Source organism: Saccopteryx leptura, chromosome 4, assembly GCF_036850995.1.
Source record: "Saccopteryx leptura isolate mSacLep1 chromosome 4, mSacLep1_pri_phased_curated, whole genome shotgun sequence".
Classification (NCBI taxonomy): domain Eukaryota; kingdom Metazoa; phylum Chordata; class Mammalia; order Chiroptera; family Emballonuridae; genus Saccopteryx; species Saccopteryx leptura.
In genome coordinates, this window is record NC_089506.1 from 71,159,704 (window position 1) to 71,231,792 (window position 72,089).

Sequence of the window (72,089 nt, forward strand, 5' to 3'; positions counted from 1 at the left end):
TTAAAAAATTTAAATACGTTTATGTCACACAATGTGACATAATATATATATCTTATCTATCTATCTATCTATCTATCTATCTATCTATCTATCTATCTATTTATTTATTTATCGTATTTTTTCCAAAGCCAGAAACGGGGAGGCAGTCAGACAGACTCCCGCATTCGCCCGACCAGGATCCACCCGGCACACGCACCAGGGGGTGATGCTCTGCCCATCCGGGGCGTCGCTCTGCTGCAACCAGAGCCAATCTAGTACCTGAGGCAGAGGCCACAGAGCCATCCCCAGCACCCGGGCCAACTTTGCTCCAATGGAGCTCTGGCTGTTGGAGGGGAAGAGAGGGACAGAGAGGAAGGAGAGGGGGAGGGGTGGAGAAGCAGATGGGTGTTTCTCCTGTGTGCCCTGGCTGGGAATCGGACCCGGGACTCCCGCATGCCAGGCCGACACTCTACCACTGAGCCAACCGGCCAGGGCCATAGTATATTTTAAGTTCACTGTTTAGGCAATAACCTTTTCTTGAAGTAATGATATCTTTTTTCATATATTTCAAGACAGTACCAGGAGATAGAGAATATTACCAACTGCTTCAGCTTGCTTCAGCAAAGCAAGGGTAGACTTTATTCCTGGAGGTGTTCTGAGATACCCTATAGCCTCTTTTAGGGGCATAACAAACACTCTGAACATTGTAAACCTACAGGTGGACTGCATCTTACCTCAGAAATACAATCATCCCTTCCTCTGTGCCACCACAGCATTTTCAGCTCTCTGTTACCAACAAAGAAAATGCTCTACAGTTATGTGATTTCACACTGAGTGCCTCCGCTAAACTGTAAATTCCTTAAGGAAAACCAGCCACATTTGTTTTGTTTTTACCTGGTCATCACCACTTAAAATAGTGACTGACCTTTCATGGGCCCTCAAAAGAATCCTGAACAAGTGAATGAATGAATGAATGAATGAATGAATGAATCAAGAGCACCAACTCTATCATTTATTGTACCAGTTGCAACTCTGGGTAGGGCAGCTTACTGATCCAAGCCACCATTTACTTCTCCCTAAAAATGCAGGTTTATAGAACCTATTAGAAAGGCCTCATACAAAAGAAGCAAAATCACATGAGTGGAGGCTCTTTGTAAACTGTGAATTTCTACAGCGATGCCAGTGTATTTATTGATTAAGTTGTTCTCCTGAGTGCACCTTAATGTTTCCAGAAGAGATATATAGCTCAAATTATTGACCATTTAGCAATGAGAAGTTTTAGGTGAGAATACATTAAATGTGAAAACAGTCTTCTGCTTATATTTATAATAGTAATAGCAATAACAACAATAATAGTTAATATTAGCAGTAGCATGATCCATCTGATAAAATAATCTTCCAATTTCAGAAGTAATACAAGGCATAGTTGAGTCCTCAGAGAGTATTATAACCTTATTTAAGAGAGAAAAATATCTCTCAAAAACACTGAAAAACACTTTATTTATTAGTTTCTGTAGCATTAATCAGAACCTAGAGTCCTTAATATTTTTGTATCCCAAGTACCCAGCTCACTACTAGAAGACTTCTTTTTCTTTCTCTTTCTTCTCTACTATTTCTTACTCTCCAATTGTCATGGAAATATGTCAGAAAAAAATTAAATTGAATGGACATATTAGGCAAACATGGCAATGCGCCTAAAGTTAAATGTCTTTCAGGGAACCTAATAATAATGCATTTGACTAAGATAAGGCTGCCTTTTAGCTGGAATGAGGAAGCACCGGGAAGGCCTGGCACTTCATTGTCAACTATCAGACACGGGTGTATGCAACCTATCATTTTCTTGTAATAAAGATGTATACAGCCTGACCTGTGGTGGCGCAGTGGATAAAGTGTTGACCTGGAAATGCTGAGGTCTCCGGTTCAAAACCCTGGGCTTGCCTGGTCAAGGCACATATGGGAGTTGATGCTTCCAGCTCCTCCCCCCTTCTCTCTCTGTCTTTCCTCTCTCTCTCTCTGTCTCTCCCTCTCCTCTCTAAAAAAAAAAAGAATAAATAAAAAAAAATAAAGATGTATACTGCCGTTGTGTAAGAATTTAACAATTGTATAACCTGTATAACCTTTTTATGCCACTTTATGGTTAAATTTTATTATCCTTCAAGTTCCAATAACAAAATTTGAATTAAGTTTTATTTGGCAATACCTTGGAATAAGAAGAAAAGTTTTGCTAAGCAAAATCATAATTCAAATAAAACATCCAAGCACAGTTTTAGCCACTTTCAAAGCAAAAAAAAAAATATAAAAGTAAGAGTATGAACCTTTTATTCTTTAATATAGTCTGTAAAGAGCTCCACTTGCAACACATCTGTAGTATTCAAGTCAATTTTTGTTAAAGACCAAGAGTAATATTACTTCATTTCTTTTAAAATATTTTATAATCCTAGTTTATTCAGTAACCTGATGTGTTCAGCAAAAATAAACAGTATTAATCATACAAAATACTGAGCACTCTACCAGAAAAATGGGCAACAAACACACATAAAACAGGTAACTCTCAAAAGAAGAAATACAGAGACCAGTGAACATGATTAGGTAAGTGTACAATCCCATTATAACTCAAGAAATGTGAGTAGAAATGAAACAACTTTATGCTTTTTACATTTGCAAAATTATGGTAGAAATAATAACTTCAATAAGTTGATAAAGTTACACATACAAGATTAAATATATAATTAAAAAACCTGAAGAATAAATGCTCATTGATAACAGATTAGTAAAGTAATTGTAGTATGTAGTATATAATGGGACATTTTATGGCCATTAAAAATTATGAGCTTGATTACTTTTTGTTTTGGGAGTTCTCAGGACTGCCCTTAGGTTTAATGACTTACTAAGATTCATTGAACTCAGAAAAGCTCTTCTGGCCCTGGCCGGTTGGCTCAGCGGTAGAGCGTCGGCCTAGCGTGCGGAGGACCCGGGTTCGATTCCCAGCCAGGGCACACAGGAGAAGTGCCCATTTGCTTCTCCACCCCTCCGCCGCGCCTTCCTCTCTGTCTCTCTCTTCCCCTCCCGCAGCCAAGGCTCCATTGGAGCAAAGATGGCCCGGGCGCTGGGGTTGGCTCTGTGGCCTCTGCCTCAGGTGCTAGAGTGGCTCTGGTTGCAACATGGCGACACCCAGGATGGGCAGAGCATCGCCCCCCTGGTGGGCAGAGCGTCACCCCTGGTGGGCGTGCCGGGTGGATCCCGGTCGGGCGCATGCGGGAGTCTGTCTGACTGTCTCTCCCTGTTTCCAGCTTCAGAAAAATGCAAAAAATAAAAAAAAAAAAAAAAAAAAAAAAAAAAGAAAAGCTCTTCTGCTCACACTTACTGTTTATTACAACAAAAGGATAAAAATTAAAATCGGCAAAGGTGGGTCGTGGCTGGTGGCTCAGTAGATAGAGTGGCAGCTCTGGCATATAGAGTGGTGGCTTCAGTGTATGGATGACTGGGTTTGATTCCCTGTCAGGGAATGCTTCGCTCCCCCTATCTCACCCCCTTCTGTTCCCCTTTATCTCCCACAGCCAGTAGCTTGATTGGTTCAAGCATGGCCCTGGGCACTGAGGATAGCTCCATTGGAGCACATCAGCCTCAGGCACTAAAAATAGCTCAGCACTGAGCATTGGCCCAGGGTAGGGTTGCCAGGTGGATCCTGATCCAAGAGCATGCAGAAGTCTGCCTCACTATCTCCCCTCGTTTCACTACCCCCCACCCCCCAAATCAGCAAAGGTGTACAGAGTGCAGCCCAGGAGAAAGCTGGCACAGTTTCCTGCTGTCCTCTCCCAATAGAGTCACATGGACAATGTTTAATTTCCCCACAATCATATGTGACAACACATGCGGTGTTACCAACTCAGGGAAGCTCATCCAGTGTTTTTATTGCAGTGTCAGACACATGGAACACCCAAATGGCTCATTTTAGCTACTTAGTCTCTAGTTCTCCAGAGGTCAAATTGATTCAGCATGGCCAAAAGTTTCAGGCATAACAAAAATAGGCATTCATCATAAACCACTATAAAAGTGACAGTTGTTAGCATAAACTATCTGGCATGGCCCAATGTATCAGGTATACAAGAACACTCTTATCAGGCAGGAAATATCATGGGCTCAGAGGTTATATGCTAAGAGCCAATCAAAGGCCTGTCCTAATGCCTAATGGACTTTAGAATGGGGCAACCCCTACATCTGCTGAGTTAACCCTTTGTTGCACAGTATTTCTTTTTTGTTCTGCCAAAATACACAACAGGAATACAACATACTCTCATCAATAACAGTGATTGAATATGGCAGAAATTGGCAACAGTTTTTATGAAAGGAGCTGTGTATGTGGTTGGAAGAGAGAGAAGATGAAATGAGATGAGTCCTTGCTCCTGCAAAAATAATCTCTGCACCATGAATGTGTAGGTATTTAGTTTGCAAAAATTTCCTGGACCACACTCCTTTTTGGATGTGGCCTCCAAATTTTATTTTTACTGAAATCCATAGTATAAAGTAAATTTTACCTTGTGATCTCATGCACAATTGAAGCAAATTTTACAGAAAAACTATTACCTTTGTATACACAATGAGCGCAGTCTGATATTTCCCATCCCATTCTGGTCCAATTCTGTCCTATACCATTTGTAAAATGCTAGATTAATTTCACCAAATTGATATCATGTTTCACTAATAGATAATAGCTTTCAGTTTAAGAAAATTGCCTACCTACTTCTAAATTGTAGACATTAAGTTTTTTTAAAAAAATTTTTTATTTTTTATTTATTCATTTTAGAGAGGAGAGAGAGAGGGAGAGAGAGAGAGACAAAGAGAGAGAAAGACAGAGGGGAGGAGCTGGAAGCATCAACTCCCTTATGTGCCTTGACCAGGCAAGCCCAGGGTTTCGAACCGGCGACCTCAGCATTTCCAGGTCGACACTTTATCCACTGCGCCACCACAGGTCAGGCTGACATTAATTTTTGACATAGATTTCATGAAATGTTATGGATAAAATGTCAATTTAGAGAGTAATGTATACACCCTATTACGATTCACTCTGTAAAATATTATAAATACATATTTATATATGTATATATAGTTAAAAAGAGAGAGAAAAGTGCCTTGTAGGTAGTTCATCATAATGTTAATCAATGACATGAAATTACCTTTAAATATTTTTTTTAGAGAGAGAGAGAGAGGAAGTGAAGAGAAATGAGAAACATCAACTTGTAGTTGAATCACTTTAGTTGTTCATCAAGCCAGCAATCTTGGGCTTCAAACCAGCAACTTTTGGGCTCAAGCCAGCAACCATGGGATAGTGTTGATAATAATCCCAACCTCAAGCCAACAACCCTGCATTCAAGCCTGCAACCTCGGGTTTCAAACCTGGGTCCTCAGCGTCCCAGGTTGATGCTTTATCCACTGCACTGCCACCTGGTCAGACACCTTTAGTTACTTTAGAAGAAACTCAAGGAAGTGGGATTTTAAGTACTAGACTTATTTAACTTTTCTGTTTTTTAAATTTATTTTTAAGCATGATGATTTTTGCTTGTTTTATAAAAACTAGAAAGCTAAGTGTAAAAATAAAATAAAGTCTCAAGATCTCAAAAACAAAAAAGATAACTAATAATCCTCATGTATGCCAAACTGTATTTACTAGACTGGTCAGACAGGATTACCAAGACCTATAATCAGTGCCATTTTCGAATATCTTACATTATTACTTTACAGCATTTATTGAGAATAAGTGAGAATCAAATTGTCCCTTTTTTTGTTATTTTTTAACCTTTAAAAAAAATCTGCTTTCTTCAATACTAATAAGTTATTATTTTCACCATAGTGTTAACTATTATTAAAACCTAAATAAAATGATTTGGAATATGATTAAATAAATATATCAAAAAACCACTAATCTTAAAATAAATATATAACTAAAATAACCTTATCTGTTACCTGACAAAGAAAACTTATTAGTCAGTTACAATAAACTTTGGCAGTGACAGTTTATTGCTGTTAGGATAACTCCAAAACACTGCAAGTTTTCTTATTCCATTCATGTGTCAGGCATTGATGTTAAAGAAGAATGCAGTCCACCCTTGTGGAACTCAAAGAATAAAATTTCAAATTATATTATCATATGTAGGATAATTTAGTATTGAGTACTTTATAGTCTTTGTAAAAAATCAGAACTCACACATGTTTTAAATTGCAATTCTCTATTAGTTTACCTGAAACAAGTGATTTTTCACCCAGAACAGAGCATGTGCATGAGCAAAGAGGCTCATTTATTCTCAAGGCAAACTTGTTTCTCGGCAACTTCTATTCCCTTCCCCATCTCATCAAATCAGACACCCGCCTAAGTGACACATAAAGAAATTGAGTGATTAAAGAATTACCAAGCCTCTCTTAAGAAGTAATGCCCAATCCTTTTATAACCAAATTCACATTGCCAAAAATTTATTTACCACTTCCTTTTGTTCCCAGTGTGAAAGATGTCTGAGTTGGTAACAACACAGCAATAATACGTTCGTTTTTATGTGCATAGCTACTTTCCACCAAGACGACGTCCCTCTGTGAGCACAGTGCAATGGAAGGAAAACGGTAAGTCTGTAGAAAAGCACCCCCTTTCTTCATTTCCCCATTTATCAACCTTTTATAGCTGAAAATATGTCCCTCGTTCTTAGTATCCAGGTCGACCCTCATTTATGTGGCTTCAAAGGCCAATATTCACTCAGAAAATATTTGAGTTTCTCTTCATCTGATGAAGAGCTTTTGTTGTGTAATTAAGATGGCCTATAACCAAACAAACAGCTAACTGAGTCTCGTGGGAATTAATAAGCATGCTTTTCCAATGATTTGGGATTAGTGGTAGTTTTTGAAGAATTGGTCTTAAGCTTAATAATGAAAATTTTGGAGTGTAACTGGATTATAATATTAAATGACCCAAGAGAATAAAGAAAGACCACATAACCCTAAGCTATATGCCACTTACCGAGGTTATGATAGCTTCAGTTTAAAATATAAAAATTGCATTGTAACTATTACGATAAAATGTGTTCTTGTAAATTGATAACAATGTAAAATTTCTTATTTAATCTTTGCATTTTAGATAATATGGCACAACCTAGTGGAATAAATCCCACAGGCTTGTCCAATTATAATGCAATCATTCCAAATAATACTGTTTTGAAGACATTTGTACACTTTTACCTCAAGCTCACTTTCCAGCATCACTCCTCTGTTGTTTTTTTAGATATAGCATGTATAAAAATATAACAAATCTACCACTATATATGTCTATAATTAATTCTGAATATTGAATGATCTACTCACAAATCTTCTCAGTTTGTGATGGAAAATTTAATAAGCACATTTTAGAACAAATAAATTAGCCCTGCCAAAGAATGTCTTTTAAAGTTAATAATAATCAAAGTTCTAAAAATTATAATAAAATTATGAGCCATATGCCTGAAACAAATGGATTTTTTTTTCACCTTTCACTCAAGACAAGAAAAAAAAGGAGAGAGAGAGAGAGAGAGAGAGAGAGAGAGGAGGTTTCAGTCACACCAAATTTAATCCAATTTGCTTTGGGTTTAATCTCCAAAACAAGGCTGGTCGGCTAATTCCCAATTATAATGGCACATGTAATCAGAGTCCTCATTAACAAAGACTGACTATATTGTCTATTAGGAATGAAAATTTGAAATGCAAATTCAGCAAATCAAAACATTAAATGAGCTTCTACCCAAGATGGTTAGAGCTCCTGCCAGGGCAGACCACGCTGGCCGGCACCTGCCCTGGATTTTCCCTCCAGCTGAATGTTTCCTTCGGTTCCAGTCTTTGCTTCCTAATTGACCTGCTTATGATCTCTGCTACAATTAACATATGCTTATTAGTAATGGCTGGTTAAAGATTTCAACTGCCGCAGTTTACAAAGTCTAATAGAGATGGCACTCCACAGGAAATACGAAGCCACTCTTTCCCTCATCAGCAGTGTCACAAAGTGCCTGTGGTAGAAATTACATGATTTTTTATTGTCTGATGTATGGAAATTGTTACTAATTGATATTGGAAATCAACTCATACATGATTCCAAGCTTCATATACACTGAAAAAGCTATAAGAACTTGGTAATTTCTTTGAGCAAGTAATTTCTAATTTAGTTTTAGGAATAAGAGAAAGCGAAAGAACTCTAACTGGGTGAATGGCTAATAACCTTGGGTTTATTTTGGTTTTGAAATCATGTTTTCCTTCAGAATAATTTCATACAACAAAATGGGAAATTTTTCACTTGACAAAAATCTTCCTTAAATCTTGGTAGGGTGATGATGTTTTCAGATTGTAATTCAGAAGTTTATATCCCTAGTTTCTAGCTAGTACCGGCAGAGCTGAGAGTCCTGGTAAGTTGGGGTAGCTTCCCTTTTGCTTCCAGTCATGCAATTTGATAGATGAGATATTCCATCCCCTCAGAAATAGTTTTCTTTTATTCAGAATTAATGCTTCACCCATTGTAAATCTTAATTTTCACATCCTCTTATTGAGATAACTAATTTGGATATTTTTAACCTAAAGGGAAGCTCTACCTTGATTATATACCTCCGGCTGGTTGATTGAATTCATTATGAAATCATTGTCTCTGTGATCATCTCTGTCTCTAGTAGGAGATAAAAAACTTTGTCCTGAGTCTCAGGAGGTCTTGGATTGTCATGTATTGACAATAGGATCTTAAATTAATGCATTAGTTTTCTGTCACTGGATAACACAATAATATAAATTTGGCACTTTAAAACAACACCCATTTGTTAGCTCACAGCATTGGAGGTCAGAATTCTAGGCACAGTACAACTGAATTCTCTGCTCAGATTGTCGCTGGGTTGACATCAAGGTGTCATTCACAGTGATAGTTGTCCTCTGGGGCTTTCAAGCTCATTGGTTATAGGCAGTACAGCCTTTTAGCTGTTTCCTGGCTGATTGTCAGTCAGCGGCTGCTCCTAGCTCCTAGAGGTTGCCCACCTCCTTTGCCATGTGGATCTCTCCCTTTTCAAGTCAGAAATAGTGCACTGAATCCATATATTTTTTTTGTGTGTGTGTTTTTCCGAAGCTGGAAACGGGGAGAGACAGTCAGACAGACTCCCGCATGCGCCCACCAGGGGAGACGCTCTGCCCACCAGGGGGCGATGCTCTGCCCCTCCGGGGGCGTCGCTCTGTCGCGACCAGAGCCACTCCAGCACCTGGTGCAGAGGCCAAGGAGCCATCCCCAGCGCCCGGGCCATCCTTGCTCCAATGGAGCCCCGGCTGTGGGAGGGGAAGAGAGAGACAGAGAGGAAGGAGGGGGTGGGGGTGGAGAAGCAAATGGGCGCTTCCCCTATGTGCCCTGGCCGGGAATCGAACCCGGGTCCCCCGCACGCCAGGCCGACGCTCTACCGCTGAGCCAACCGGCCAGGGCCGCACTGAATCCATCTTGTCTTTCAAATCTCTCTCTTTCTCTCTCTCTCTTTCTTTTATTTACAACTAGTGGAAGAAAACTACTTTAACAGGGCTTATGTGATTAGGTAACAGACACCCAAATAATCTCTATTTTAAGGCCAACTAGGCCACATAACATCAGCTAATCATAAAAGTAAAATCCATCATATTCACAGTCATGGGGATTATGCAGGGTGTGTACACCAGGAAGGAGAGAAATCTTGCAATTCTGCCTACCACAGCAAGTCATTTGGCTTCTTTTGGCCTCACTTTCCTGATGCGAAGTTGTCAGGACAAGAGTCTCTAGGTCTGGGCCATTCTTACTTACTAAATGTTATTCTTGCTAAGTGTGAAAATGTAGCAAAGTATTTTGCAGACCACATGTAAAAGGGATGAGTTTGACTGGAACTGAGCCAGATAAATGTAGCCAACTGCAAAGAGAAATCAATGTGTAATTGATCAAATCATGTATATAAGCAAGGACTAAGCCTCCTCCCTACCAGAGACAGGATTTCGGATGTGAATCCCTGGCTCCTTTACTTGCTGCAAGTAAATAAAACTACCTTGCAACTCTATGTCTGGTTCTTGAATGGAGCACCCCAAGCCACCAATGCCTTGAGTTCAGTTACAAAGTGAGGAGGTTGGACGAGATGATTTCTGCCTCCTTTTATCCACATCTCCAAGTCTCCAAGGCCAAATCTTACAAACACATGACTCACAGACACAAACCACCTGTCATCACTCACCTGGGCTGTTTTATTGAGTTGGTCAATTAGTTTTAAAAAATTTAAATGATAACGGAACAACTCCTATTATTATTATTTCAAGATAAAATGAAAAAAAAATGAAAATGGGTGTCTAATGTTAATAAAGAACAAAATGTCCTTAAAGAGAAAGTAAAAATATCTGTAGTACCCAAAGGACAATTATGAGATGAATCATTTGCTTGTTCAGAGATAAAAGTTCGATACTGGCTAGTGGTAAAAAAATGTTGCTTGAACATTTTATTTTTTTACCTCATTCGGTCAGTAGCATGGAGTTCTAATAAGGCAATGCCCATGGATTTTTGATGAGGTACTTTTCTCAGAGTTTTTCTGATATATTTCTTTTTTTTTTTAATTTAATTTATTTATTTTTAATGGGGTGACATCAGTAAATCAAGATACATATATTCAAAGATAACAAGTCCAGGTTATCTTGTCGTTCAGTTATGTTGCATACCCATCACCCAAAGTCAGATTGTCCTCTGTCACCTTCTATCTAGTTCTCTTTGTGCCCCTCCCCCTCCCCCTTCCCTCTCCTTCTCCCCCCTCGCCCTGTAACCACCACACTCTTATCAATGTCTCTTGGTCTCACTTTTATGTACCATCTACGTATGGAATAATGCAGTTCCTGTTTTTTTTTGATTTACTTATTTCACTTCGTATAATGTTATCAAGATCGCACCATTTTGCTATTAATGATCCGATGTCATCATTTCTTATGGCTGAGTAGTATTCCATAGTGTATATGTGCCACATCTTCTTTATCCAGTCATCTATTGATGGGCTTTTTGGTTGTTTCCATGTCCTGGCCACTGTGAACAATGCTGCAATGAACATGGGGCTGCATATGTCTTTACGAATCAATGTTTCTGAGTTTTGGGGGTATATACCCAGTAGAGGGATTGCTGGGTCATAAGGTAGTTCTATTTTCAGTTTTTTGAGGAACCACCATACTTTCTTCCATAATGGTTTTACTACTTTACATTCCCACCAACAGTGGATGAGGGTTCCTTTTTCTCTACAACCTCTCCAACATTGCTATTACCTATCTTGTTAATAATAGCTAATCTAACAGGTGTGAGGTGGTATCTCATTGCAGTTTTGATTTGCATTTCTCTAATAACTAACGAAGATGAGCATCTTTTCATATATCTGTTGGCCATTTATATTTCTTCCTGTGAGAAGTGTCTGTTCATATCCTCTTCCCATTTTTTTATTGGATTGTTTGTTTGTTTGTTGTTGAGTTTTAGGAGTTCTTTGTATATTTTGGATATTAGGCCCTTATCTGAGCAGGTGTTTAAAAATATCATTTCCCAATTAGTTGGCTGTCTGTTTATCTTGTTATCAGTTTCTCTTGCTGAGCAAAAAGTTCTTAGTCTGATGTAGTCCCATTCATTAATTTTTGCTTTCACTTCTCTTGCCTTTGGAGTCAAATTCATAAAATGCTCTTTAAAGCCCAGGTCCATGAGTTTAGTACCTATGTCTTCTTCTATGTACTTTATTGTTTCAGGTCTTATGTTTAGATCTTTGATCTATTTTGAGTTAATTTAAGTACAGGGGGACAAACTGTAGTCCAGTTTCATTCTTTTGCATGTGGCTTTCCAGTTTTCCCAGCACCATTTGTTGAAGAGGCTTTCTTTTCTCCATTGTGTGTTGTTGGCCCCTTTATCAAAAATTATTTGACTATATATATGTGGTTTTATTTCTGGGCTTTCTATTCTGTTCCATTGGTCTGAGTGTCTATTTTTCTGCCAATACCATGCTGTTTTGATTGTCGTGGCCCTATAATATAGTTTGAAGTCAAGTATTGTAAAAGCTCCAAGAAGAACACAATAAAACCAACTTTAAACTGTGACAACAAAAAGAAAGGGGGGGAGAGGATGGAGATTAACAGTAGCAAAGGGCGATGGAGTGCAAAAGTACTCACAAAATAGTGCACTACAATGAACAGGGTAGGAACCCTTTTCATTACTTAATGGTAACCACCATTGAAAAAACCACCACAGAAGCACATAATTTAAAAAAGATAGCAACAGAGGAAAGATGTATGGAACACAACCAAATAAAAACAAAAGATAGAAAAACGAAAGAGAAGGATCAAACAAGACACAAAACTAACAGAAAGCAATCTATAAAATGGCAATAGGGAACTCATAAGTGTCAATAATTACACTAAATGTAAATGGATTAAACTCACCAATAAAAAGGCACAGAGTAGCAGAATGGATCAAAAAAGAAAATCCAACTGTATGCTGCCTACAAGAAACTCATTTAAGTAACAAGGATAAAAACAAATTCAAAGTGAAAGGCTGGAAAACAATACTCCAAGCAAATAACATCCAAAAAAAAAGCAGGTGTAGCAATACTCATATCTAATAATGCTGACTACAAGACAGGAAAAGTACTCAGAGACAAAAATGGCCATTTCATAATGGCTAAGGGGACACTGAATCAAGAAGACATAACAATTCTTAATATATATGCACCAAACCAAGGAGCACCAAAATATATAAGACAGCTACTTATTGACCTTAACACAAAAACTGACAAAAATACAGTCATACTTGGAGACCTCAATACACCGCTGACGGCTCTAGATCGGTCATCCAAACAGAGAATCAACAAAGATATAGTGGCCTTAAACAAAACACTAGAGTACCTGGATATGATAGACATCTACAGGACATTTTATCCCAAAGTGACTGAGTATACATTTTTCTCCAATGTACATGGATCATTCTCAAGAATAGACCATATGTTGGGCCACAAAAACAACATCAGCAAATTCAGAAAAATCGAAGTTGTTCCAAGCATATTTTCTGATCATAAAGCCTTGAAACTAGAATTCAACTGCAAAAAAGAGGAAAAAACCCCCACAAAAATGTGGAAACTAAACAACATACTTTTAAAGAATGAATGGGTCAAGGAAGAAATAAGTGCAGAGATCAAAAGATATATACAGACAAATGAAAATGACAATACAACATATCAGAATCTATGGGATATATTTCAAAATTTATTAAATTTCCCAATAGTTCATTTTTTAAAAAATTCTGTTAAGAACACTTTTCTACATTTGTTTGACTCTAAGTAAAGCAGTCACATTTTAATATATCTGGTTTTCTAAAGTACAAGCCTGATTTCCAAATACCCTATAATCTAACTTAAAATCTTGAGACACAGGCATTCTTTGTGCTTTTAAATAAAATTTTAAACCATATGAGGTGGGAGAGTGTGATCTGAATGGTCTCATCAAGTGTTTGCATGTGTCTAAGTTTAAAAAGTAAAGACAATAAGAAAGAAGAAAACATCATTCCTTTTTTTTCTTTCTAGACTCTAGGATTAAGTCAGGAAAAAATAAAAGTACTAGAAACTTTGCAAAAGCTTCTACTTGGTAATGAATTACTTCAAATAATTGTGTTAATTTAAGAATTGGGGGTTGCAGCTTTATCCTTTTGAGTTTGTCTCCAAAAAAGGCTACATTTTTGTTTTATAGGAGCAAGAATTAAGAGCATATATTCTTTCTTTGTTATGGGAATACACATTTTATTTTTTATAGCTGAAATAATGAACACAATTACTTTAGTCAAAGATAATTTTGTCATAAACTACAATAAAAATGCATTTGTGCCTGACCAGGCGGTGGTGCAGTGGATAGAGCAAAGAACTGGAATGCAGAGGACCCGGGTTCAAAACCCCGAGGTTACCAGGTTGAGCGCAGGCTCATCTGGTTTGAGTAAGGGGTTACTTGGTTTGCTGTAGCCCCCTGGTCAAGGCATATCTGAGAAAGCAATCAATGAACAACTAAGGTGCTGCAACAAAGAATTGATGCTTCTCATCTCTGTCCCTGCCTGTCTGTCCCTATCTGTCCCTCTCTCTGTCTCTGTCACACAAAACAAAATGCATTTGCTGTGGACTTATGTAATGATAAAACTCTTAGATACTGACGATCTATCACTGATCACATATATTGGGCACTAAAAACAGTGAAAACCCAGGTGAGTACATTTGAGTTCCCGAAAATTCACCTCTGAGTATTTAAGATTAAGTGTATTTTTGTAAACATTTCTTTTATAAACAGCCACTATTCCTCCTTCTCAACATGTGGTTTGTTTCCACTTGAAATTTAATTTTAGTCCCTTGACACTCAATTACTACTTATGGGAGTCTAGTTAGAATTTGGAGGTGGGTAACAAAAACTATTGCCCTAAAATGACTATATTCTGCTTTTTGTGGAATTATTCCAGGCATCTCTACAATCAACTGTACTTATTGCCTTTTCCTTCTTTGATAGCAATTGGTAAATGTTTGGAATCTAGTTATATGGACTTAAATAATACTGGGTTTTAACCTCTTCTCTAAAAATAAGGCAATAAATACTTGAGTGATTATATAATGTTGTGTGTCATTCCATTTTTGAAAAATCTCAGACTCCTTTATGTCCTCTTGACAGAGTAAATTTCTAGTTCTGAAACACTAAATTCTGCATTCTTCTTCTGAATTTCAGAGTCTCTGGAGCCAGATGAATAAATTACTTGGAAACCATACTTAAGACATAGCTTTTTTCTCTTTCAAAACAAAGTAGCTTAATAAAATGTTTTAAGAATTTATAATATGTATAAAATACTTGACACAGAGAGAAAGGGCCCAAGGACTGAGTCAGTTAAAAAGTAACAAACCACAGCCCTATAGCTCCTTTATCAGCTCTCTGAAGCAACTTGCTCCACAAGCAAGGAAAACAGGACATGTGAATAGTCAAGGGACAAATGGTCTGAACCTCCCTTCCTGTAGACATAAAGTACACATAGGTCTGCGGACAAAGAAATCAGGTGCCTTGCACATGAAAGTTGAAGCTGTAAAAGTTTATAACAGGGGCTGGAAACCTATGGCTCATGAGCCAAATGTGGCTCATTTGATGGCTGCATCTGGCTCAAAGACAAATCTTTAATAAAAATTATAATGTTAAAAATACAAAACATTCTCATGTATTATAATCCATTCATTTTCTACTGCTCATGTTCATGGTTGCAGGTGGCTGGAGCCAATCACAGCTGTCCTCCGGGACAACACCAAATTTTTATTGGATAATGTATAATGTACATAGGTCGTTGTGAGATCAGGAAGTAAACTTCCCTCCTTTTAATCAAGTAGTCAGCTAGCTAATTGCAGAAACCCTTTTGATGAAGAAGATGGCTAAAAGAAAAAAAGATGAGGAGTATTGTACTTTTCAGCAGGAATGGACAGAGGAATTCGCCTTTGTGGAGAGAGCAGGTTCTGCAGTGTCTAATATGCAATGATAAAATTGCATCAATGAAACAGTCAAATATAAAGCGGCACTTTGAGGAATGCCATACTACATTTGCATTGAAATATCTAGTGGGGGACAGCAGGAAGAAAGCATGTCAAGAGCTACTGTGCAGAGTGCAAGCTAGTCAGCAGCAACTCTGTGTTTGGACCCAACAAGGTGACTGGAATTCGGCTAGCTTTGCTGGTACTTGTGCTAGCAATTGTGTGAAACAGAAAGCCATTCACAGATGGGGAGTATGCCAAATCATTCATGCTTAATGTTGCCAATGAACTTTTTGACTACTTTTCAGATAAAGACTAGATAATCAAAAGAATAAAAGACATGCCTCTGTCGGCAAGAACTGTTCATGGTCATACCATCATTATGGCAAATCAAATTGAGGCAACACAAGTGAAGGACATAAATGCAGCACCATTCTTTTCTCTCACTTTGGATGAGTCAACAGACGTAATCCATTTATCCCAGTTCAGCGTGATTGCAAGGTATGCTGTCAGTGACACACTACGTGAGGAAAGTCTTGCTGTTTTGCCTATGAAAGAGACAACGAGAGGGGAGGATTTATTCAAGTCTTTCACTGAGTTCACTAAAGAAAAAAATCTACCGATGGATAAACTTATTTCGGTGTGTACTGATGTTGCTCCACGCATGGTGGAGAAAAACAGAGGATTCGTAGCGCTTCTTCGTGAACATGAAAAGAGACCCATCCTAAGTTTTCACTGCATTCTACATTAGGAGGAGCTTTGTGCTCAGATGTGTGGCAAGCAGCTTGGTGAGGTGATGTTGCTGGTCATTCAGGTGGTCAACGATATTGTTGCCTGAGCTTTAAATGATTGCCAGTTTAAAACACTGCTGGATGAAGTTGGGAATAATTACCCTGGTCTGCTTCTGCACAGCAATGTGTGTTGGTTGTCAAGAGGGAAAGTGCTCAGCTGTTTCACTGCTTGTGTGAGCAAAATCCAGACATTTTTTGAAATGAAAAATGTCGAGCATCCTGAGTTAGCTAACACTGAGTGGCTCCTGAAGTTCTACTCTCTCATGGACATGATTGAACATCTGAACCAGCTCAATGTGAAAATGCAAGGCATTGGAAATACAGTCTTATCCCTTCAACAAGCAGTGTTTGCATTTGAAAACAAGCTGGAACTCTTCATCGCCAACATTGAAACAGGTCGTTTACTACACTTTGAAAATCTGGAAGAGTTTAAAGATGCATGCACAGCAAGTGACCCTGATCAACATCTTGATCTCCAGAAGTTAGCGGGCTTCACATCTAATCTGCAGTCATTCAAAGTGCACTTCGGAGAATTTTATGAGTGCACTCATCTTTTTAAGTTCATCACCCATCCACACAAGTGTACAGTGGACAGCGCTGACCTGAGTTACATCCCCGGTGTCTTCATCAGAGATTTTGAGCTACAAGCTGCTGACCTGAAGGCCTCAGACATGTGGGTGAATAAGTTCAAGTCACTGAATGAAGATTTGGAAAGACTTGCACAACAGCAAGCAGAGTTGGCAAGCAAACACAGTGGGGAGAAATGAAAAAACTTCAACCCATGGACCAGCTGATTGTCAAAACTTGAAATGCGTTTCCTGTCACATACCACACACTGCAACGTGTGAGTATTGCTGTACTGACAATGTTTGGCTCTATGCATGCATGTGAGCAGTCTTTCTCACATCTAAAGAACGTTAAGACCAACCCACGATCACGTTTAACGGGTGGAAGTCTCAACGCCTGCATGAAGCTTAACCTCACCACGTATAAACCAGACTACAAAGCAATCAACAAAACTATGCAGCACCAGAAGTCGCATTAATGGTAAGAAGTACTTTATTCTTCATTGGTTAGCAACAGCATAACAACATTATTAAAAAGAATTCAGAGACTTATTGTACTTTAAAAGTGTTGGTCTTACATCAAATGCACACATTTACTTATATTTAGTGTTAAACATATTGTATGGCTCTCATGGAATACATTTTAAAATATGTGGCATTCATGGCTCTCTCAGCCAAAAAGGTTCCTGACCCCTAGTATATAAGATTCAAAAAAGCTAACTTCAGGGAGCTTGTGTCTTGGTGCCTATTAGGTCATGATGCTTCACTGGCTAATAAATCCTCTTCTTCTAGCACATTATTTGAGTGTCTTTATCCTCCAGGAGTTGCTCCTTTGTTCCTGAAACAGGGTCACCCTCTCTCCCAGTTCCTTCCTTGTGGGCCGTGCCCAAGAAATATGTACATTCCAGTTAAACTCAGGAGCTTGCTCTGTTTCCTCCCCCCACCCCAAACTTATACCTCTCTGCCCAGATGGAGTGAGTAGGGCACTGTTGGGAAGGGAGGTTCCTAGAACAAAGGAATATTTCATCACAATACTTTGGTTTGCCTTCTCTTTTATTGAAAAAGCCAACATTTCTGACATGAGGTCAGCACGGCCAGAGAATGTGTTCTTTGCATTCAGTTGCTACAGAGTTTAGGGGCAAATATTTTCTTTGCATGAGGGTTTTTATGCAACTCATATATTGGCCTCCATCAGATACTGCTCCACTTTACCTCAGGGAATATAACACATTGTTGAAATTTAAAACCACACTTGATCATCATAAAACTATTGTTTATATTTTTGTTCTAGAGACTTCAACTAATCTAGACAATAGTCTCATGGTCATCTAACACAGTATTTCTCAACTTTGGCTGTACAGTGAAAACATCTGGGTAGCACTGGAAGCTACTAGGTCCCTCCTCCAGAGATTCAAATGGAATTGATCTGGGGTGAGGTGTTGTAAACTCCCCAGGTGATTCTAATTGCAGCCAAAATTGAGAGCCACTGATGGAAAGAGAGTTTAAATATATGGATAATGAAATCAGAGGCTGCCAGATTCAGAGACTTTTCCGGGATTTCCTCCAGCTACACAGATCTACGTCCCAACCTCCTGCACTTGAGCCACTCTGAATTTCGCCCAGTTCCTCTACTGCCACTACACTCTTCACATTTAACCCTTCTGAACAGTCTTGTCCTTCTATCTGATCAGCATACCGTTTCCTGCTCAATGCTGGTTCATTCACACTCAGCCTTTAGATCTTATTCCAATTGTAATTTCCTTGAAGAAATATTTCTTTATTTACCTGACAGCATGTGTACCCTTCATAGCAGCAAGTTCATCCCCTTTATAGTATGCATTTCACTGCAAAGGAGATAACCAAAATGCTTAGCACCTATACCTTGATGCCCAACTGCGTGGGCCCAAGTTTTGACATCATCTCACCCTAGCTGTTGGTCTTAGACGAGTTATTTAAGCTCCTTGTACCTCAGTTCCTATATCTGCAAAATGGAGTTAATAGCTATATTCACCTTAAAGTTTGGTAGAAGGATGGCATGAGCTAATATACAGAAACGTGAAATAATGGCTACTACACAATAAGTTTATTTTAGTTAATGAATCCATAGTTGGCCTGACCAGACAGTGGTGCAGTGGATAAACATTGGACTGGGGTGCGGAGGACCCAGGTTTGAAACCCCATGGTCTCCAGCTTGAGCGTGGGCTCATCTGGTTTGAGCAAAGCTCACCAGCTTGAGCCCAAGGTCACTGGCTCGAGCAAGGGGTCACTCAGTCTGCTGTAGCCCCCAGTCAAGGCACATATGAGAAAGCAATCAATAAAGAACTAAGGTGCCACAATAAAGAATTGATGCTTCTCATCTCTTCTCTTTCCTTTCCTATTTGTCTGTCCCTATCTGTCCCTCTCTCTGATTCTCTCTGTCTCTGTCACAAAAAAAAAAAAGAATAAGAATTTATAGTTTAATGACTGTTTCTTTCACTAGAATGCAGGTTCCATGAAGGCAGGACCACCCGTGTCTGTTTTTTCTTTACTTTATTACTGCTATGTACATAATAGAAATACAGTGTATAATTGAACACATGAATATATAATGCAGCTAAAATAATCGTGGACACGATACACAGTTTCTTACAACGTTTTAAAGTAATATTCTCTCATCATTCATTGCCATGTGAATGTATGACTGTCAAAGCCTGAATAATTGCAAATGAATATTTCCCCAATTTGGGGGGTTGTATCTAAGTTTTAATAAAGCTTCCAAATACAATGGGTTTTTGCCTGACAATTTTTTTCTTGAACAGCCATAACCTAGAGAGAAATAAATGACCAAAATTTAATTGCAGAATTGTGCAGCCTACATAATTTAAAACTAGATAATTGGGTCTTGAGTAAACAGAAATTGATGGTACCTTGTTAGTGTGTAAGAAATATTAAATAATAATACCACCAATGTAAAGCTTAGTGTTTCATAAAACTAAAAAAACATTAAACATCTATCTGAGGGCCACTGTCCCTTAACCTTTATTTTAAGTTGGTTTTGTGTTTAATTAATGAATGCTTAAAATATTATGAAATGTAAAAGAAAATGCAACCTCATAGATCAATGTGTTCTGGATTGTCAGTTTAATTTTCATACTGATTTCAGTGCCTAGACTAGTGGTATCTGCAAGAAGGCATAAAACATAGAGTTATCACTGGGTAAAAGGTCAGATAGGAAATGTTGTAGCTAAAAGACTGCTTCTGATTAATCCCTATGGTAGGAGAAATAAACCTATTGGTGAACTAGAGTTTTGATTTTGCTTTATTCTCATTCTGACAGTCATATATGCCTTTTTAATATAGCTGATGGCATATGAGAGTTAGTAGTAAATTTAACCTCCTGATAACAAAATGGAACACTTATGAATTTCAAACATTTTTCTTTAATGTGAAATATTTCTAATTATAAAGTAGAAAGTTACTTTAGCTACCACTAGATTTGGAAATTTTGAGTAAGCAGGAACTTTATAAACATATATTTAAAGGTATTAAAAAGAGTTTAATTTTTGTTGGTAGCATAAATTTGTGTCTAATTCATATAATCTTACTGTATTCAATGCATCTTTGTAAGTCAAATTTTAAATTCTTTTTGCAAAGTATTTTCTTTTTCGGAAAGGAATGCCATAAACAAGCCAACTAATAAATAGCAGAAATTCCAGAATCAGAATGATTGAATTTCTTGCACCTCTACTATTTAATACCTGGGTGACCTTAGTCAAGCTACGAAGTGAAATAATGCACATAAAGTATTTCTTATGGTGCTGGTAATATATTTAAGTGTTCAGTAAATGTTAGTTATACTCACAATAATAATGGCAGCAATGACAGCAGCCAAAATAAAATAACTTCAATTTTCATAAATAATAGCATTTATTTTTTTACTTCTATTTCTTTTCTTTTTTCTTTCTTTTTTTTTTTTTTGTATTTTTCTGAAGCTGGAAACAGGGAGAGACAGTCAGACAGACTCCCGCATGTGCCCGACCGGGATCTGCCCCACCGGGATCCACCCCTCACGCCCACCAGGGGGCGACGCTCTGCCCACCAGGGGGCGACGCTCTGCCCACCAGGGGGTGACGCTCTGCCCCTCTGGGGCAGTCGCTCTGTTGCGACCAGAGCCACTCCAGCGCCTGGGGCAGAGGCCAAGGAGCCATCCCTAGCGCCTGGGCCATCTTTGCTCCAATGGAGCCTCGGCTGCGGGAGGGGAAGAGAGATTCAGAGAGGAAGGAGAGGGGGAGGGGTGGAGAAGCAGATGGGCGCTTCTCCTGTGTGCCCTGGCCAGGAATCGAACCCGGGACTCCTGCACACCAGGCCGACGCTCTACCACTGAACCAACCGGCCAGGGCCTACTTCTATTTCTTTTAAGTTTTTAATGCTCATATGTGCCATAAATGTTTTAAAGTATTTTCCATGTATTGCTTATTTAATTGTCACAAATACACACTAAGGTAGATGCTAATATATTTGAAGAAAGGGAGGCTGAGAGTGAAATGACCTGATCAAAACCACAGAGGTTTGATGTAGGAGTGTTTTTTTACTGGTCTTTGCTTAGCCACCTCAATGATCCACCCCTATCTTCCTTTCCATCTGGATGGGAGGAATCGTGGGAGCCACTGCATGCAGAAGGCTCAGTCTGGCAAGCTACTCCCTCCTTGCCTGTGCCCTGCTGCACCTACTAGTTGTCAGACAAGTTTTCTAAGAGTCAGATGGTTTGTTCCCGCATCTGTTAATGTAGTCATATTTGTCAATGTCACATAAATTAACTGTTACTTAAATATTTCGTAAATCAGTAAAATGTGTGTGAGAAAAGGCAGGGGGTTGTTTCTGTGAATATGAAATTGAGTCCTTTATTGACAAACATTTGGATTACGGATAGATAAGACAAATGTCAAGACTGGGGAAAACATCATGGAACTCTAGAAAGACTTGGTATTCAGATTGTCTTTAAAGTCTCTGACTACTTTAAAGAACCCTAACAGGGAAGTGGACATAGGCCTCACAGGGTGATGTAAGCAAGACTGGAGAAACTCTCATTTAGCAGACCCATTCTCAAATGCAGGAATGGGCCCTCTGACTTAGCAGGGTAAATTAAAGCACAGGTAGTACTTTATATGTCTTTTAAATGAGTTCCTGCTTTAACTGACTTTCCTAATTCATAAACAAACCAGGAGTCCTAATTATGTCGGATAAGAGTTCTACTGCACACCACGAGACTAGAGACAACTATGAATTTCAGATCTGTTGCTTTGTGGTAAAATAAATATGTTAACTACAAAAGTAAACCACAGGAGATTCATATTTTTAAAAACCTACTAATTTCACAACAATAAAACCAATTATAAGAAGTGAAATGTATTTGGGTAAGAAATTTTAATTAAATATTACAGAATTAAGACAAAGAATAGACAAGATAACAAATGCTGATGAGGATGTGAAGAAAAGGAAATCCTTGTATGCTATCGGTAGGAATGTAAATTGGTACAGCCACTGTGGAAAACAGTATGGAGTTTCCTCAGCAAATTAAAAACAAATTATCATATGATCAAGGAATTTCACTTCTGGCTATGTGTCTGAAAGAAGTGAAATTATCATCTTGAAGACATACTCACATGTACACTGTAGCAATTTTTGCAATAGCCAAAATATGGAAAAAAAAATTAAGTGTCCACCAATGGATGAATGGATCAAGAATACATATATTTCATATATAATTTATTTTATATCATATATATATTATATTTAGTATATAATATATAAATATATATATTTTTTATTTCAGCCTTAAAAAAGGAAGGGAATTCCATCATTTGTCACAACATGGATGAACCTGGAGAGCATTATGTTAGTGAAATAAGCCAGACAGAACAGAGAAAGATAAATACTATATGCTAATCACATATACATGGAATCTTAAAAGAGAGAGAGAGGGAGAGAAGGAAAAAAAAGTTGAATTCATAGAAACAAGTTAGAAAACGTTTACTAGGGGCTGAAGGTAGGAAGTGGTTGGTAACGGGTACAAACTGTCAATTATAAGAAGAATAAGGTCTAATGTAAAACATTGTGATAGTAAGCTGATAATACAGTATTGTGAAATTGAAATTTGCTAAAGAGTAGTATTTTCACCAAAAACACAAACAAAAAGTGGATGTGAGGTGATGTGTGTGTTGATTAACTTGATGGGGGGAATCCTTACACAATAAAATGGTATATCAAATCATCACATTGTATACTTTAAATATCTTATATTTGAAAATTTTGATGTAATTGACAATTTTATTTGTCAATTTTGCTTCTATAAAGCTGAAAAAAATGAAAGAATTACTGCTTTTTTATAAATACAACATCAGTATTTCTTACGATCAGAGAGCAAACCTTCATTGTTCTGGCCCCTACCTATTTTCTAACTTTATTTCTGGCCCTCTGCATGCCATCTCCCCACTGGGTTTATGAAATAGATAATCTGTTAGCACTCAAGACAGAGTATGACACTCTTCTCTGTACCCATGATACTTTTTTCACTTCACCATAAAAACAACAAAGATTTCTCAAGCGCCACTTGGTAAGATTCTCAGAACATGGTTGTAAGCCTGATGAACACTGTTTAATTTTTTTTGAACACTGATTCATTTACTCATTTGCACATCCACCTATCCATGTATCATCCACCCCTCCATTCTTTTAGTTTCTCAATATCCATTTATTAATGTCAATTATGCATTCATATATAAGCTTTACATTGTTGCATAATAAATTTCCACAAATAGCTTAAAAACATCCATTTCTTAGCTCACAGTTCTATAGGTCAGAATCACGGATCTGGCCTGACTGGGTTCTCTGTTAAGACTCATAAGGCCAAAATGAAGGTGTTGGCAGGACTATATCCTTACCTGAAACCTTTGGGGAAAAGTCCATTTCAAAGCTCATTCCTTTTTTTCAATTATGATTTGTAATTATTTTTACATTTAAAAATTTTTAAATTACACTTGACATTCAATAACATATTAGTTTCAGGTGTATAGCACAGTGGTAGACATTTATATAATTTGTGAAATGACCCCCTTGATGAGTCTAGTACCAACTTGACACCATACATAGTTATAATAGTATGCTGCACTTCACATCCCTGTGACGATTCGGTAACTGCCAATTTGTACTTCTTACTCCTTTCACTTCTTTCACCCAGTCCCCTAAATTCCCCTGCCGTCTGGCAACCATCAGTTTGTTCTCTGTATCTATTATTTTGTTTCTGTTTTGTTTGTTTATTTTATTTTTTTAGATTCCACATATAAGTGAAATCATATGGTGTTTGTCTTACCTGTCTGACATTTCTTATTATTGGCAGAGTTCCCTTTCTTGCAATTGTAGAATAAAAATCCTGGCCTTTTTGCTGGCTGTCACTGGGCAGTCACTCTGAGGTCTTAGAGGCTGCCTGCATTCGCTGAGGTGGCCCCCTTTAATCTCCAAAGAATGACATAAAATTCTTTTTGTGCTTTGATTCCTCTTCTTCATTCAGCCAGAGAGTACTCTCATTGTTAACCTATTCGTTATTTAATAACATGCTATTTAGTTTCCAAGTGTTTGAGTATTTTTCAGTTTTTCTGTTGTGGTGATTTCTAGTTTCATGCCATTGTGATCAGAGAAAATGCTTGATATGACTTCAATCTTCTTAAATTTGTTGAGATTGTTTTTGTGCCCTAACATGTGGCCTATCCTAGAGAATGGACCATGAACACTTGAAAAGAATGTATATTCTGCTGCTTTAGGGTGAAAGGTTCTGAAGATATCTATTAAATCGAGTTGATCTAGTGTATCCTTTAAGTCTGCTGTTTCTTTGTTAATTTTCTTGAGAATCTATCTAGTGATGTTAGTGGGGTATTGAAATCCCCTACTTTATAATATTGCTTTTGATCTTTCCCTTTATATCCATCAAAGTCTACTTTATATATTTAGGTGCTCCTATATTAGGTGCGTAGATATTTATAATGGTTATATCTTCCTGTTGGATTGCTCCCTTTATCATTATGTAGTGACCTTCTTTATCTCTTACTATAGCCTTTGTTTTAAAGTTCATTTTGTCTGATATAAGTATTGCTACCCCAGGTTTTTTTTCATTTCCATTTGCTTGAAATATTTTTTTCCATCCTTCCTTTTAACTTCAGTCTATGTGCATCTTTTGTTTTAAGGTGTGTCTCGTAGCCTGCATATGTATGTTTTCTTATCCACGTAGCTACCCTATGTCTTTTGATTGAATCATTTAATCCATTTACATTTAAGGTTACTATTGATATGAAGTTGTTTATTGCCATTTCATTCTTTAAAGCTGTATTCCTGGCCTAGCGTGCGGAGGACCCGGGTTCGATTCCTGGCCAGGGCACACAGGAGAAGCGCCCATTTGCTTCTCCACCCCTCCGCCGCGCTTTCCTCTCTGTCTCTCTCTTCCCCTCCCGCAGCCAAGGCTCCATTGGAGCAAAGATGGCCCGGGCGCTGGGGATGGCTCTGTGGCCTCTGCCTCAGGCGCTGGAGTGGCTCTGGTCGCAACATGGCGACGCCCAGGTTGGGCAGAGCATCGCCCCCTGGTGGGCAGAGCGTCGCCCCTGGTGGGCGTGCCAGGTGGATCCCGGTCGGGCGCATGCGGGAGTCTGTCTGACTGTCTCTCCCTGTTTCCAGCTTCAGAAAAATTAAAAAAAAAAAAAAAAAAAAAAAAAGCTGTATTCTTCTTTTGCTATATTCTTTTTCTCCTTTGATCTGTTTACAACAGGACCCCTTAGCATTTCTTGCAGCATTGGTTTGGTTGTAATGAATTTCTTGGTGTTTTTTTTTTTTTTTTAATCTGGGAAGCTTTTATTTCTCCTTCAATTTTAAATAATAGCCTTGCTAGATAAAGTAGTCTTGGTTGTAGGCTCTTGTTCTGCATTACTTTGAATATTTCTTGCCATTCCCTTCTGGCCTCAAGTGTTTCTGTTGAGAGGTTGGATGTCATACTTATGGGGGCTCCTTTGTAGGTGATAGCCTTTTTTTCTCTAGCAACTTTTAATATTTTCTCTTTATCACTTAGCTTTGGTATTTTAATTATGATGTGTCTTGGTGTAGATTTCTTTGGGTTTCTCTTTAATGGAGTTCTCTGTGCTTCTTGAACTTATGAGAATTTATCCCTGCATTAATTTAGGGAAGTTTTCAGCTATGATATGATTGAACAAAGTCTCTATCCCTTGTTCTTTCTCTTCTTCTTCAGGAATCCCTATGATGTGGATGTTATTTCTCTTCATGTTGTCACAGAGCTCTCTTAGAGTTCCCTCAGACTTTTTGAGTCTCTTTTCTTATCTGCTCTGCTTCTGTGCCTTCATTTATCTTGTCCTCTAACTCACTGATTTGATCATCAGCTTCATCCATCCTGCTTTTAATTCCTTCCATTGTGGTCTTCATTTCTGATATTGTATTTGTCATTTCTGACTGATTCTTTATTTCAATGTCCTTTTTTATATTTGCTATGTCTTTTTTAGGTGTTTGTAATGACCATCTATTGTTGTTCTAGATCTTTGAGCATCCTAACAATCATTATTTTAAACTCTTCATCTGGTAATTTGGTTATAGCTGACTCATTCAGGTCCTTTTCTGGGGATTTCTCTTGATTCATTTTTGTTGCATTTCTCTGCCTTCCCATTTTGTCTGTGTATAAGAAGGTTTTGGCCACTGGTGTCCAATGGGTGTGGCCTCTGTGTTCCCTAGGTGTGGTCTGTCTGTAGGCCCTTCACTCGCTCTGCTGCTGCTTCCTTGGGTGGGCAGGTATGCTTCCTTGGGGCTGTCGCTGCAGTTTTCACCTCTCCTCCCTGGGAAGGGCTGTGATCACGTGCCGGATCTATAAGCTTTGGCGACCTTGGCCTTTGCCCTGCCCCCGCTGGTGCTGTTATGCACTGTGCCTGGGGCCGCAAGCCTCAGCACCACAGGCAGGGTTGAGCACCTTTGCTCTGCTGCGAGTCTCTGCCTGTTTCCAGGCTTTTTCCCCACACCCGTGACAGGAGCCCACTCTATGGTCAGCTGCAAACCTCGGTTCTGTGGGCTGGGTGAGGCTACGCGCCCGTGTGCTTTTGCTCAGTGGCAGGTCTCCACCCCCTCTGGGGCTTCTGCCCTTCCCACACAGGCAAGATTGCAGGTGGGCCCACAGCTGGGTTTGACCACTTTTGTGCATCCCCTCCGCCCCTGCAGGGCAAGACTGAGCTCACACCTGGGCCTCAGTCATGGCCTGCAGGCTTCTGCCCTTGCCAATGGAACCACGTTGCTGTATCCCACCGCTGCCTGCCCTCCAGCGATCCCTCAGCTGTCTGCGTGGGGGTGCTGCAGCTCAGACCCTAACACTCCAAACTGTAGTCCTGAAAGCTCCTTCCTTCTAAGCAACTCTGCTCTGAGTGCTGCAGGAGAGCTTGTTTGGCTGGTGTCCTGCTTCCCTTTGCTGATATTGCTGGAAATATTTGCTACAGATTTGGGGAGTGACTCAGCCCAGGGGTTAGTGTGGCTGTCCCTCAAAGTGTTTCTCCCTGTGCCTCCTAGATTACACTCTCTTCCTGCTGCTCCAGTCCTCTCCTCTCTCCCTGTCCCCTGGAGCCCCGGGTGAGTGGTTTTGAGAGAGGTTTTCTGCATGGTCCCTTTAAGAAAAATCCTGGGTCTCAGAAATCTATCTTTCTCACAAACAGTATCCTGACTTGTTTTGTAGCTAAATATTGTCCATATGCCTCTTCTAGGTTCTGGGGATACAGGCTGGGGCTTTGCTCTTGGGGCTCAGGACCCTCCCCTCTCCACTAAACTGACTTCCTGCCACACGAGTCTCTCCAGGCTGCCATTCGCTCCGGAGAGCTGGGCAGCCCTCTCCGCATTTCCACTTTTCCTACCAGTCTCAGTGTGGCTTATTCAGTGTTCCTTGGTTGAAGAATCCTCTTAGTTTAGTCCAAAGTTGGTTTTTCCAGATGATGGTTCTTAAAATTAAGTTGTAATTCACTTTAGTTCTAGGAGGTGAAATTTAGTACGTCTGCCTACTCCATCACCATCTTGTCGCTCTCCTAACCTTTATTTTAAAGTGTATTTTGTTAGATATAAGTATTGCTACCTCAACTTTTTTTTCATTCAACGTGCATGAAATATTTTTTTCTATCCCTTCATTTTCAGTCTATGTGTATCTTTTGTTTTGAGGTGGGTCTCTTGTAAATAGCATATGTATGGGTCCTGTTTTCTTATCCATGTAGCTACCCTATGTCTTTTGATTGAAGTATTTAATCCATTTACATTTCAGGTTATTATTAATATGTAATTGTTTATTGCCATTTCATTCTTGAAATCTACATTCCTCTTTTTCTAGAATTTTTTTTTCCTTTGCTCTGTTTACAACAGGCCCCTTAACATTTCTTGCAGCATTGGTTTGGTTGTAATGAATTTGTTGAGCCTTTTTTGGGTGGAAGCTTTTTATTTCTCTCTCAATTTTAAACAATAGGCTTGCTGGATAAAGAAGTCTTGGTTCTAGGCTCTTGTTTTGCATTACTTTGAATATTTCTTGCCATTCCCTTTTGGCCTCAAGGGTTTCTGTTGAAAAGTCAGATGTCATCCTTAAGAGAGGGCTCCTTTGTAGGTGATTGACTGCTTTTCTCTTGCAGCTTTTAGTATTCTTTCTTTATCTCCTTAATTTTGGTATTTTAATTATGATGTGTCTTGGTGTAGGTCTCTTTGGGTTCCTCTTTAATGGGACTCTCTGTGCTTCTTGAACTTGTGTGACTTTTTCCTTCATCAATTTAGGAAAGTTTTCAGCTATGATTTCTTCAAACAGACTCTATCCCTGTTCTTTCTCTTCTCCTTCAAGAACCCTTGTGATGAGGGTGTTATTTCTCTTCATGTTGTCACAGAGCTCTCTTAGAGTTTCTTTAGAGTTTTTGATCTTCTTTTCTTTTTGCTGCTCTGTTTTTGTATTTTCATTTATCTTGTCCTCTAAGTCACTGATTCAATCCTCTGCTTCATCCTGCCTGCTATTGATTTCTTCTAGTGTAGTCTTCATTTCTGATATTATAATTGTCATTTCTGATTGATTCTTTTTTATGATTTCAATGTCTTTTGTGATGCTTGCTACTTATTTAGGTGCTCATTATGTCCATCCATTGTAGCTCTAAGATCCTTAAGCATCCTAACAATCATTATTTTAAACACTGCATTTGGTAAATTGGTTACTTCCATCTCATTCATTGCTTTTTCTGGGAATTTCTTTTGTTGATTTATTTGAATTGCATTTCTGTCTTCCCATTATTTCTGTGTGCTGATTGTAAGCTTGCTGGGTTAGTGCACCTGAGGTTGGTACAGGGAATGCCGTCCTTCCTCCAGGCTTCATCCCTCAGCCTCTGCTTGTTGCTCAGATTTTAATTCTCCTTAACAAGGTGAGCTGCATAAAAGTCTTAATTTCCCTACTGTTTGTTTGCTGAGCCCAGCAGGGAACTTCTGTGATTAGAACAGGGGTAGTGGGCATATATTGCTCTTTGGTCCCAGTTGAAACTCTATCCAGGCCTTTTTTATTTTCTTCTGTATGGTAAATCCACAGGAATGCAGTGGGTGTGACCCCTGAGAACCAGAAGGTACTCTCTGAGGGTGGGGTGTATTCTCAGTATCAGAAGGGGGAGGTGTAGCTCTTGTCCCCCCAGAAACCTGAGTCACTGCCCCTCCCCTTTACTTCCTCCTTTCTGAATGGCCTTTCACACTGATTAGAGTTGGAGAGCTTTCTGGAGGTGGGTCAAATGGCCTAACGATAGGCTCGTGCTGAACAGAGAGAGTGCCCCTCCCCTACATATGGCCACCTCAGTATTGGAGAATGATTCAGCACAGATATTCTTCTCTCCATCACTGTTTGTGTCCTTGTGCCTCTATCCCCCAACTTTCCTCATGCAAGACCAGTCCTCTCAGCCCTCCTCACCCCTGGAACCTCAGGCAAGTGGCCATGAGCAAGATTGTCTGTGCTGGCCCTTTAAGGCTGCAACCACTTTTACATGAGTCGTTTCCTGCTGACAGAAATCTTGCTCTTCTCCCCACTCAAAGCTGTCAGGCTGTCTCCTCCAGTCTCTGGGTCTTTAGGCTGGGGCTCTGGTCCTGGAGCTGATGACCCCTGCTTCCCAGGGTCTCTCTCCCCACCATGAGAGTTTTTTTGGACCCTCAGTCACCCCTCACCACTGGGTGTGGGGGAACCCCCACCGCATCCCCGCACTTTCTACCAGTCTCAGTGTGATTTCTTCTGTGCTCCTTGGTTTTCAAGTCCTGTTCTTTTAGTCCAAAGTTGGTTTTTCACAATGACTGTTCTTAAATTAATTTGTAATCCATTTTGGTCCTTGGAGATGGCAGTTGGTATGTCTGCCTACTTTGTTGCCATGTTGGAATCCTAAAATTAAAGCCTTTAAGCAGGAATTTGCCTTAAACCATTTGAAAATTATCAGACAGAATTATTTTTTCACACAATATGTACTTACTATTGTTCATCACAGATGAAGTTCATGTTGATTTTCTTTTTTTGTTATTAAATGTTTAACTGGATTTATTGGGATGACATTAGTTAATAAAATTATATAGGCATCAGGTGTACAATTCTATAATACATCATCTATACTTTGTACTGTGTCTTCACCACCCCAAATCACTGATTTTCTGTAATCTCCTGAAAATGTGACATGATTATTTTCCCAAAAAGCATAGCTAAATTCAGGATTAATATCAACAAACTTGTGAAGTTTATGGTGTAACATAAGGAACTTAGCGTAGTACCAGTACAAATAGCACTACAGCTGCCTAATTAATATACATTGAGTAATTAAACAACATGGGACAACTCCAACTAAGAATGAATGGAGTGTTGCCTATAAGTTGGAATTTCATTGGTTCTTTTTTTTTTTTATTTTTTTTTATTTTTTTTTTCTTTCATTTTTCTGAAGCTGGAAACAGGGAGAGACAGTCAGACAGACTCCCGCATGCGCCCGACCGGGATCCACCCGGCACGCCCACCAGGGGCGATGCTCTGCCCACCAGGGGGTGATGCTCTGCCCATCCTGGGCATCGCCATATTGCGACCAGAGCCACTCTAGCGCCTGGGGCAGAGGCCAAGGAGCCATCCCCAGCACCCGGGCCATCTTTGCTCCAATGGAGCCCCGGCTGCGGGAGGGGAAGAGAGAGACAGAGAGGAAAGTGCAGCGGAGGGGTGGAGAAGCAAATGGGCGCTTCTCCTGTGTGCCCTGGCCGGGAATTGAACCCGGGTCCTCCGCACGCTAGGCCGACGCTCTACCGCTGAGCCAACCGGCCAGGGCCGGAATTTCATTGGTTCTTGTTATGGATTTCTCCAGTGCCACTGACATAAGTTTACTGAAAAAAGTTTCCATCAGCACTCTAACACAGAAGCATTTGGCTAAAAAATAAACACCTAGAAATTTTAGTAGGTTAAATATGGCCATAAATTTTGTATGGTTTCTTTCATGAAGAGGCAGAAATTATTTTCCAAACCCTTACATTTGAGCTGACATTATTTGTGGCACACTTTGACCAATGAAACAAAATGACATTGTGTGAGATAAAAAACCAAGGCTTTCATAGCTTCCATTTGCTGGGAAAAGTGACATTGTGTGAGATAAAAAACCAAGGCTTTCATAGCTTCCATTTGCTGGGAAATGCTGCCCAGGAAACACTGTAAAGAGAATACCAGGAAGAAAGGCAACATGGACAGAGTGGTCCGACCACCCAGCAATCCCAACCAAGCTCAGCCCCAACTGGCCCATCAACTGATAACAACCATATGCATAGGCCCAGGCATTGCTGGCATTGCCAACCTATACATTAGTGATAAATAATAAAACACAATTGTTTTAATCCTTTAAGTGTTAAGGTGGTTTGTTATACAGCTAGAGATAACTAGGAAGGCATGAAAACAAATGGCAGCTTCTGGATTCCCTTTCCTCATAATCAAAGTGGAGGCCAAAGCAAGCTGAATGTCTTTTCAGTGGCCTCAGAGATCCTGAAAAAAGTAAGGTTATTCAGTGAGGTTATGAAAGCATCTCTAGTTCATTACGACAAGTGACAGAAATAGAAAAGGCTTGAGCAAGCGCATGTTCACACACATTGATTTTGTAAATCTTCAATTTTTGGCAAATATAAGACTAATCAAACCAATATGTAAACCATTTAACTGTTATAATGCTTCACAATTAAAACAGTAAAATTTTAGACAAAAATGTCTAAAGGGCAAAAAAAAAAAGAGCCTTGTAAAAGAAATGCTGTGAAACAAAATCCCATTAATATTCAATAACTTGCCCTCAGCTTCTCCGAATGTGAAGGAGTCAGTAATGGGGTCAGTTTTTTTCTTGAACTAAAATTCTGGTTCATTTAAAAGCAAAACAAAACAAAACACTAAGAAAATTTAAAGCTAAACAGAGTCTTAGCTAATATTAACAAGAAAATCTCTCAGGACAATCTACTTACCATATTTTCTCCTTATAGAACAAATGCATAAATAAGGTATTATAAATTCTTCTAGTTTCTTTATTAAGCATTTTGCTTCTCCAGGTACTTATAATTAATTATAAAATGCTTTCAAAACATACAACAGATTTTGTAGAATCAATATGCTTAAACTTGATATATGTTCAGGCCCAACAACTTACAAAGCACTAGAACATTCTTGATTTCACACACCATTATGAGTTTTGGGATTATCTCCTTGTGTAGTTAAAATATATGTATGTATGTATGTATGCAAATATATGTGTGTGCATGTATACACACAGATTTAGCCCTCATACAACAATCCTGTAAGGTATATATTATCCCCCACTTTACAGATAGGAAAGCTGATACAGAGAGAGGTAAATTAATATGTTCACAGTTGTACAGCTAATAATGACAGAGTTGGGATTTGAGACCTTATAGTTCATCTTAGAGTATGTGCTCTTAACCATTGTGCTGTAATTCTTCTCTGTGAAAATGTGTGTTAATTTTTTAAAGTATTATTACAATAATTTTAGGTTTTTTTCTGGGCCTAAAAAAGTACTTTAGTAGCTCTAATATCTTCTCATTAGTTGAACGAATACTGATCCTGCACAGGCAATAATTGTATTAAAAGAGAAAAAAGGGGGTTGGAATAATCCTTTTTCCAAGTGTGTTATGAAAAAAAGGAATATTGATATCATGATATCATGATATTATTTTGTTTGTGGGACTCTCAACTCAAATTTCAGGGTTTCTGAAAGGTCACATGAAATGGCTTAAGATGTATTTATTGATTGTTACAAAATGATTACCAAGACATTAAAACCATAGCTTCCCACCTTTGTAACTGAATTAGTTTTGTCTTTTCAAATGTTGTCTTGAAAAAGAGGTTTATATCAAGAAAGAGAGGAAAATAAATAATCATGTGGCATTCATGTGCCTGTTTTAGCACTCAACAGACAGAACATGGATCTGTTATTGCTTTTTATTATTTAACTTTCTATAATCTTTAAAAAGACAATTCAAAAGAGAAGAGATGATTTTAAAATATGTTTGCCTTATAATCATCTTACATCACCTGATAAGTAGAGAAATAACATATGAAATTTGGTGTATTAGGGTATATTAGAATGTTAAGGGTCAAGGGTTGTTTTGAGAATCTGTTGGAAACCATGAATTTTCTCACCTACCAAAATTCAAAAACACAAAGCATTTTTAGTTTCTTTGAAGGGATCAATGAACACTTTAAAGTCTATTTATAAATCTACAAATTAAATTTCTCACTTTATCCTATTTATTTATTAAATAAAGCTAATAAGAAATCTAAATAAAATATCTACAATATATCCATGTCAACAATGGCAATATTACAGCAACAACACTAAATAAATCTGGCATTTATTAGATACTTAGTATATGTCAGAGTTTTTTATTATATGATATGATATCTATACTGATATTGTCATTGTTTTACATATCTGAATACTGAGACATGAAAAGCCTAACTTTTTTCAAATAAGGTGTGAAGCAAGGATTTGAAACTGTGGAGTCTGATTCTACAAATTGTGCTTTCTACCAAGGCAATTTGCATATTCTAAGTGCTCAATAAACATCAGTTGCAATTATTATTGGCATTATCATTTTCAGATAAAAATGGTATCTTAAGGCAATAAAAATGGTACTTTTAGGCAAATGTACAACACACAAGCAAAATATTTTTTCTTAAATCAGTGAAAAGAAATTGTTTTCTTTGACTTAATAATTGTCTCCTTTTGCTCAAGGAGTTAGATAATGGATCTTGTCAACCAATATATATATTCACCCTCAGCTGGGGACACATAACTTTTATTGTGGTCCATTATCTGGCCATCAGAGGCCACAAGTGTGTCCCCTAACCCCCACCCCACGTTATGCTGAGGAAAAGGAGTAGAAAATGTGGAGGCAGCAGCTTTTAAAGCATGAGACGTAAAAGGAGTCACAGAGCCTTCTATATTGAGACCATTCATTTTCTTTCTGCTGTAAAGTTAATCATGAAAGTCCTGAGGATAAAATTTAGTCTGTTTCCTGATTCAGTTTTCCAGCCTTTCTTTTTTGTCTCTCACATCATGAAGTCAAATCCAATAATAGACAAACGCTACTCAGAATATTCATATATTCTTTTTAATATGGGAGGGCATTGAACTGCTCATAAGTTTTGATAAATGTGTTCAGCTTGGTGTTTTATATTCTTGGCACACAAACCGCTGATCTCAAATTTAAAAGCATTCATGTAATTTTGTGACAATCTCTTAATGGACTTGCATGGCATATTTTTGTTTCTAAAATGAAAGTAAACCATAATTAATTCCAATTACATATTTATTTTTTAGACTTCATAAACTTGAAATAATTGCAAGCACCATGGGATGTACCAAAGAAGTGGACATTGTTAGAGACCAGAGCATGATTAGTTTAAAGCAGTAAGAACAGAGTTTATTCAAGAACTTTTACAATAGGGGAAAAGACTTCAATGTAGAACTGGGCACAACTTCCAACACAGCAAGAATAATTGGGGATTTATAGTCAATGAGCAGAGTGAGAGGTTCAGTGGAGAGAAAATTACTGAGAAGATATTGAGACTAGGGAGGGTTTTTGTTAAACTTACTTACAAGATTCTTACTAAAAGCAGACCAGGGTAATCAGATATCTAAGGTAGGAGATGAGGAATTTTCTTAGATCTTAAGAATGGATAATCAGATGTCAAGGACCAGGTATTCTTACTAAGCTGACTTACTAGGATTTTTGCTAAAACTGGGCTATGCAGGGTCATACAGGACAGGGGCCAAGGTCAAGGCCTAGTCAAGAAGAGGGCTCAGAAGGGCCAAGGTCAAAGCCTAGTCAAGAAGAGGGCTCAGAGGAGCCAGACTAAAGTTTGATCAAGAAAATTGTTTTGCCTGACTGGTAGTGGTGCAATAGATAGTGTCAACCTGGTATGCTGAGGTCCAGATTCAAAACCCCGAGGTCACCAGCTTGAGCACGGGCTCATCTGGCTTCAGTGCAAGCTCACTAGCTTAAGCACAGGGTCACTGGCTAGAATATGGGATCATTGATATGATCCCATGGTCTCTGGCTTGAGCAAGGAGTCACAGGCTTGGATGGAGCCCCCACCCCCACCCCACTGCACCCCACCCCAGTCAAGGCATGAATGAGAAGCAACCGATGAACAGCTAAAAGTACTGTAACTACCAGTTGATGCTGCTCATCTCTCTCCCTCCCTCTCTCTGTCAAAAAAAAAAAAAAAAAGTTTCTGTCAGAACCACCACTGGTTATTTGCTGACAGGATCTATGTAAACCTGCCAAGATTATCCACATTCTCATCTGGAGAAGCAGGACATGGAGAAGGGCCAGGTAACTCAAAATATGTGAATCAGAGGATCTCTTTCTCTGTTTCAGAATATTGGGAACTGTTACAAAAGAATCATTGTCTTTGTCAATAGCCTCTGAGTCTGCCTTTTAATATTGATTGGGAAAGGAGTAAAATCTAAAGCACTACTTTTATTGTCCTAATGTGCACCTCTTTCTGTTTTCTGTAAAGGCCCCCTCGAGCTCCTTTGCTAATGTTAGTACATGCTAATTCCATTGCCTGCCTCTCAATTTACCCACTCATGCAAAGTTATAAAGGGATTTAAACCTATTTGTATTTTATATTGGTGCTTTTTAAAAAAAATTAGAATAAATGTTTCTTAAAGTACATATATGCAATATATAAAGTTTTCTCAATGTTGAGTATTTCAGGAATTTTGAAATAGTTGACTTTATCTTTTTTCACTTTCTACCTACCTCTATCTACTTCCTTTCTTCCAATCCCCCACTACACTCTATAACTCTTACTAAAAATCATAACTCTGGGTAGAAACTAATGTAACTTTTTAAAATATCAAATCCATATACTTTGTTAACAGAAATATCAGTGGAAAGTTGTGGCGAGGACTTTATAGCTTAAGGAGACCATAGTGAAATGGTGACGCTGACTGCCTGCCACTCTGAATCACATAGTTATAGACATTAACCATTAAAGGTCATCAAATGCTTATCTAACAAATTGTTATATGTATATGATGTTTTGAGGAATATCTATCTATGTCTCCTTTTTAGATTTCATAAGAGCTTGTTTTTCAAACCAAGTTGATAAAGTGATACATGAAAGTACATATAAAAATGAGTACTTTCTGTGCCCCTGACCCATATAAAAGTGGATATTCAGAAGTTAATCTTATGATAAAAATAAAATTGAGGGTCTTCCAATTAACCTGCTAGGTCTCATGGGTGTGCTAATGCTGCCTCATGAAACTGCAAACTATAGCAGAGAAACAGAAACTGTCATCTGACAATGCTGGAAGTTCTTAGGAGAACGAAGATAAATAAATCATGTGACCTAAAAGAAAAAAAAATTAAGTTCCTTCATCACCCAGAGAGATAAACACTGAGAGTGAGCTGAATAAGTATCCTGTTGTTTTGGCAACACTAGTTCTTGATCTGCTCTCAGACATCAACTTCTTTCCCAGTAAGTATACAAGGTCCAAATTAATATGCTTTCCAATGCCTGCAGATAGACTTGAATCTGTCAGTGATACACTGTCCACTATGGGTTTTAAGCCAGGCATTGTCATGACTAAACCTGTGTTTTAGGAAAATTGGTCTGACAAGAGTGTATGAAATAGGTTGTGAGAAGGAAAGACAAGAAGGCTGTTCAGAAAGACTTTCCAATTTTACCAGAGACAGAAGAGACATCAGAGCTAGAGCAATGGTGGAGTGGATCGAGAGGAAGCGGAAGTTGTGAGCAACATTAAAAAGGTAGAATAGACAGTGTTGGTCCCAGATCTACAAGCAGGAAAGAATCAACATGAATTCTGAGATTAGAAAACATAAAGAGAGAACAGATTTGGGGAAAGATAATAAAATCGATTGTGAAAATACCTGACTTTGAGGTGCCAGTGGAATGTCCCAAGAAAGATATAGAGGCAGTTAGAAATGTGTGCCAGAGCTTTGGAAAAGAGGTCAGATCTGAAAGTAGAGTCCCAGTGTATATGATGATAGGAAGAGTGTACGAAGAGATGTCAAAGCCAAAAACAGGTGTTTGGGCACATCTGTATTTAGAGGAAAGAAAAGAAGAGGGATTTAGGGGTTACACAGTAGAGAAGGTCAGAGGGCTAGAAGAACAAAGATGCTTCACAGAAGCCAAGTAAAAACAAGCTCCTAGAGGATTTCTGTGGCATACTTTTGTTTACAAAATATAAGTGAACTATTGTTAATTATTTTTAAAAACATTTTTAGATGTTCAAAACACTCAATATCACTGAAAGTAACATTCAGTTCTCCAGAGAGAAACAGAAGATTAAGAACTATGAGAAAGACTATTGGACTTGGCATGTCATGGTGACCCTTCGAGAGTAATTTTAGTAGCATGATGATGGCAAGTGCCAGACTATAAGAGAACAATAACTGAGTAGGAAATAGGAGCACAGGATATAGATTTCTTTCTTCCTTAAAAAAAAAAATCTATTGGGTGGTTTGGACATGACTGAAATGAGAGGAGAGAAAATGAATTGCTTAAAAGGATAACTGGGAGAAAATAGTTTTATTTACTTGTCTGTTTACATTAGAATGGAAAAACTTGAGCAGAGTTAGGATCAGAGAATCACCAGACAGGATAGAATATAGATAAAAAGGGAGATGTTTGGTAGAGCTACATTCTAAACAAGACTGGCAGGGAGTGAGTCAGGTCACAAAGGACTAGGCTTGGGGATAATGGTATTTCCACAGAATGAGTGGGAAAGGAGAGAGGTCCTTCCACAAATAGTAATTTCCACTTATTATGTGCCAGATGCTATTGTCTTTTTTAGGGATATAGGAAAAAATATAAAAATCCATGTAGGAGAAGAAATTAGAGAAGTAATGAGTAAAGAAGAGATGTTAGATTATGGAGGAAATTGTAGGTCATGTTAAGTACTTTACCTTTTATTTTGAGCAAGATATAAAAGCACTGGACATTTTAAACAGAGGAGTACCATAATATATATTTTGGGAGGACTCCTTGGCTGCTGGGATGAATTGTAGAGACCAGGACAATCAGGAGGCTACTAAAATAATCCAGGTGAGAGATGATAGTTCTTGGACTCAGGTGGTGTACACAGGTGAGGTAAATATTGAAGGTAGAGCTGATAGACCAGGTGTGAGACAGAGGAGCCAAAATGAGTCCAATTTTTTTCACATGAGCAACTGGAAGAGTGGAATTTCCATTTACTGAGATGGATAAGACTAAGGGAGGGGGAACATTTGAGGATTTCAGCTTGGGACGTATTAAGATTTTGAGAGGACTACTAGGTACCAAGTGGAGATGCCAGGTAAGCAACTGGATATACAAGTCTGGATTTCAGGAAAGAAATATTATTTTAGAAGATATCAATAGAATAAATGAGAACAGCAACGAGCAGGTGTAGATGGAAAAGAGTTATGATAACTGAACCCCCGAATACTCCAGTGTTGAAAAGTCAAAGACATTAAGAAACTCAAAAGTTTTTAAGGGAACATTAAGATTTGGGGCAAAAAGTGAAGAAGCTTAAATATCCTTGACTCGTCCCTCAGGACCTAATTGGCTGATTCCTATAAGATGCCTTCAACATCCCTCCAAAGCAAGGATACTTTGCCACTATGTACCTCCACATAGTACCCTGTATCAATTTTTCACAGCATTAAACACCTAGCAATTTTTCTGGCCATTCCACAAACTGTAAGCTATTTGAGGGACTGGGTCTGTATGGTTTACCATTGTGTCCACAGAGTCTAACATAATGCTTAGTACAAACTAGGTACTCTAAAAATTTGCTGACTGAATGAAAGAGGAGTCAGAGCTTGATTACATGTAGGGGCATGTGATATGGAGTTAGTCAACTAGAGGAAGACCTACTCAGTTAATCTAAGGATTACCTGTACCTTAGATCAGAGTGGTTGTTTCTGTCCTTAACCTATTGCCTTTGTCAGTTTTAAATCTGGATTCATGACTTTCATTACACTAAGGTAGTCCCTTGTTTTACATACACATTGTCAAACTAACTACCTCCCAAGCCAGCTTCCCTAATCCCATTACAATGGCTTTTGCCCCTGTCAAGTCTACCCTCTTAAACTCCATTCCAATTTAGTCTGATTTTGTTTCTGTCTTCAGCAACTCCCTCATCTTATTTTTGACAAATCCAATTAAAATCTGTAAATGCAGTTTCCCGAAGTATATAAAATAATTTCACTTAAGGCTTAATTCATTTCTAAAATTAAATTAAAAAATACATCTATTAGGTTAAAAAGTAGTTTTATAATAATTCTCCTTTTTTAATTTCAATAAAGCATTTAAAATTTATTAACACAAATTTTACTTTTGTTAACACGAAAAAAGATGCTTTTTAAATTAACTTAATTGTTTTGAAATCAAACTTAATTTGAAAAAAAGCTAGAGAATTAATTTTGAACTCTATTTTCTGCCTGCCAATTTTAAGTAGGGTTAGCCTATGTGGAAATATTTCTGAAATGTTCCTGACACATACACAAAAAATTGAACGTTCCAGTGGTTTGAAAACATGTCTACAAATGCTTTTCCTTTCAGAAGGTGGAGACTTGAGTTTGAGATGGGCTTACTAACTTGCTTGTTTATATTGTGGTTAAAAAAAGAACATAACATGAAACTTAGCATCTTAACCACTTTTAAGTGTATAGTCCAGTAGTGGTCAGTATATTCACATTTCTATGAAGCAGATCTCTAGAACTTTTCCATCTTGCAAATTAAAATTTCATGCCAATGAAATAACTCCCCTTTTTGCCCTCCCTCAGCCTCTGATAACCACCACTCTACTCTCCATTTCTATGAATTTGACTCTCTAGATACCACATATAAGTGGACCTGGTCTTTCTGTGATTAGCTTATTTCATTTAACACAATGTCCACAAGGTTCCCCTATGTTGTGGCATGTGACAGGATTTCTTGCCTTTTTAAGGCTGACTAATATTTCATGCATGTGTATACCACATTTTATTTATCTATTTATTAGTAAATGGACATTTGGGGTGTTTTCACATCTTGGCTTTAATATGTAGTACTATATGTAGTACTGCTATGAACAAGGGTGTGCAGATCTCTTCAAGAACTTGCTTTCAATTCTTTTGGATACACACCCAGAGATATGTATTCCTGGTTTGCTGGATTATACAGTATTTCATATATATTATATGGTTTCCCATATATAATGCTATTTTTAATTTTTTGAGGAGACTATATACTGCTTTCCATAGCAGCTGCATAGTTTATAATTCTACCAATAGTACATGCAGCTTCCAATTTCTCAACATCCTCACCACATATTTACTTAGTTTTGATAGTAGCCATGCCAAAGGGTATGAGGTAATAAGATATCTCATTGTGGTTCTGATTTGCATTTCTCTGATAATTAGTGATGTTGAACATTTTTTCTTGTGCTAGTTGGCCATTTGTACATCACCTTTGGAGAAAAGTGTTAAATCCTTTGCCCTTTATTGCAATTGACTTATTTGATTTTTTTTTATTGTTGAGGAGTTCTCTATATATAATGGTTTGATTTGCAAATATTTTATTTATCAGATATATGATTTGCAAATAACTTCTTTCATTATATAGATTGGTTCTTCACTCTGTTGATTGTGTCCTTAGATGCAAACACATTTTTAAATTTGATGTAGATCCATTTGTCCATTTTTGCTTTTGTTGCCCTTGCTTTTAGTGTCATATCTAATAATCATTGCCAAGTCCAATAGTATAAAAATTTCTCTTGATGTTTTCTTCTAAAACTTTTATAGTTTTAGACCTTACAGACTTAAGGTCTAGACCAGGGGTCCCCAAACTACGGCCCGCGGGCCACATGCGGCCCCCTGAGGCCATTTATCCGGCCCCCGCCGCACTTCTGGAAGAAGCACCTCTTTCATTGGTGGTCAGTGAGAGGAGCACATTAACCATCTCATTAGCCAAAAGCAAACCCATAGTTCCCATTGAAATACTGGTCAGTTTGTTGATTTAAATTTACTTGTTCTTTATTTTAAATATTGTATTTGTTCCCGTTTTGTTTTTTTACTTTAAAATAAGATATGTGCAGTGTGCATAGGGATTTGTTCATAGTTTTTTTTATAGTCCGGCCCTCTAATGGTCTGAGGGACAGTGAACTGGCCCCCTGTGTAAAAAGTTTGGGGACCCCTGGTCTAGACCTTACCTTAAAACTTTAATCTATTTTGAGTTAATTTTTATATGTGTGGTAAGATATGGATCCAACTTCAATCTTTTACATGTGGGTATCCAGTTTTGCCAACACTATTTGTTGCAGAGACAATCCTTTCTCCATCGAGTGGTTCAGGCCAGTGGTTTTCAACATACGTGGTTTTGCAACATCAGGGTGGTTCAGCCTTTCATGAAGCTGCACTGAATTTCTGGCGAACCAGCACTGGTATGCAGACAGGCAGCTAAAAACCACTGGTCTAGGTAGCCCTGGTCAAACTTCATTTGACTATATAAGTAAGGTTTATCTCTGGTCCTCTATTCTATCTATTGGTTTATCTTATTTTTTAATGTCAATACCCACATTGTTTTGATTACTGTAACTTTGTAATATGTTAAAAAAAATCAAGAAATATAATGCCACTAACTATTCTTCCTTAAATTTGTTTTGGATACCTGAGAATCCCTGAGATTCCATAAAAAATTTAGGATAATTTTTCTATTCCTCCAAAAATGTTAAGATTTTGAGAGAGTGCACTAAATCTATAGATTGCTTTGAGTAGTATGTACAGCTTAAAAATATTATCCTCCAATTCATGAATACTAGATGTCTTTCTACTTATTTGTGTTTCTTTAATTTCTTTGAGCAGCATGTTTTAGTTTTTATTTTGGAAGTGTTTCACTTCTTTGTTTGGATTTATTTCTAAGTATTTTGTTCTGTTTCTTGTTATTATAAGTGGAATGTTTTTCTTAATTTTCTTTACAAATTATTCACTTAGCATATACAAAAAAACTAATTTTTGTGTTAATTTTGTATCCTAAAAATTTACTAAAATAATTTATTAGGTCTTGTAGTGTGTGTGTGTGTGTGTGTGTGTGTGTGTGTGTGTGTGATCTTTAGCAGAGATAATTTTGCTTCTTCCTATACAATTTGGATGTCTTTTATATCTTTTTCTTTTCTAATTGTTTGGGCTAGGACTATCAATAAATGTTGAATAGAAGTGTCAAGAATAAGCATCTTTGTCTTGTTCCTGATCTGAAAGGTTTTAATCTTTCATCATTGAGTATGAAGTTAGCTGTAGGCTTTTTATAAATGGCCTTTATTTTTTTAAAATAGGTTTTTTTCTACTCTAGTTTGTTCAGTAAGTGACTTCTTAAAAATAGGGAAAAAAAAACAGTTTGAGCACTTGACTTTGGAGTTGAGGTCATATAAGACATTGCAGCTTCCTGCTTGCTTTCTCTCTTGTATCCTTTTTCCATGGGTGAAGCCAACTGCCATGCATTAAGGCTCTGTGGAGAGGCCTACATGGCAAGGAACCAGACTTTGGCAAGGAAAACCCAGCATGATTTTGTTAGACATTGAATGAGACCTCTTAGAAGATCTTTAGTCTCAGTTAAACCTTGAGCTGAACACAGTCCCAATTTACATCCTGAGTACACCCACATAAAAGAAGGCTGAGTCGAAACCATCCAGCTAAAGCCACTTCTAAATCCCTGACCTATACAAACTATGAGATAATAAATGATTTTTGCTTTTATGCCACTAAATTCTGAAATAATTTGCTATGCAGCAATAAACATCAAATACATATGTGAATAAAAATTAAATACATGTTTAGCACCTGATATAATTTTTGGAAGAAAATGTTTAATAAGTGCTTATTAATAAATGATATAAAAAATTCTATCCCTAAATTGATAGATAGAATTTTTACATTGATAGAATTTGAACAATTATGATGATTAATAAATTGATGAAAAACTGAATGGGGATTTTCAATACTATGCCTTTGGATATATAAGTTATATGGGAAAAATTACTATTAAGTCTCAGAAACAAAAGGAATTGTATTTCCAAGTTTGTAAAATTGCATTGAATTCTGATACATGTATTTTACTTTTGACCTCTTGCTGTGGCTGCAACGTTGAAGATTAGAGCCAAATTTGCAGCACAACTATAGATTTGTGAAGTACCTTCTGATATACATCTGAGTACTAATTTTGCCTTGATTAATTAATTCTACCTTCAACCTGATTTCTTTTTAAACATCCTTTAATATGGTTTATAGTTATATTCAATTTTTTTTTGCAACAAAGCAAGTTATAAATAATCAAATAAAGATAACTTGAATGAAAATATGCAAAAGATGTTTAAAAAAATCTTAGATAATAAGAACCTAGATATAAAGGAATTAGCTCTCAGCAAAGGAGATCTTAACATTCTTAGCTCTGACCCTAAATAATAATAATAATAATATAATTAACAAGAACTAACTTCTTGCCTGACCAGGCGGTGGTGCAGTGGATAGAGCGTCGGACTGGGATGCGGAAGACCCAGGTTCGACACTCGGAGGTCTCCAGCTTGAGCGTGAGCTCATCTGGTTTGAGCAAAAATTCACCAGCTTGGACCCAAGGTCGCTGGCTCAAGCAAGGGGTTACTCGGTCTGCTGAAGGCCCATGGTCAAGGCACATATGAGAAAGCAATCAATGAACAACTAAGGTGTCGCAATGCGCAACGAAAAACTAATGATTGATGCTTTTCATCTCTCCATTCCTGTCTGTCTGTCCCTGTCTATCCCTCACTCTGACTCTCTCTCTGTCTCTGTAAAAAAAAAAAACAAAGAAAAAAGGAACTAACTTCTTTATATTCAAAAAGAAATTATCTGTAAAGAGATTTGAGAGAGACTTCACATAAAATGATTATGTTAAAAAGATAGGGAAGGGATTTTGGTAGAAGATAACCAGGGGATGCAGTCTGGAAAGTAAACAGAACCATGGGCTCTACTGATAAAAGGTGTAAAATTCAGATCGAAAGAGGGAAAAAGAACACATTCAGGCTATTTTGCCATATTTTTATTTCTCTAGCTTCACCTTCAGAGAAATGTAGAACAGCAGCAATGCAGGTTGAGAAGGAGTGACAAGCCACGCTAAGAGGAATGAACATGTAACCTGAAAAATAGATAGAATGGCTCTACAATAATTGTTTCAATACTGTGAATTAGAATTTGTTCGGGAAAGGATCAACATTATTTTATGTTGCCTCAAAGGTTACAAATAGAAACCCTGGTCTGTGATTATAAAAAGACATTTTTCAGTTCAACATATATAAGAGCTTTGTAATAATTAAAGCCCTTCCTTCAATGAGTTCCTTATCCTTAGTAGCATTATTGCCAATGCTGGATGGGTCCCTGCCAGAGATGCTGAATGTTAAGCCAGTTTCTAAGAGTTTACGTAAGACTATATGGTAGTTCCTCTGTAAGAAAGCTCTTCGCAAACTTGAAGGCAAATAGACTTAAGTGAGCTTAGTTAGCACCTCATAATAAAAAAAATTATTCCAAAATGAATGCACATAGCCTTTTTGGGCTTGAATTTAAAATGCAGATTTTTGGAAATACCAGCTTGTAACACCAAACTACTGGACTATAAAGGCAATTATAGGTTATTATTAATTTTAAAAGCATTTTTCTGAGACTTAAATATTTCTACAATCTCTCCATTTGTAAAATATAACAATTTGATATTTTGCATGCAAATAAAATGAAATTAAAAACAAATACAGCAATTTGGTATTCATAAATGACACTTTTGTATTTGTGAGAGTATTTTTAGAAGACATTGCTACTAATTGAGACTTGAAGTGGACAAGAGAAAATATTTCTAAATTTCAATATTTGCTATTTTCAGAGACCTGAAACAAAATACTACAATTTTTTAAGGATATTTTTATTCAACTTTTGAATGCCTTATTCCTCATCTTTTTCTCTCTTATTTTCTTTCTCTCTCTCTCTCTTTCTCTTCTCTCCTTTGCCCACTACCCTTTTCTTTTGCCATTTCTACTCCTCCTCCTCCTATCTTTAGTTCTTCTTAATTGTCTTTCTCTTTACTTTATACTACTACTCTTCATTCTGACCTTGGATAATTACCTAATATCAAATATGAATGAATACCACAACCTTTACTTTTGAATCATACTGCAATAATTTTTATACTTCTTCTAATTTCTGAAAAAAGATGCCTTCTTAAGAAAAATAGTATGGCATTTAGTATGGAACAAATTGCTTACTTATAACCATATCTGTAGCATATGCTGTTTCAAGTAGAAAACAACCCTTTTCTTCTCCTTTCTTCCAAGCAAACATACCTCTTGATGGAATTATACTTTTTATGTATGACCTTTTACAACAAAAATGGGTATTCAATGACAATGAGTATATTTAATAATACTGTACAAATAAATGTACATATCTATATTAGAATGACACTGAGATAGTAAAGTTAGAAAATTTAGTGAACACTTGTAAAGAATTTCCTATATGTTCCTATATCTGAATATGTTCAATATATCTTCTGTCCACCCATCTATCCATCCATAAATTGATACTTTTGCAAAGTGAACACATGTAACATATAAAATTTAAATTTACATAAAACTAAATTTATAATTTTTCTTTCTCTAGATCTAAACCATCACCACAAACAAGTTGTTTTCTACATGGTAGTTATAGAATACTTTACTATTTGATTAAGAAATAAAAATTAAAACAACATTCTGTGCCTTAGCATGTTATGGAAATACATGGTGTCTGTGTGAAATGAACAAAGGTAGGAAGACCCAAGTATGTCAATAAAGGAGGTCCTAGAATATCTCTAATCTTATAGAGTATGTATTTGCTCTGCTCTGTTTTCCAGATTCTTGGATGGCTCTATTATTTCCACCCTTTCTCCCAACACCCCTCCCCTGAACATAGCAGAAACAAAAGTCTATATTGGATTATTCAGTGGATTGCTAATGGCCTTCTAGCTGGAAGAACATGGAAATCCACAGAACATCCTATGATCAGATCAGTTAAGTTTTCTGTCTGGACCTAATGGTATTGAGAAACAGTAAACTTGTTTATAACTCCATATTTTTAATTTAGGAAAAAACCCCACAAGCCAATGTGACAGTCAATCATCATGTTCCAGAATGCAGGATTTATCCTGGGGTCATCTTCAGAACATGCACAATTCTCCATTCTCTAGTTCTGTAATCAGTCCACCAGGCTCCCCCCTCTTCCTGCTTGTTTCCACACTGTTCCTATGATTATCTCCTTTGTTTGTCAGCTTTCTCTCTGCTCTAGGCCATGGAAATGTTGCTTTTTTGCTAGCTTGGTTTCTTTGCTCTTGGAATTCTGTCCCACGGATTGTCCCTGATTATAACATGGTATTCCAAGGACATTTTCCTTCCATTTATTTTAACTTAGTGGAGACAAGTACATTAATTCAATTAAAATTTATTTATTAAAATTTAGATATTGTCACACACAATATCTCTAAAACTGTAGAAAATTATTTATAAGTATTTCTTTTTTTTTTTTCTTTTTTTTTTTTTACAGAGACAGAGAGAGGGACAGACAGACAAGAAGGGAGAGAGATGAGAAACATCAATTCTTTATTGTGGCTCCTTAGTTGTTCATTGACTGCTTTCTCATATGTGCCTTGACTGGGGGGGGGGGGCTACAGCAGAACGAGTGATCCCTTACTCAAGCCAGTGACCCTACACTCAAGCCAGCGACCTTGGGCTTTATCCAGCGACCTTTGGGGCTGAGCCAGTGACCGTGGGGTCATATCTATGATCCTATACTCAAGTCAGACGAGCCTATGCTCAAGCTGGCGACCTCGGGGTTTTGAACCTGGTCCTCTGCTGCTCAGTCCAATGCTCTATTTACTGTGCCACCACTTGGTCAGGCTTACAAGTCTTTCTTAAATTCTTAATTTTACTCTCTCATTGTCATTCTGATGGTGTAAAGTACCTAGAATAGCAGGTTTTTGACTTTTTGAGGATGGAGAGTGTTCTTACTGGTCATATTCTCCACTAATTCTTCAAAGAGAGTTAGAAAGGACTGTGTTGGCAGGAGAGAAACAGTGGAAAGTTTGCATTCTCTGTCTGGGTATAATGCAAGGAGGCATTTCGTGTAACCTTTTCACTTCCCTCGCTCCATGCTTAGGGACCAGGGCCCAGCCAGAGTATCTCTGCTAGCAAACAACACAAAAGAGGACACAGCACAAATTCTCATACCTTGAAGCCAAAGTTTACAAGCTTCTTCACCAGGCCTATTTTAACTAACCAAATTATTCTCTTTGTGTTTTTATTTGTTTACAGGTTCTGTAAATTTTTTAATTCTTCTGAAGAAATAATTTTCTCTACATATTCTTTGATTTTAAAAATGGTGCTTAGGCAATATATTAAAAGGTGTAGCTAAAGGAAAGGGAAAATATAATTTATTTAGGATAGTGAGTCACCTAGAACCTTTGTGTGAGTCTCATCACTTGGATCCTTCTGAAGAATCCCTTGCCATGAAGTCTTCTATTTTGCCAAATGCCTTATATCTCAAGAGTAGGGTGACACTAAGAAAGGTGCATAAATTACCAGAGGTCCTTATACACCACCTAGACAGGGGCCAGCTGGTCCAAGGCAGGGTGGTAGAATGCACACTTCAGCTGACAGAAAAGCCAGTTGTTTCCAAGCCTCCCCTAAATGAATCCATTTCAATGTTCAAGCCTACATAATCTAGACCTCAGGACACTCACACCAGACAAGTGAACATCTGGAAGATACTCTAAAACTAAGCAGGGCCAGGTAGATTCCCAAGAATTTAGCACAGAATGAGGCAGCTATGTGCTGGGCTTAAGTAATTGGAATCCAGGAAGATGGATAGTTGTCAGGAACACCCTTGGTGGGAGGTGAGCTTGAGCTAAGAGAGGTGGGTTGAAAGGGAGTGGAAAAGCAACTCAACCAGGAGGCAGAAAAGCAAAAAGAAACTTATGAGTCTGTGATCTTGGACAAGCCACAACAAAAATAGAACATAACTCCTCCCTTCTTCGCTCAGGCAGTTACTCTAAAGATCTGAAGAAATAAGTCACAAACAATAATAAATCATGCTTCAGATCTCAGATACCCGAGGGTTTGGTCTGTACTCCCCTTGCATTCAAAACCCACTGTCAACTTTACTATGTTTAACAACTAACTATGTATTAGGTACTGTAGAGAAAACTCCTTTTTCTGCAGACAGCCTGCAGAACAGTCTGAAAGCTTTAGATGTGGATGGCGGTCAGAGGGCTACATGTGCACAGAATGAAGAACGAAGTTACTAGAATTTCCCCCCACTTCCTTGGAGCTTACAGAGCACTTTCTTCAACTATTCATTCACCTGTATGAACTGCAGACTCTTTTCAGTATGCTTTGTTTCGTTACTTAATGATAATGGTTCTGAATCTTAATGAGACATCAAACTATCTCCACATTTTCCCAACCACAAATTTTGGAAAAATGAATTCACTTTTTGAAAGGTTGACATAAATTTTCTGTGGTTAATTTATGTAATGAGCAATATGTCAACAGCAAGACAAGAAGCGAGAACTTCAGTTCTGCACGAGAATGTCACTCTGCTAATACTAAACCTGTTCACTAAATCAAAACTATTCCAAAATGGACAGCTCAGCAGGTTTAGTGATATGGCTAGAACACTAGAATAAATTTAGTTTTCCAACTTCAATCTGCACAGCTCATTATAATACTACTGTCCTTGCATTCAAAAACTGTTATGAACTTTCTATGTCCAAAGCATTATACTAGGTACTATAGAGAAAACAAAGATAAATTAAAAATTCAAATTCCTCATCACCTATGTCCATCAATATATGCTGTTAATAGATGGTTCTGGGAATCATCCTGTTTTCTTTCTTTTTCTTTCTTTCTTTTTCTTTCTTTCCCTTTCTTTCTTCCTTTCTCCCTTCCTTCCTTCCTTCCTTCCCCCCTTCCCTCCTTCCTTCCTTCCTTCCTTCCTTCCTTCCTTCCTTCCTTCCTTCCTTCCTTCCTTCCGTCCTTCCTTCCTTCCTTCTTTCCTTCCTTCTTTTTTTCCTTACTTCCTTTCTTCTTAAATGAGAGGAGGGGAGCCTGACCAAGCAGTGTCACAGTGGATAGAGCATAGAACTGGAATGCAGAGGACCCAGGTTTGAAACCCCGAGGTCATCAGCTTGAGCCCAGGGTCACTGGCTTGAGTGTGGAATCATAGACATGACCCCATGGTTGCTGGCTTGAGCTCAAAGGTCGCTAGCTTTAGCAAGGGGTCATTCTGCTGTAGCCCCATGGTCAAGAAGTGTATGAGAAAGCAATCAATGAACAACTAAAGAGCCACAATGAAGAATTGATGATTCTCATCTCTCTCCCTTCCCGTCTGTTTGTCTCTATCTGTCCCTCTCTCTGTCTCTCTCTCTGTCACACACACAAAAAATAATAATAGAGGCCCTGGCCGGTTGGCTCAGCGGTAGAGCGTCGGCCTGGCGTGCGGGGGACCCGGGTTCGATTCCTGGCCAGGGCACATAGGAGAAGCGCCCATTTGCTTCTCCACCCCCCCCCTTCCTCTCTGTCTCTCTCTTCCCCTCCCGCAGCCAAGGCTCCATTGGAGCAAAGATGGCCCAGGTGCTGGGGATGGCTCCTTGGCCTCTGCCCCAGGTGCTAGAGTGGCTCTGGTCGCGGCAGAGCGACGCCCCGGAGGGGCAGAGCATGGCCCCCTGGTGGGCAGAGCATCGCCCCTGGTGGGTGTGCCGGGTGGATCCCGGTCGGGCACATGCGGGAGTCTGTCTGACTGTCTCTCCCCGTTTCCAGCTTCAGAAAAATACAAATAATAATAATAATAATAATAATAATAATAATAATAGAGGAGGGGAGATAGTGGGACAGACTCCTGCATGCATCCCAATGAGGATCTACCTGGCAACACCCATCGGGAGCTAACGCCCCAATCACCTGAGCTATCCTCAGCCCCCTGGGGCTGACTCAAACCAGTTAAGCCACTGGCTGGGAGAGGAAAAGAGAGAGAAGGGAGAGAGGGGAAGGAGGAGAGAAGCAGATGGTCACTTCTCATGTGTGCCCTGACCAGGAATTAAACCCTGGATATCTGTACACAAGGCCAACACTGAACCAACTGGCCAGGGCCTCATTCTGTTTTGTAATCTTTGCCCAAAACATTCTGATGATTACATGTTTGCATGTCATGACTTTCTATTTTTTACATTAGAATATTAGTGCATCTTGCAGTAGCTTTCATTGTAATAATGAAAAGGCCAGTTCAATTAACCATATGAAAATAGAAGTTTAATACTTTCATTTAAATTGTTTAATCCCCGTGTGTAACTTTATTGAATTTATTGGGGTGACATTGGTTTGCAAAACTATACAGGTTTCAAGTGTACAACTCTATGAAACATCATCTGTGTCTGCATTGTGCGCCCCGTTGCCCCAAGCAGTCTCTTTGCATCCCTATTTATCCCCACTCTGACCACCTCTACCTACTCCTTTCCCCTTTCCCTCTGGCTGTCACCTCCCTGTTGTCTGTGTCTATGTGTTATATATATATTGATGTCTTTTGGCTAATCCCTTCTTCCTCTTACATCCAGCCCTTCTTCCCCCACCCCCTCTGACAGCTGTTAGTCTATCCCAGGTAACCATGGCCTCTTTCTATTTTGTTTGTCAACTTATTTTGTTCATTGGATTCCACATACAGGGTAGGGCAAAAGTAGCTTTACAGTTTTTTGTGTGGAAAATGATATAATAAATACATAATATGAAAAGAAACTCTGTGTTTTGCATACTCACAACTGTAAACATTTCTGCCCCACCCCGTCTCTGTGGTCCCACGCGCTGGTGCTTTCTGCTCCTGCCTTACTGCAAACTACTTTTCTCTCCTCTCATATAGCTGGACACCCAAAGACATTGTACTCATTGTATTGCAAAGAGCATCAAAAGAGCAGTGCAACAAAAATATTTGTGGAGCAAATAAAGATTGTAAGTGTTCTGTCCATTTTAGTTATGGATGTGATGTTATAAATTTTGACAGTTTCTTACAAGAAAGTAGATTTTCGGATAGCTTCTGAATTTACTAGTGTTTCTCAGATACCCTCCCCAATCTCATGTATTCATTTTTACCTTTTTATTCCTTCAGAGAAAACTCCTTTGATCTGTATGTGAATTTTGCCTAAGGCTTAATAAAATTCAATAGCTGTTAAACTTTATTTTCGGCCTGGTATGTAGTCTTTATTAAATTATTGAAGATTTCATTCTGGATTAAAAGTAATCAGAGTATATGGTATATCAATCAGTGTCTTGATTCTTAAATTTGAAGCATAAATATGAAACAAATGAATAAATTTGTGCCTTTTATCTGTAAAATTTTTTTTGTAAAATTGAGAGGTTCTTTGGATGGTTATCTAAAAATGTTTCTCAATTATCAATATCAAGTAGTTTTTAATTCTTACTACTAATAAAGATGTGATATAAAATTGATGTTGTGGTCTAAAAGTTAAACAGGTCTTTTTTCTCATCTTCATGAACAAGAGGTGTGAATCAATCGGTCGATTCGTATGCAAATAAGTTAAAAGTGTGAAGGGGTAGAGGCTAGCTTACATTGGAGTAGAGAGGGACAAGGGGGAAGTGACAAAGGTGAGTCTGACAAGGTGGACTGTGCAGTGGAGGTTTGCTGGGCATTACTGCCATACTGCCTGTGAAACTTGCCATCTGGTTTCCAAGCAAAACCACTGGGATTAGCCTGTGGGAAAATGTGTAATACCTATCACTCAACGATAATAATAACTCCCATTTTCTAATCGCTCACTGTGTCCCAAGCATTATCTCATTTCACTTGCACTAGCCACTCTAAGAGATAGGTGCTATTAGCCTTACTTGATTGAGCAAAATGAACCCAAAGAGATAGATCAACCTGTCAGTGCATGATCATACAGCCAATAAGTGGAGGAACATGGATGAAACAAACCACTCTCAGTTTCGTGCTAGAGCCTGTGTACTGTCCTGTGTCCCACCCATCTCGCAGTGGCAAGTAGGTAGAAAGGTCTTTTTCCTTTGAGTTGAGAAACAGGCGAAATGAGGGTGAATGCTATTAAAACCCATCTCAACAGTGTGGTCCTAGGGGAGAAAGTTTCTGCATCCAGAGCAAGTTTAGTTTCACGATACAGTTCATCTCATAAGTTCTCATAGCTCATAATGATTAAAGAAAATATTCTGTAACTTTTCTAGCTAAATAGTGTATTCTTATTTTCTTTGTTCTGATCTATGTATGGAATTTGGAAGCCAGGTGACTTTTAGACTGACCAGCCAAACTGACAAACAAATCACCCGAACTCTTTGGGTTTCTTCTCTTCATGAGAAAAATGGAAGAAAATATCCACCTGTCAGGTATTCCTGAAAATTAAATTAGATTATATAAGCAGTATAGTCAGTTATGCTCAAAACATCTGTACTAATAAAGTACCTAAGGAAGCTAGCATAGTGGGTACCCAATTAACTCGGCCTATAAAAATCATTATTAATAATTAGTTTTGTTTCTACTTGTATTTGTGGTTCCTGAATTCATACTTTAGTTAGCTCTTATTTCTAGTGATATTGTATGAAATCTTTAACATCGCACAGAGAAAGACAACTAATTTTCTAGCTTTTTTATTACATGAAGCTCTCTAAATTCAGGCCAAAAAGAGCTATGGCTCTGTTTACAACCATACAACATTAAACACAGATCTAATTTGCAAATTGTTATTATCCTTAAACTGATTTCTTTTATTCCCTTGCCTAGAAAGAATTCATACCATTTCTTCCATATTCAGTCATTTACATTTTTGAAGGCCAAGTTTCTTTTTATGTAGACAGTTCTAACTTCTTTGGATTATATTTCTGGTATCCCTGGTGTTTGATACTGCCCCCAAGCTAGGATCACTTAAAATTTTATGAATATGCTCTGAGATATGCATCTTCCCCCAACACATTAATAAAAATATTGAATTAGAAAAAACCTCGCATACATCCCTATGGTAACCTCACTCACTTACTACAATTCAACAAGATTTCCATAAGAATTTACTTAATTTACTTTAACAAACATCTATGAGGGCCTTCTGTATATCAGGAGCTGGAGGTGAAGAGTTGGATAAGCCCACATTCCCTGTTTCCAAAGATTTCACAAGGGAATTACCACATGAAACTATTTAGCAACTGAGAAACATCTTATAACTTTTTGGTCAGTGCAAAGGTAGGAAAAAATATTTCACTAGCTTAGATTCAACACCATTTAAAAAGTTTAAGAATCAATATTATTTCATCAAATAGGATTATTGGGTAATCGCTATGTGTTTGTAGTATTGTATATTATTCGAAGACTGAAACATAATTGAAGAAGCAAACAGTTTTGAAAGACACTGGAGAGATTTCTTTGTATGTATGGTACCACAAAACCTTAGAGAGGGTGCAGTTATCTGAACATGATTACAAAGTGTGCTAGCCAGCCAGCCAGTAGTATTGCATCATCTCCTTCTACCCCTCTTCATTGCCTTGGTAAATTCCCTCTGCTACGTATGTCATTCTCCTTAGAAGGTAAGCTCCCCATGGACTTGGTTTCTATCAGGGGTAAATCCAATCATATTTTGAGTGCTAAATATGAATTGCCAATATATTTCACTATTTTGTATTTAATAACAGTTATATAAATTTGTATTTTGGTTGTGCAAAGATGCCTAAAAGTCCACCAAAGCTTTGTGCTTTTTCTTCTGCATGATTGAGTCCTTGCTGAGAAGTGGCTGCCCAGCTAGAGACTACATTTCTCAGACTCTCATCTAGATGGAGCCATGTGATTAATTCTCAACCACTAGTTGGAAATAGTGTGTGTTACTTCTGGATAAGGCTATTAAACAGTGAGCCTAACTTTTATCCTCTCTCCTTTTCCTTTTAGACTTAAAAGACCTCATCCTAGGAAGATAATGGAGCTAAAAAATGTGAGGAACCCAGGGTCTAAAAATCATACATGGAAGAAAGCTACTCCTGACCAATAACATCTGCATCTATAGATGAATTAGGAATAAAGTTTTTCTGTGTTAAGACACTGGTGGTGGTCGTGGTTGGTTGGAGGAGGGGTTGTTATTTATAACAGTAGCTAAAATTACCCAAATACAGAGGTCATTGAAAAAGTCACTCAGGTTAAAGGATTAAGTAACTGCAGTTTGAAGGCATTACATCAGGGGTCCCCCGCTGAGGCAATTTATCCGGCCCCCGCCACACTTCTGGAAGGGGCACCTCTTTCATTGGTGGTCAGTGAAAGGAGCATAGTTCCCATTGAAATACTGGTCAGTTTGTTGATTTAAATTTACTAGTTCTTTATTTTAAATATTGTATTTGTTCCCGTTTTGTTTTTTTACTTTAAAATAAGATATGTGCAGTGTGCATAGAGATTTGTTCTTAGTTTTTTTTTTATAGTCCGGCCCTCCAACAGTCTGAAGGACAGTGAACTGGCCCCCTGTGTAAAAAGTTTGGGGACCCCTGCATTACATTATATATTAGGTACACTGAGGAGAAAATGAATTGCTCTCTTTTCAGATGACTTTTCGTTCTGGTCTTGTTTCTTTCTGAAAAATTCGGTCAGGGACAGACTCTCCTTATTTAAAAACATCTCAAAGACCTATCATCTCTAAAATGGTATTCCTGATGTAATTAAAAGAATAAAAAATAGGAAAAAGAACTCAGGTAAAGCCATTAGTGCCATCTCATCTTTAGTATTTCTTTCTTTGAATCCATGGAAAGAGTCTACCAGTTGCCCCCTACGAATTAGCCAAGGTGGGGTGATTAGTTCTAATTAAAATAGGAGAGATTAAATGAAATAAAACATGTCATTTCTGAGCCCTCAAATTTAAAAGCTAGTATGCCACCCCTTTTCTCTATGCTCTTGAGGTTACTTAGGTCTATTGCATCTGTTGGTGCAAGCACTTTAATGTAAAATAATTTGCATAATCAACAGTCTTGTTGACACTCATCAAAAATTAGACCATGAGTAGATTTTTACGCAAAGTTTCCATGTTGTGAAGTCATGGAAACAAACGTTTCCTAAAGACTATTTTTTGGTTACTTTCACAATAGCAAAGTATTGTCCGCATGAAGAGCTAACCCATAGTCATCACACAGCTGACATATGAGGCAGCCAATATGTGGGTACAATTGTTGCAGGAGTATCTCAATGCCATCTGGAGTTATGTTCCTCATGAATCATGCCCTGTATGTAGCTGTATAATTGCCAACCTCTGAGTGCCAGTGGAAACTGAAAGAAGTAAGTAAAAATTAGAAAGGGAATTAGAGATGTACATGTTTCAAAGAGCCACCAAGCGCCTGCAGTTCTTATAATTCTGTTCACAACCATAACAGCTTCAGATTTTTATGTGATTTCCATAAAGATAAATCTATTCAATTTGACACAGAACAGAGTTCATTTAGAAATTATGTGCTTCTGTACCTTTTTATAAAAGTGATTTGTATTAATTTCCTAAGGGTTATTCACAATTTGTAAAGAGCTTCTTAAATCTAGTATTGTCATTAAGGCCAGACTGAAAATATCCTGTAATGTATATATGTATGCATCAAAATTAGAGTTTTCATTGAAAATGAGCAAACAAACTAACCTTCACATGTTAACTAAAATCTTTCTCAATAAATTCTTACTATATACGATATGATATATTTTTAAATGTTTTTCAATCTAAGTAGTTTATGTATTTCATTTTTGTTTTTTCTCTTTTGCTGGCAGATAGCCATGTAATTTCTATTTCCACGCTCAGCTGCATTCTACAATATTTCAGAAGCTACAATCACGTTGGCATTTATTTCACTGTTGTAATTGTATATTCGATTTCACTATGATAAGCTGCAACTTTTCCCCACCATATTACATTTCTCTAAGCGTGTCGTCTATAATGTTTTCTGAGTTTGCTCTCTTAGGTGCTTTTCTGTTTAGGAATTTAAAGTCCCCATATCTTTACAATGCCAGGTTACTCCTATTATTAACAAGTTTGGTTTGGTGTTATACACTAGTATTTAATGCCTAATTTTTCTTTCCTTATAAGTGGTTTCAAAGATAGTATATTTGTCTTCTGGAAAAGAACAAATTCAATTCTCTAATGCAGTTACCATGCCAGCTCAACATGTCCTGAGGCCCCTCTGGCAAAGGGCTGTAAAAGATCTGGATTGATATTCTGTGGCATTCAAATTGTCAAACTCCCAATAGGAGAAAAAGCATTTAAAAAATCTGGCCATGTGGCAGCTGATTACACTATTATAAACTAAATTTACAACAGGTGACTTGTAGGCTATGAACTGACAACACGCATTCGAGCTTTCCTTCTATTATTTTCCCATAAATCAAGAAGCAAAATTAGCATTCCTTATGGGGAACATCAGTGCAGATAACCTGAACATATTGCTGAAGTCCTACACAATTTCCATCATCTCACATACAACTTCTTGGTGTTTGTTTGTTTTCATTATTTTCTTGCAACTCATATTTAGTGTAATCCTTGTGTTCTTTCCCAGTTCTTAAACTGGAGGGCCTCATTAAAATCATTAAATCATTAGAGTACAGCTAAAAAAGATGACACACATTAACACAACACAAAGATTCAACGAGTTTCCTTCAGTGGAGCTCTCTGTACTGTTAAGTGTGGTGCACAAAACTGGTCTTTAAATATGAAGTCAGCTTTGCATATTCTTGTCCTTTAAAACTTACACATCATCTAGGGAAATCTGTGCTTTATACTCAGGGATGGTCCATGTGTCATTGACGGCAAAGATCCAATGTGCTATGGAAATTTCCTGGTGCATATTATAAGCTGTTGTTTGCCATCTTGGCTAGATAATCCTGCCTCATTTATTGGAGGGCCATTTCAGCTGCACTGTCAACAGCAGAGGAGGATCAGGTCACCTTTGCTTAGAATATTATATAAAAGCTGTCAAATGTTCAGGATTATAAGCACATTAAATGTTCTGTAGATTCCAAGCATATCAGTATTAGTAAAGATTTAATGTCAAGTTTGTCATCATTGAGCCTTAGATTTCTTCACTCTCATGCTAAGATCTTGTAATAATATGACCAAAATTTTATCAGAGTCAGTTCTTTGTGTAAAAGGAACAGATGTTGGCAGGTTTATCTGGTTAGTTTTATAAATGTTGAAACAAGCACATTTTAAAATAAAAAATGGCCTAATCCGTCTTATCTTTCACAATTAAATATGCATTCCCTTTGTTTCCCAGCCATATGATCCCAGTATATCAATATGGACTTTTCACATTTGGAGGGCCAGCTTATTAAAAGCCACAATAAATTTAATAAGGAATGTTTCACTATGGTATCCATTATAAAAAGCACAGCTCCCAAGCAAGACTATAGCAATTCTTTTTGAAGTGTATTTGCTTTTAAGTTGTGAACATTTTATTATAGCATTAAGAGACAGTTGCTCCTTCATATCACACATTATAAATGCAGTGAACATTAACAAACAGTATTAGCAGCCTTTAAACATTTAAAAATAGCAAATTGTGTTTTTGAAAAGTTAACATGTCTCATTCATAACTAATGTTGCATTACTGCGGTGGCAATCTTTGTATACCCCTTGGGTCAAAAGAAGTATCACCTTTTCAAAAAGAAATTAGCTAGAAGGTAGATTGACATTACTGAGAAGTTCTCATGATGAGTTCTGCCCTTTGTGTTGCAAGATGTCATTGCATCCTTTCTTCCTGGGGTCCAGCCTTGCAATCCTTTCCTTGATCCTTTCACTTCCCCATCCCTACCATTATCTACATCCATATAGTGCTGTGTATTCAGGACACTGGACATTCACTATGTTATAAGGTTAATTCTGATACCTTTAGAACCTTCAGAGAAATATGAAGCCCTACACACTTGCATTGTTCATTCTAACTTTTTAAAAAAGTTTTGATGTTTATTTTATTGATTTTAGAGAGAGAGAGGAAAGAAGAGAGACAGACAGAGTCGACAGGAACATGGATCTATTCCTGTGTGTGCCCTGACCAGGGATCAAACTGACAACCTCTGTGCTTCAGCATGATGCTCCAGCCAACAGAGCTATCTGGTCAGGGCTGTTCATTGCAACTCTCAATTTATATAACAACATAGAAGGGAAAATCAAGGTCCCTTTCCTTGTTCCTTCTCAGGTTTTTGACTTCAAAGTTTATAAGTTTTCTTGATCAACAATCTATATTACAAGGTGAGTTTTAGAGAGGGTACGATACACTCCGCTCAGGCAGGAACAATCCTAAATGCAAACAAAACTCAATGCACAGATTGGACTGGAGACACATTTTAAATGTCCAGAGACATATTTCAAGTGTTCAAAAAGATCAGCTGTTATAAACAAAAATATTAACAATCATTTTTTCCAAATATGGTAATATTTTTAAATACAACTAATTTACCTTAAAAAAGTATACATTTGAAACTTCATCTTAGTGGGAACTTTTTAAGGCCTCTGGAATGCCTTTTTCCAGGTGGGAGCAGAGTCCTGAGGGCATGGTGGTGTGGCTAACAGGGAAGAGGAGAAGGAAGATGATTCTGAAGCATGTGTCACCTCTCTGAGAAACAGAGGTCAGAATGGGGCCAAGACTGGGACAATTAGAGGGCTGGCGCCTAGAACGCGTGTAACCATATAATTTATCATATGATCATATTTTCTTCCTTTTCCACTCAGTTTTTATCCTTGGAGGTATATTCCCTAACAAGCTAATGTACTTATTTTAATATAGTAAGGGAGAAAATATATTTGGTTTTTCATACATCATTTAGATCATCTTGTTATTGTATAAGGAGTACTCCTGAAGAAATCAAAAGATTTGTCTCATTGCTATTCTCCTGGGCCTGAGAAAGCTTGCGAGCTGGGCTCTGTGGGCCTCTGTTGCCTCCTGTGGGGAATGCCGAAGTAGACCAAAGACCTGGAAGTCCTGTCTAGCACCTATCATCCGTGCTTTAAAATGTCATATAAAAATCATGCTCAATAACTGACACTAAATTTAAACCTTTTAAAATTCAAATCTCCTGTTGTTTAAAAGTTATAACCACCTTGGCCAGTGGCTCAGTGGATAGAGTGTCAGCCCAGCACATGGACATCCTGGTTTGATTTCTGGTCAGGGCACACAGGAGAAGCAACCAACTGCTTCTTCCCACTTTCCTGTTCCCCTTCTCTCCTTCTTTCCTTGCCCCACAGTCAGTGACTTGATTGGTTCAAGTGAGGCCCCGGATGCTGAAGATAGCTCAATTGAAGCACATCAGCCTCAGGCACTAAAAATAGCTCTGTACTCAAGCATCAGCCACTGATATGGTTGCTGGGGGGATCCTGGTTGGGGCCCATGTAGGAGTCTCTTCACTATCTCCCTTCCTCTCACTTAAAAAAAAGTTATAACCATCTTAAATCACTATGCTGCAGTTTTACCTAATTCCTTCAAAAACTTTCAGTAAACATGTGCTTACTGACTCCTAATCAACTAGTGAGACATTGCTCCATCCCAACAAACAAAAGTATACACCTGGCATTGAATGTTGAAGTCCATTGCTCCCTCACTGATTAGACTAAGAAATTTTATATGAACCCCATTTTTAAATTTTTTATTGAAATTATTAGGGTGACATTATATAATAAATATACTCCCATTTTGGAAAATAAATAATTATTTAGGGAGCAGGAGAATCTTTAAGTCCCCTTTCTCTGGATCTACAGAATATGAAGAAAAAATTCAATGGTAATTTTGGCTGTGAAAATTAATAAACCCAGCACAGTGGAAAGTGGTTTATGAACAATGGCGAGAAATGAGACGTTCTAATGCCTCTCCAAATTACTGGAGTCATCTAAGGCTGTTACTCTTCATTACAGGTTTTCGTGGCTATATATTGTTTTTGATATCCACACAGTTGTCTTCTGTTTCTCCTTTATTGATGTCAGATAAGATAGTAAAAATCAGCCTGGACTCCCATAGGCGAGCAGGTTTGGGGTTATTACAGGCTTGAGAGACATGTGGGGTTTCTGAGAGTGTCTTTTGTAGTTGTTGTTTTGACTGCCAGTCAGCCTGGGCCTTCCTAGAGCTCAGAAGGCCACCTCCACCCTGGACAGACAGTGGTAACCTTGCAAGGTCAACCTTGTGAAATGTGAAGGGATTGGTTTCCCTGGCAGTGCCGATAGTTCATTACAGCCATAAAAGGGCTAAGATCAGAAGAAATTCCCCACATCTGAGCCCACTTAACTGCCCAGCAAGAGAGAAACCACCGCATTGATAGAAGCAAAGCCATGCCTGCTCGATTTTAACATGAGCAGAGGAGCTTTCCTGGGTGGATTTTTTTCCATGTGTCTTAGTGAACCTTTGTATCTCATTTCCTCCTCTGGGCTTCAGTTTTTCTTCGTTCAGGTCCACAGTTCCTCTTTCTCTGTTCAAACTATTTTCTGGAAATTTCCCCATGAACACAATGCAAAAAAACAACCACACATCTCCCATCTCCTTCCCTGACATAAGTAAAAGAGAGGGAGAAAATATGTCCTGGAAAAGAGAAAGCAAGTTTCTATTCAGCTTGCAATTTTTTTTTAAAAATATTTCAGGAGATTCAGAAATTAGTTTTTGATCGTTTTTGTATTATATGTCAAAGAACAGAGTCACAGGAGGTTTGGTGTTTGGTCCATACATTGCCCCATGGAAATTGTAGTATCTAGAACTATTGGAAGGGCCCCTTCTCTGTTTCCCATCTTAAGTCAGATAATACTACTGACATTAATAATAATAATAACAATAATAATCATTGTTAATACTCATACAGTGCTACATGCAAGTGTTAGATAGAGTAGGTAGCTAATCAGACATGAACTGGTCAAAAAGGGGAGAAGAGCCTGACCTGTGGTGGCGCAGTGGATAAAGCATCGACCTGGAAATGCTGAGGTCGCCGGTTCGAAACCCTGGATTTGCCTGGTCAAGGCACATATGGGAGTTGATGCTTCCAGCTCCTCCCCTCTTCTCTCTCTCCTCTCCCTCTCCCCCTCTCTCTCCCTCTCTCTCCCTCTCTCTCTCTCTCTCTCTCTCTCTCTCTCTCCTCTCTAAAATGAATAAATAAAATAAAAAAAAAGGGAGAAGAAGATCAACCTTAAACATAACCATCAACTGATAACTAGATGTCTGATCCTGGTTTCAAGATTCTGATACAGCCCAGGGCAATTATACACCTCTGAGAGCATGTGCAATGAGACTGACAAATAAAGCAGTGACCCATATATGACCTTCCACTAAGGACACTAGACCTGAAAGGGCAGAATGATCAAAAAGATATGCTCATGGCCTCAAACTACAAGCAGCGCAGGGGAAGCACTACCTACTACAGGCAGAGATGTGCACATACGATGGGTGGGGCTGAGCCTACCTGCTAGGGAAGGGGGCAGCCAGGAGGCAGGGAGCTGCCCAGTCAGGCATAAAAACCTGACTAGGTAACCAAGAGGGGCACTCAGATTGGTCTGAGTCGCCCACTTGGAAATCTTCTAAGGGTACTTTCTCTTTGCTAAATAAACTGCTACCACTTTTCTATTTGCCTCAATCATCTGAAGTCTTTCTCTGGATAAGACAAGAGCCAAGGAACCCAGAACAATGCTGTGGAACCATGACATAGGAACTGTTTTAAGTACTTTAGCTATTTAATCCTCACAACACTACGATGTAGGTATTATATTTATTCTCATTTTACAGATTAAGAAAACAGGCTCAAAGACTTTAAATCAGTGATCCCCAACCTTTTTTGGGCCACGGACTGGTTTAATATCAGAAAATATTTTCACGGACCGGCCTTTAGGGTGGGACGGATAAATGTATCACGTGACTGAGACAAGCGTCAGAGTGAGTCTTAGACGGATGTAACAGAGGGAATCTGGTCATTTTTAAAAAAATAAAACATTGTTCAGTCTTAAATATAAATAAAACAGAAATAATGTAATGTAAGTTATTTATTCTTTCTCTGTGGGCCGGGAGCCGTGGCCCGGGGGTTGGGGACCACTGCTTTAAATGACCTGCCCAAACTCATAAGCTAGCAGAGTCAAGATATGACAAAAAAAAAAAAAAAGTGTGTTTACTCTTAAGCACAAGGCTCAGATTTCACCTGCATGCTTTTTTTTTTTAATCATCTGAAACCTAAATCCATTAGTTGGTCATCTGAAAACAACCAAAGAAAACTGTCAAGGAGTGATTCTCTGAGCTTTTATCATTTAAAAGTAGGTTGTTAACATTACCCACAGACTGCTAAAATTAGAGTAAGCCCACTCCTTTGTTTGAAACAGTTAAGATTCATACTTACTATCTCAAGCTTTTTTCAGTCAAAAGTGTCCTGGCACACACAGTAAGTTACATGACTACCCTAAATTGAAACAAAGATTACATTTAGAAGAAGAGAAGAGTAAATTTCTACTTTTTGATCATTGCTGGGCAGATAAAATATATTATGCTCACTTTGTAAAAAATGGCACTGCCCATGTGGAAGCCTGTCTCCCAGGTAATGATATTAGTTGCCCTTATTCTTGAAATGGGCACAATTATATTAATGTATGTAGGGGTGGGCTGTGGGCAGGCAGGTTCCTTGTAGCCTGGGGCTTGGTTTTATTTTATTTTATTTTATTTATTTATTTTTTTTCATTTTTCTGAAGCTGGAAACAGGGAGAGACAGTCAGACAGACTCCCGCATGCGCCCGACCGGGATCCACCCGGCACGCCCACCATGGGGCAACGCTCTGGCCACCAGGGGGCGATGCTCTGCCCATCCTGGGCGTCGCCATATTGCGACCAGAGCCACTCTAGCGCCTGAGGCAGAGGCCACAGAGCCATCCCCAGCGCCCGGGCCACCTTTGCTCCAATGGAGCCTTGGCTGCGGGAGGGGAAGAGAGAGACAGAGAGGAAAGCGCGGCGGAGGGGTGGAGAAGCAAATGGGCGCTTCTCCTGTGTGCCCTGGCCGGGAATCAAACCCGGGTCCTCCACACGCTAGGCCGACGCTCTACCGCTGAGCCAACTGGCCAGGGCTGGGGCTTGGTTTTAGACTAAGTCTTTCCCACCCTTTTTGATGTGGGTGTTGCAATCCCATCATGCCTCAGATAAGTGACTTTGTATTAGAGACTTCCCTATTTTGTATATTAAATTAAAGGTTTTGATTTCTGCACTATAAAGTGAGGCAGATGGGGAGCTTGCTCTCTCAGTTCCTGAGATTAGCATAAGAGAGGAGAGGAGAGCAGAGAAAGGCCACATGGAGGAGGCCAGGAAAAGCAGCCAGGATAGCAGAGTGCTGAAAGAAAAGCCAGTTTGTGCAGAGTTTGTGCAGTTTGTGCAGGGAGAAGGAATAGAGGTGAATAAGTCTGGTGAGTCTGTGTTGGGCAGGTAAAATGTATTATGCTCACTTTGTTAAAGATGGCACTGCCCACATGGAAGCCATCGCCCAGGTGATATTAAAGTGTGTTGGGGGTGGGCTGTGGGCAGGCAGGATCCTTGTAGCCTGGGGCTTGGTTTTAGGACTAAGTCTTTCCCACCCTTTTTGATGTGGGGTGGTACAATCCCATCATGCCTCAGATAAGTGACTTTGTATCAGAAACTTCCCTATTTTGTATATTGGATTAAAGGTTTTGATTTCTACACTATAAAATGGGGGCAGAACGGGAGCTTGCTCTCTTAGTTACTGAGATTAGCATTAGAGGAGACAGCAGAGAGCAGAGAGAGGCCACGTGGAGGAGGCCAAGAGAAGCAGCCAAGATGGTGGAGTGTTGAGTGAGAAGCCAGTTTGGGCAGAGCTTGTGCAGGGAGAAGGAAGGAGATGGGGAACAGAGGTGAATAAGTCTGGTGAGCTAGAAACCTTTGATTCTAGGAAACTCTCATAAGTCATTAGCTTTGTGAGCACTGAATGAGTGGGTTTTGGAGCCCAGTGTGTGTTTTTACTTGCCCACCAGATGCAAGCTAGGATTAAAGATGATGGCCCATCAGTTTTTGGCTCCATTGTTTCTTTTTTTCTTTTTTTTTTATATAATTTTATTTTTTTAATGGGGTGACATCAATAAATCAGGATACATATATTCAAAGATAACAAGTCCAGGTTATCTTGTCATTCAATTATGTTGCATACCCACCACCCAAAGTCAGATTGTCCTCTGTCACCTTCTATCTTGTTTTCTTTGTGCCCCTCCCCACCCCCTATCCCTCTCCCATTCCCCCCTCCCCCCCGTAACCACCACACTCTTATAAATGTCTCTTAGTTTCACTATTATGTCCCACCTACGTATGGAATAATACAGTTCCTGTTTTTTTCTGATTTACTTATTTCGCTTCGTATCATGTTATCAAGATCCCACCATTTTGCTGTAAATGTTCCGATGTCATCATTTCTTATGGCTGAGTAGTATTCCATAGTGTATATGTGCCACATCTTCTTTATCCAGTCATCTATTGATGGGCTTTTTGGTTGTTTCCATGTCCTGGCCACTGTGAACAATGCTGCAATAAACAGGCTCCATTGTTTCTTTACCGACTGTCCGAATCCAATGCGAACCTGCATGGGCCAGGCGGCTGTGATGGTGGCCATGGATACTGGCCTTTCAATCATTAAACTTAGTTTTTTGTTGTTGTTTTCTCAAAATAAGATTTTTTTGTCTTTTGCCAAATTTCTAATTCTTAATTTTGGTTTGAAGCCAGATCAACTTCTCTCATGAGGAATGAGTGTATTTTTAAAAGAACATCAGAGTGGAGGTGATTGTCATGTTCTCTTTGGGGTGATGGGTGTTTTATTCATGCTGATTTTGATGTAGGGAGACTTATGAAAGGGGTTGAAATATTTTTGCTCATTGTGTATTCTTTCTTAAGGAAGGATAGATTGTTGACTGAGGTAAAGGACTTGCCTTGATTGCAAAGAAAAGAAAGCCTCCTTCAGGATGAGTAAGGGAACTGAAGTGATGAAAGCAGGCATAACAATTGATGGAGAAAATGAAGTGTGAAGCCTTGTGTGGATGATTTGGATGTACTATAAAGAATAGAAGTTAAGGGGGAATTTTGAAGGCAAAGAAAGTTTGATGTTGAAAGGCTCGATAGTCAGAAATATGGATGTCTTTATAAATTTATGTGTTGCTTTTCCACAATTAACCAAATTGTGTCAATAGTCTCTGCATTCCTGTTGGGCAGATAAAATATATTATGCTCACTTTGTTAAAGATGGCACTGCCCATGTGGAGGCCGTCGCCCAGGTGATATTAATGTGTGTTGGGGGCGGGCTGTGGGCAGGCAGAATCTTTGTAGCCTGGGGCTTGGTTTTGGGATTAAGCCTTTCCCACCCTTTTTGATGTGGGGTGGTACAATCCCATCATGTCTCTAATAAGTGACTTTGTATTAGAGACTTCCCTATTTTGTATATTGGATTAAAGGTTTTTGATTTCTACACTATAAAACGGGGGCAGAACGTGAGCTTGCTCTTGGTTCCTGAGATTATCATTAGAGGAAAGAGCAGAGAAGAGAGCAGAGAAAGGCCATGTGGAGGAGGCCAGGAGAAGCAGCCAAGATGGTGGAGTGTTGAGTGAGAAGCGAGTTTGTGCAGAGTTTGTTCAGGGAAAAGGAAGGAGATGGGGAACAGAGGTGAATAAAGTCTGGTGAGCTAGAAACCTTTGATTCTAGGAAACTCGGATAAGTCAGTAGCTTTGTGAGCACTGAATGTGAGTGGGTTTTGGAGCCCAGTGTGTGTTTTACTTGCCCACCAGGTGCAAGCTAGAATTAAAGATGACAGCCCATCAGTTTTTGGCTCCGTTGTTTCTTTACCGACTGTCCGAATCCAATGCGAACCTGCATGGGCCAGGCTGCTGTGATGGTAGCCCTGGATCCTGGCTTTACAATTCCAAAAGCAGAATCTGGCTTAAATATTAAGCTGTAAAATTTGAGGGAAAATTGACATTGATAGTATTTTCAAAAGGTGATAATTCATATGGGCAAATGGGTTGGAGGTCCTTGTCTATACTTCTGGGTGAGACTTCTAGATGTTATTTAGCTCAATGTGAAGTGATGGTATCTTGGAGAGATAAAATTAATGGACTTATTTTCTCACTTTCAGATTTTTCTGTCTGTCAGGATCAAAGAAGCAATTTATAAAGTGCCACAGACTTCTGAAAGCTTAGATAAGTAAGTATAGAGAAGCTCATTGCATATTTTAAGTAGACTGCACCTCCCTCTGCAATCTTTGTTGATCACTCCTCCTGCACAACTCCCACGCCCACTAATGCAAATCAAATTGATGCAGTTTTAGCATAGTTTCCCTGAATAGCAGAGACTAAGGGGAGGTTAAATTGCCAATGCTTTATAGGGAAATAAAATCCCAAGGCTGCAAGAGTACAGGGAAAAATAGAACAGGTTATGGAAGGATGGCAGGTAATACAAGGTGATGTGATACTATGTTGGCCAGACACTGCTTCAGGACGTTTTCAGACAAGATGTATGGAAAAGCCATGACTCAGAAGAGTCCATTAAAAGGAATTTGTCTACTATATTATTCTAATCTTGTCTCCCATTGGTCTGTTTGCCTTATGAGGTATCAACTTTTCCGTGTTTTGGGGTTGTATCACTTTGCCTCTTTGGACGTTACTCGATGTGGTGCTTTATCTAGTCCAGAATTGCTTCGATGAACCAGAGGCTCCAGGCATGTAATTAAACTGCCACAGGCACCAGAATCTGTGAGCCACAGGAAGTCTGTGGCCTGAAGTAAACTGAGGTGGGCAACCATCCAAGGTCTAGGTGACAGACAGGTTAAAAGAATCAAAGGAAGCATTTAAGGTATGACGGATGCACCTCATATGCCCACCCTCCAGGGGAAGATTCTGTAGTGTTTTCTTAGGTATTTGCTGCTTCTAGCAGAGGTATGTATGTGCTTAGTAGAGCAAGTACCTTGACGTTTTGTACTTGTAGGCCTTAGCACAACATCTTGCACATAAAAATAGTTAGTTTGTAAAATAAAAAAAAAAAAAAGGTACATATAATGTCTCAAAAATCAAAATCCTAATCTCCAAATAAGGTATCTAAATCTTATGACATTGTATTTACCATCTGTCCAGACATCTGTAAATCCTCTGATAATCTAAGCTTATTAAAAAGCAAAAACAAAAATAAAACACCTCACATTGGTTTCAAAAGAGTCAAACGAGTTCTGTTTATAGAGTACTAAATTGTGGATAGGGACTAAACTGCACATCTTTGACATAATATGTTAAAATTAGAATTTGCTTTTTTCCAGTTTCATTACATTAAAATTTGGAAATAATGACTAACAGTTAATTAATTTTCACACTGTTCCTTACAGGTGAACATTTAAAAATAAATAAATAAACCAAAGTTAGTTCACCAGAGGTACAAAGGTAAAGATGAAAGAAGTTTTATTAAATGTTTTATTTATTAATTAGTATCTTTTCTACCAAACCACATGATGACTAGCAGATAGAGATGTACCCAACATGTTATCATACCTTTGTTACCTAACCCCTCAATATGGATCCATAATGCACTGAATTAAAACAATTTTGGGAAATAATAAATTTAGAAAATGATAATAACAAGCTGAACAGTATTATCTAAATGCAGTGGCTTAAAGGGAAATTCACAAAGATCGATAAATGAAGAAATAATGTGTGAGAGTACAGACAGAAATATGTTTCAAGCAACACACGCCCATCGTGTATCTCAAAATTTAAGTACATTATTTCATCTTCACAAGCTTTTTACATAAATGTAGAACTTAAATTAGTTTTTATGTTTTTGAGAGAATAAATACTCGTACATGGTGAAACAGTTGTTGTGCTCAATAAGATGAAATCCTGTAATAAATTTTGTTTGTGGGCCTGAAATAATTTCATGATTAACAAAGATTAATTTCATAAATCTATATATCCCAAAACAGGAAGAAAGTTAAAATAATATTAAGATAGATAAAATAAAACAAAAGCAAAGCTTTCTGTTTAATCCAGAAAAAGACATTCAGAAGTAGCTGTATCTGGTCAGCAGATATTCCTTGTAGACTAAGGTTTTAAGGAAAAAGATGATAGGTTTTCCAATGTTCAGTTGTAAATTGATATAGATATTTACCTTTTGTGTGTAAGAACGCACATCTTTCTCTGTTCTGAGCAGAACATTTTTTTTTAGCACAGTGATAAAGCACATGGTGCATTGTGGACCAGATATGTGTGCACTGAGGTCATTATCAACTGCCTCGGATCAATTTCTTTCCTCAATGCACACTATTTCATATGTCATCAAACATGAAAACCAAAGAGTTCAAGATCTTTTTTTTGTTATCAAAAAAAAAAAAGCACTACTATAGTATATGAAAGACCAAAAGATAAAAATAATTACAATTCAAATATTGTCCAAATTGACTTAAAGGTAATTAATCATAGGAGATTCAAACAAAACACTGACTTGCAATAAGTGAATTTCAAGTTTGGGCAAAGTTGTGTTCTGAGTTTTAGACTATTAGCATGTAGTCACAGTGACACTTTGTGTTCACTGTTAGGGAATGCAGTCTAGGAAAGTGCTAGATAAATGGATACCATCACCCATTGTATGAGGAATGCTGCTACCAAGTTTATCTTTGAGAGATACAAGGAGAAAAGGAGAAATAGAGTGAATCAAAATAAAAGGTGTAAGCTGAGCTTGACTAGAATAACAAACATGATGTATCATGAGGGAAGTGACCTGCATCCTGACAGGAGTGTGGGTGACCTGGGTATATGCGTTTGTCAGAATCATGGAGATGCACATTTAAAATAGGTGCATTTTATCGTGAGTAAGTTATACCTCAATAAAATAAAAATGTAAAAGACCCTAACATTCATTCATGAGGTTACTCTGACCAGTTCTCTGTGTACCAGGAGAGTTGGTGTTACCGGCGGTGTTTTTAGAGGGCCGATAGGCTGCAGGAGGCTTCCCGTGAATTAAGACATAAACTGTCTGTGTTAAGTGGCAATAACAACAGAACAGAAAGTTTTTCCAAGGCCAGCGTTTTCTGTGGAGTAAGCTCACAACTGAGGGTGATGCGGGCTTCCCCCTGACAAGGCCACACATGCGGGTCATTCCTGGTTCCCGGGCACAGGCTGGAGGGGAGCTTTCTGTGGGTGCTTTGGGAGCAACACTGCATGGAGGATCCACAAATTCAGGAGCTTGGAACGAATTCCAGGACATTCAATAACCCATGGGACACACTGAAGGGTGGTTATTCTGCGCAGGACTTGGTAACAGCTGAAAATCAGAAAGCTGGTTCATCACTTCTCTTCGCTATATAGTTCTTAAAATTTTCTATACATGGGTTCTCTAGCAGCTTGCATACTGGTTTAGAAATTGGTTTAGAAATCTTTGTGGGGTTTTTTGCTTTTATTTTTCACTTAAAAATAAAAAGAAAATTGTGAGAAAAAAAATTATGGAACTGGATTTTAATCCAAAGTGTAAATTAGTATATTTAGACATCAAATACTTAACTAATCTGGGCTAAAAAAGGAGCACATAAATTATTCGAGATTAAAGGTCAAAAGCTGAAGGACAGCTAGGGCATCTGAAGCATTAATCCATTAATCCCAGATGGCTTGTACAGTCTTGTTTAAATACTATTTGGAAATAGTTGGAAAATAAGAATTATCTAGATGGTTAACTAGGGACATTTGATAACTCTTGATAGAAAGTTTTAACAACTCAGATGATATATATTTATACATATGTACATATATAAACAAACATACATGTATATGTTTACATGCAATATTTATATGTAAGATAGGTTTTAAATTAATTTGTATGTAGATTAAATCACTGGTGGATTTGAGCAGAAATGGTTAATATAACATGAGACAAAAGAACAGAGTTCTGGAGTGTTAAAAATATATAGATCTACCATTTTGTACCCATTAAAATTAGTTGATTTATTTCCTATCTCTGTTAGCTTATCTCTGGATAAATTTTTAAAAATAGTCATTGAAGCTCAGGTAACTAAGAAAACTTGCTCCAAACCTGGCAACTAATATGGAGCCAAGCAAGGATTCAAACCCAGAGCCAGCCAGCAATCTCTTTTCCAAGATAGAACTGGTGTACATGCTCATTTCTTGGTAGATTTGTGTCTAAAAAGTTGTATATGTAGTATTAATCTTTTGTAAACAAAATTTCCCCTCACCAGTGAATTCACTGATGTTTGAGAGAATTCATGTGGATGGAATCTCTTATGTAGTTTCCAACCTTATATGTTCATATATTCATTGCAATTTCCCAAAGAAGCAGAAATTTGTTACTTTGCAAATATGTTCCTTCACACCAAATAATCAAATACATTTAAAATTACTGAACAAATGTCAGATAATGAAACAAACTATGGTTAAAAAAATTACTAAAACTATTGTTCTGTCTTCTTAAACTCAGCTACCCCCACTTCATAGTAAGAAGTGAAATATTCAGAAGAGTACGTCATTGGTTCAAACTGACACATATAAGGGTGTAAGCAGTTCTATTCAACAAATATATCAGAGCTACTGAGTATAAATGGACAGTCTGAACTAAAATGATTATACAATGTATGAGGGATTCTAGTGATGTAAATTTTGCTCTGCACATTATTGGATGCAATCAATTTATATTAGCATGTATTTTAAGAACAAGTCAAAATCATGGATGTATCGAAATTGTTATAGTTTTGTCAGTAAAACAGAAATGGTCAAACATATGACTAAAAGAATGCATGACACTACAATCTTAAAAGAGAAAAAGAATGAGAAGGACTGATTTGTTTTAAGATAATATTTTTGGTAGGTGAAGGAAGAAAACACCATATAAAGCAGGCCTATTAAAAATAGACATTATTATTATTGCTACTAGCACTACTCCACCCCAACCAGTCATGTCTACTGTTGAGATTACCATGTTCTAGAAACTGTTATGTGCATAACAAATATTTGCTCATGTGATTATTGGAAAAATATATAAGCAAACTGCAGAATCCAAAATTTATATAATAGAAAAATAAATCTCTATGAGATTAAGTAATTTTCTATTATCAGCTTGAAAAAAATACAACTGAAATTTGAGATTAGGTCACTTTTTTTCTAAAGCCCATGCACTTTCCTAAAATGTCCAAAAAAGAAAGTCTTGGTATCATGAATGACAGTTGTCATGTACTCAAATGAATTACCCTTACTGGTTTTAAATATGATATCTGATCTAAAATTAAAAGCAGGTGTAAAGCCAGTAGCCACGGCCACCAATCACAGCCACTTGGCCCATGCAGGTTCACATTTGATTCGGACAAATGGTAATGAAACAATGGAGCCAAGAACTGGTGGGCCATTAGCTTTAATCCTAGCTTGCACCCAGAGGGCAAGAAATACACACAGTGGGAAAACACTTCCTTTTCCATTCAGGGCTCCCAAAACCACTGATTTATCTGAGTTTTCCTAGAATCAAAGATTTCTACCTCACCACCCTTATTCACCTCTGTTCCCCATCTCCTCTCTGTACAAATTCTGCACAAACTGGCTTCTCCTTCAGCACTCCGCCATATTGGCTGCCTCTGCTCTCCTC